Source organism: Quercus robur, chromosome 5 (assembly GCF_932294415.1).
Source record: "Quercus robur chromosome 5, dhQueRobu3.1, whole genome shotgun sequence".
Taxonomy (NCBI): Eukaryota; Viridiplantae; Streptophyta; class Magnoliopsida; order Fagales; family Fagaceae; genus Quercus; species Quercus robur.
The window spans coordinates 60482426-60554514 of NC_065538.1; the positions used below are offsets into that span (position 1 = coordinate 60482426).

A 72089-nucleotide genomic window follows, 5' to 3' on the forward strand; every position below is an offset into this window, starting at 1 on the left:
ATCTCAGCTCTTCTTCTCTGCCTCTCTCACTCTTTGCTCTCTTCCTCTCTCTGTCTCAGCTTTACTTCTCCTTCGATCTCATCATATCTGAGAACTGAGGACCTAACCTGAGGTATAGTTTCACTCTTCCCCTCTTTAAAATCTGGTTTTTCAGTTTTCCTTTGATGCACTGTGAATCTTCATGTGTGGTTTTTGTTTTTGTTTTTGTTTTTTTTTTTTTCATCGTGATGGTCCCAGTGGATTTTTGTGGGCTGTGGCTGTGGGCTTACTTTACGCCTATGGACTTGTAAAGGTTTGGTTTTTTTTTAATTAATTTATTTAAATCTTGCGTTTTTAACTTTTTTTTTTATTTTTTGTTATTGGATCCGTTTTGTAACTTTTGTTGTGTATAGTATAATAGTATATTGTGGGGCCAGAGAATTCACGACCCAGGCCCACTCTACATTAGGGCCAGAGGCCCAAGCCGAGGAGAACCATTCGCCGAGGACGCATAACGAAATCCCAAAACGAGCATAAGGATATTGCCGAGGACGACTTCAGGCTCAGCACCTCACAAAATGCCTGAAGAAAGGGGCAAACTCAGTATAGGGGCAGGACAAGGGAAAAAGCTGCCAACATCATAATACAAAACCCTGTATCTGACAAGTCCATGCGCCAAACCATGCCATTTAACTTTTCCAACAACCCCAACCACTTTAAGTATGGGTTGACAGGACAAGTCTGCACCCCAGAAAGTAAGAACTTACACGTGGACACTAAAAGGGGAAGGAACACTAGTATAAAAGGAAAAGAAAGCGAAGAAGAAAGGGGGGCCCTCCCTCTGCTGGAGGAGGAAAAATCCTGCAAAGAGGAGAAAAAGGGAAGGGTACAAGCTCCTCGGACGCTGTCCGAGGACTTAAACCCTGTAACTCACTCTAATGAGAGGCTTAGCTAGTCAAACTAAGTCCACCCATAGAGAAACTTCCACAGAAACCCCGACTAAACCGTTAACCTGCAGCTAAGGTCCTGCCTTTCAAGCCCACTCTCTACAAATCATATTATTAGGGCCCTTTACTTACGAGCCCAACGTCATTCTTGGGCCGTTAAATAAATCGTGTCCCTACCATTGGCGCCGTCTGTGGGAAAGGCTTGCGCATTGGCGCAGGTGGCGGTGGAGTTGAGCCTCTGTAAAGCAAATGTCTGTGAAGGTTCCTACATCTCCAGCGACGTCTGTGAAGGTTCCTCCATTTCCAGCGACGTGCTGTCGTTGCTCCGACATAGATTTCCACTAGGGGCTACGCCTCGCAGTGCCAATGGCATGGGCAATTCTAGGGGCTTCAAACATCGAGCTGGCTCCCCCCACCGTGGTCGAGGGGCTAACCTTCGGAAAATAAATAACTAAATGAACGACTACAAGTTTTGGACAGAACCAAGGCCTTGTATGGTTCTCGGACTTAAGCCTCTGGGGAAACCAACTACTTAGAAGAAAAATTACAAGTTTTGGACAGAACTAAGGCCTTGTATGGTCTTCGAACTCAAGTCTCTGGGGAAACCAACTACTTAGAAGAAAAACTACAAGTTTTGGACAGAACCAAGGCCTTGTATGGTCCTCGGACTCAAGCCTCTGGGGAAACCAACTACTTCGAAGAAAAACTACAAGTTTTGGACAGAACCAAGGCCTTGTATGGTCTTCGGACTCAAGCCTCTGGGGAAAGCAACTACTTAGAAGAAAAACTACAAGTTTTGAACAGAACCAAGGCCTTGTATGGTCTTCGGACTCAAGCCTTTGGGGAAACCAACTACTTAGAAGAAAAACTACAAGTTTTGGACAGAACCAAGGCCTTGTATGGTCCTCGGACTCAAGCCTCTGGGGAAACCAACTACTTAGAAGAAAAATTAGAAGTTTTTGACAGAACCAAGGCCTTGTATGGTCCTCGGACTCAAGCCTCTGGGGAAACCAACTACTTAGAAGAAAAATTACAAATTTTGGACAGAACCAAGGCCTTGTATGGTCTTCGGACTCAAGCCTCTGGGGAAACCAACTACTTAGAAGAAAAACTACAAGTTTTGGACAGAACCAAGGCCTTGTATGGTCCTCGAACTCAAGCCTATGGGGAAACCAACTACTTAGAAGAAAAATTAGAAGTTTTGGACAGAACCAAGGCCTTGTATGGTCCTCGGACTCAAGCCTCTGGGGAAACCAACTACTTAGAAGAAAAATTACAAGTTTTGGACAGAACCAAGGCCTTGTATGGTCTTCGGACTCAAGCCTCTGGGGAAACCAACTACTTAGAAGAAAAATTACAAGTTTTGGACAGAACCAATGCCTTGTATGGTCTTCGGACTCAAGCCTCTGGGGAAATCAACTACTTAGAAGAAAAACTACAAGTTTTGGACAGAACCAAGGCCTTGTATGGTCCTCGGACTCAAGCCTCTGGGGAAACCAACTACTTAGAAGAAAAATTACAAGTTTTGGACAGAACCAAGGCCTTGTATGGTCCTCGGACTCAAGCCTTTGGGGAAACCAACTACTTAGAAGAAAAATTACAAGTTTTTGACAGAACCAAGGCCTTGTATGGTCTTCGGACTCAAGCCTCTGGGGAAACCAACTACTTAGAAGAAAAACTACAAGTTTTGGACAGAACCAATGCCTTGTATGGTCCTCAGACTCAAGTTTTTGGGGAAACCAACTACTTAGAAGAAAAATTAGAATTTTTGGACAGAACCAAGGCCTTGTATGATCCTCGGACTCAAGCCTCTGGGGAAACCAACTACTTAGAAGAAAAAGTACAAGTTTTGGACAGAACCGAGGCCTTGTATGGTCTTCGGACTCAAGCCTCTGGGGAAACCAACTACTTAGAAGAAAAACTACAAGTTTTGGACAGAACCAAGGCCTTGTATGGTCTTCGGACTCAAGCCTCTAGGGAAACCAACTACTTAGAAGAAAAACTATAAGTTTTGGACAGAACCAAGGCCTTGTATGGTCCTCGGACTCAAGCCTCTGGGGAAACCAACTACTTAGAAGAAAAATTACAAGTTTTGGATAGAACCAAGGCCTTGTATGGTCCTCGGACTCAAGCCTCTGGGGAAACCAACTACTTAGAAGAAAAACTACAAGTTTTGGACAGAACCAAAGCCTTGTATGGTCCTAGAACCAAGGCCTTATATGGTCCTTGGACTCAAGCCTCTAGGGAAACCAACTACTTAGAAGAAAAACTAGAAGTTTTGGACAGAATCAAAGCCTTGTATGGTCCTCGGACTCAAGCCTCTGGGGAAACCAACTACTTAGAAGAAAAACTACAAGTTTTGGACAGAACCAAGGCCTTGTATGGTCTTCAGACTCAAGCCTCTGGGGAAACCAACTATTTAGAAGAAAAACTACAAGTTTTGGACAGAACCAAGACCTTGTATGGTCCTCGGACTCAAGCCTCTGGGAAAACCACCTACTTAAGAGGAAAAATGCAGGTTTTGGACACAACCTGGACGTTATATGGCCCTTAGAATCTACCCCGGAGAAGGGTTACCCATTGATAGTTGGGTTAATCCCTAGATTGAATAAAATACTCAGCCTGCCCTCGGATCCTCAATACCAAGGGAATTGGTGCAACTTTTATAGGGTCAGGCGTTATCAAAAAACACGGCCGAAGTCCCTCACTGCTCGGCAACCCTCTCGGATGGTATATTTAGAGTCTATCGTTCTCGAACGGTCGCCTCGCATGCATTACGGAGTACTCAGCTGTTATCTCGGTTAGTTTCATGAGTTTAATCTATTGGGAATTATCATTATTATGCTTGATAATGTCGATAAATTAGAACTAGTAGGGTTCTGTTACAAGGTATCCTGCTCTAAGTATCATTAAAGAAAAACACACATGTAGCACACCCGTTCACAAAATAATTGTTGCAGAAAGGAAGAGTATTTAAAAAGAAATAAATTCATAAATTCTTCTTTTATTAAGACAAAGAAATAATACAACGTACAATGAAAGAGCTTGAATAAGCTAATATTCGAACTGACTACATAAGCGAAAAGAAAAAATACAAGGGAATGAAGGAAAAGCCGAGGAAGAGGCGCGGGGAAGGGGGATGCTGCCGTTCCAAGATGTTATCTAAGGAAACCATTCATCAATACTTTTACATGCCTATAACTCAGGCAGCCAAAGAACCCAACTTCGGACTAGCACCGTTGAAGAAAAGGTGCAGGGAGCCCAACTTGAGGCTAGCACCGTTGAAGAAAAGGTGCAGGGAGCCGAAAGTTGATGAGCCTCCGTAAAACCACGCCTGCGATAGAGCAGACGACGCTGATGGCGGAGAACCTTACTTCTGACGCACCAAGAATCTGATGCGACCAGTACCTGCTTCGGATTTTAACTGAAAGAGGGAGAAATATCATTTCCCCATTGTCAAAACGGAGGATTCCCTTGAATCTGTGCCTCCCCTGTCCAGACCACGCCACCTTCAGTCTCAGAAGGACCCGGCGCCTCTGTGGCAAATGAAGTTCCTTTACCCCTGCCCGTGTCTCTAACATATTGCACAAAGGGTGGATAGCACTGATTAAAGCTGAAGGATTATGATTTTGAAGAGAGCCGAAGGGTTTGTATGTAAGGAGAATAACCTTCTATCCTACTTATATAAAGGGTAAGGTGGTGGCATTCAATTCGTGCAGCTTTCCAAGTAATGCTACGGACAAGGCAGATTTGGCTCAATTTCCAACACCATTCGCAACCGTAGGATCTGAAGATCCTCGTGAAGGCGCGCCACGAGTATTGAAGCGTCAAAGGACTCCGCGTGAGTGGATAAAGGAATGCTTCTTAATTTGGCACGTCTCCCATGTAAATGGAAAAACACAAATATTAGTAGAGTACAGAATTTGAGCGAGCTATGATGTAGGCCCAACATCACCAAAACCCTTCTCCCCAACTAAAAAGTCGGGCAGCAGGATTTTGAGGGGCTATTGTGGGGCCAGAGAATTCGCTGCCCAGGCCCACTCTACATTAGGGCCAGAGGCCCAAGCCGAGGAGAACCATTCGCCGAGGACGCATAATGAAATCCCAAAACGAGCATAAGGATATTGCCGAGGACGACCTCAGGCTCAGCACCTCACAAAATGCCTGAAGAAAGGGGCAAACTCAGTATAGGGGCAGGACAAGGGAAAAAGCTGCCAACATCATAATACAAAACCCTGTATCTAACAAGCCCATGCACCAAACCATGCTATTTAACTTTTCCAACAACCCCTAACCACTCTAGGTATGGGTTGACAGGACAAGTCTGCACCCCAGAAAGTAAGAACTTACACGTGGACACTAAAAGGGGAAGGAACACTAGTATAAAAGGAAAAGAAAGCGAAGAAGAAAGGGGGGCCCTCCCCCCGCTGGAGGAGGAAAAATCCTGCAAAGGGGAGAAAAAGGGAAGAGTAAAAGCTCCTCGGACAGCGTCCGAGGACTTAAACCCTGTAACTCACTCTAATGAGAGGCTTAGCTAGTCAAACTAAGTCCACCCATAGAGAAGCTTCCACAGAAACCCCGACTAAACCGTTAACCTGCGGCTAAGGTCCTGCCTTTCAAGCCCACTCTCTACAAATCATATTGTTAGGGCCCTTTACTTACGAGCCCAACGTCATTCTTGGGCCGTTAAATAAATCGTGTCCCTACATATATTAGTAGTAATATACTATAAACTATAGTATCACATAAAGCAAGCAAAAAAATAATTTTAAAAATATCTCAATCCAAAAAACAAAAACTTATAACTTAGAATAAATATATATAATTTTTATTAGTGTTAATTCATTGAATAATATAATAAATATGTCTTTATTTATACATTTTGAGATTGCTAGATATTTATTATTGTTAAGTGGAGCTACAATAGTACTTCATCTTGAATCTCTTCCCAAACATAATGTTTATTATGATATTGATAGTTTAGATTTATTTTCAGAATTAAAAGTTTTAAAATAAATTTTACAAATAAAAGAATATCCTCCTATTGACATACTAAATTATATAAAAATGTTAGATTCATTTCCAAATATATACATTGTTTATAGAATTTTACTAACAATACATATTACAGTTGTTTTTGTATAAAAAAGTTTTTCAAAATTAAAATTAATAAAATGATATATAAGATCAACAATGTCCTAGGAAAAATTAAGTGGATTAACTATACTATTGATTAAAAATGAGATGTTAGAAGAATTTAAATATAAAAATTTAATTAATCAATTTGCATTTCAAGAGGCAACAAAAATAAATTTTAAATGAAATATATTATAATATAAAAATATTAGATAAATTTTAATTTAATTAATACATTAATATAAAAAGGTCTTAATTTAATTGTTGCCTTAGGCCCCAAAATGTTTTGGGCCAGCCTTGGTTCAATGAGAGAGAGAGAGAGAGAGAGAGTCTTATAGGATTTTGTATGGTCAAAGGTGGATCTACTTACTTGGCTAGTAGATTTGTGTTACCTTTGATGTGATTTGGTGACTGGATTGGAGGTTTGGAAGACGGGGAAGCAGGGAAAGAGGTATGGAGGGGCTGAAGCAATCTTCTTCTTTTTTTCATTTTTTAAAAATATAAATATTAATTAAAGATTACATGGCAAAATTAAATAGCTTTGTTACATATTTAAGTTGTTATGTCAATTTGTGTTTCGTTAACCACATAGACAATAATACTAACAGAATTAACAAAAAGACTAATAGTGTTCATTTTTTAAACTTGAGTGACCAATAACACTTACTTATATCCTAAAGGACCAATTGTGTTCATATGGTAAACTTCAAGAACTAATAATATAATTTCGCCTCAAAAATAAAGAGTCCAGACTCATAAATTCAGGTTTTTTGTACTGTAGCACTGCAATAGCTGCCGATCAATGTGATAAACCTTAAATTAGTTTTTTATTCATTTAAGCATGTTCATATATAATAAAACTTAAAATAAGATTTTCTCAAGTATTAAGCTTAGACAAAGGTGGCCAATGCTGGACCAGAAACTGTGCCATGCATTTACGATCCATGGGAGCTTAATGAAAGTCTACAGTCATAGCAAACATAATTAAAGTATCTGCACAGGTTCTAACATGAAGGTTTTGTTCATCATTATTTCAAGACATATATTTTTTATTTTTTATTTTTTTATGAGTATTTCAAGACATAAATCAAGAAGTTCCTATAAAAGAAAATTGAATATATAAAGTAAACATAAAGTCTTGCTTCAATCAAATTTCCACGGATTCAGCCTTTATTTTATATTGGGCTAGAAAAATACAAATAATTATTGGGAATAAAATAATAGACTCAAACAAATATTAGCCACTTATCTTCGGCCCATATTCTCTTTGCTACATGGGTTGGACCTTAAGGACCAAACATACTTGTGAGCTCATCAATTGGGGAGTGTTTATGGAAGTACACAACCAAGCCTCTCATAATACTTGACCCAATCAAATATTAGTCCACTCATCTTAGGCCCATATTCCCTTTGCTACATGGGTTGGAGTCCAAAACCCACAAATATCAGTGATCTCATCACCAAGGGAGTGTTCTTGGAAGCACACAACCAACCCTCACATAATAGATAATACTTGACAATTCATAGGTATACCTATCACAAACGTATCAGATCCTATAGAGATCAAGGCAGCATCTTCTTCATTTGAGGTTCTTGAGCACAGAACTTTCCAACACAAAACATGATGCTGCATCAATCAGTAAAATATCCTAGCTCACTCACTAAAGCTAAAGTTGCTATATAGTGTAGTAGTGTAATCTGCTACAACCCAACAGCCTTATTTATTACGATCTAGCACGGGGGCATGCCAATATGTAGGCATACAAACATCCAAGTATGTAAGCATGTGAACATCAATAAATGTGAATGTGTAAGCATGGAAAGATATGAACGTGCAAACATGGAAGTGTGTGAACTTGTGAGTATCTAAACATGTGAGCATCCAAGCATGTGAACATGTCTAAATATGTAAGCATCTGAACATATGAGCATGTGAATATCTAAACATATGAACATGTGAGCATCAAAACATTTGAACATGCGATCATCAAAGCAAATAGACATGCAAATAGCCAAGCATGTAAGAGCATGTGGGAATGAGAACATACAAACATGTAAGAACATATAAGCACATGAGCATTTAAGCATGTAAGCATCTAAACATGTGCCTCTTACCACCAAATCACCTCAGCGTCAAAGTGCAAGAGCATATGAATGTCCAAATGCATAATCACTTAAGCCTCTAAGCATATAGATAGATCATCATCTAAGTGTGTCCACATGTGGGTGGAAACAAAGGGTTGATGTGTAATGAGAATTAGTGATTAAGTCTTATGAAGGAGTGACACTTAATTGGAGTGGAGTCTTCATTAAATCTTGAATGTCTTTCTTTTAATAAACTCAATATCAATTATTAAACATGCTCTTAATCTTTAAATGCACTCTTGCCTTTTTAAGAGTTCTTTAATCAATTGACTTTTATTGCCTTATATATCAAATTAGTTTGAATTCAAATATCTAAGTCTTTTAGGAAGGATCATCAAATTAAATAAGTCATTGATTGCCTTGTCATTTCCTAATTAACCTTTAATTTAGTTAACTATCTCCAATATATTACACAATATAATATATTGATTGTCAACCGTTAATGTTTGTCAATCAATTTGGAATTAAACCCTTAAGCCTTTTAGGAAAGATATGTAATTATTACCTTATTAATCACTTGTCATTTCCTTAATTGATTTTTAGGTTATATTCAAATTAGTCATCTTTTATCATTAAAGCTTGATTGTCGTCAATTTGGAAAGATTATTAATCTTTGGATTAGATTTTTGGGACTTTCCTTGTGAAAAAGAATCATTTTTAAATATTGACATTTAAATCTAATTGAGCTAACAAGTGGACATTAAAAAGCAAACTCAAGTACTAAGGTCCAAGGATCCATGGCTTTCAAAGAATTTGTTATTTTATATGTCTTGTCATATTTCGGTTCATTCCATAATAGCGCCATGATAAAGGGGAATAATCTCAATGATTTGATTTCAGAAATACAACCTGATCAACCCATCAAAAGTGTTTTGGTATTATCTATTATATATTTGTTGGTAGTTTTACTTGTGCAAGTAATTTTTATTATTCTATATCAATTTTTATTTCTTCCAAATATTCCATGTCAAATTAGTGCAAAAGCAATTGCGGATATCATTCTAACAAAGTATTTTCATTTCCTTATAGCTTGAGATTTAGTCTAACAATAATAAGATTTTTGCAGACTGAGCATGGAGACACCTATGATTGTGTGAATATATACCAGCAATCTATTTTTGAACATCCTTCGTTCAGAAGTCATACAATTCAGGTTCATATCGTTACCTTATTTGCGTTATATTTTCATCAAAATTTAAATTCAATTTCAAGGTATCCTAGAAAATGACTAGGGCATGCACAAGCTTTCATAGTGCATGCCACAATCATTTTGAAATTGATCAATTTAATAACTCATAATAAATTTTACAAATCTAAGGATGTAACATTTTATTTAAATTTTAAATGGTGTGAAACTTTGTAGATTATAAAATTTAGGAAATTAAATATTAACCATCAAATGATTCTTCTCCATTGTAATTGAAATTTAGAAGATCCTATTCCTTGCAGTTTGGCCTCGGACATGTGGAATTCCATATCAAATTCTCTTTTTCTCTTTGCTGGAAAACATTGCCCAATAACAAATGTACAAAAAAAGGAACACATATATAATAAAAATAGATAAATAATAAAAAGAAATTTTTTTTCGTTGGTTGCATATATACTAGACAGTGGAAGAGGGTGTTTTAGAGAAAAAAGAGTGTAATCAATTTTTATTTTTATTTTATATATATATAGAAATTTGATGCTAGTTTAACAACTTGGATGCTTATTTTATAATATTTGGTTTGAAATGATATGTTGATTTACTGAAGTATATAAAACACTTAACAGATGAGTCCTAGCAATAAAGTAAGAAAACTAGCAGCCAAAATGCAACCCAAGAAGCTGCCGCCTGGTGTCCAATATGCAAAGATAGAGTTAAATGAGGCATGCCCAAAAGGGGCTGTCCCTGTTCTAAGAGTCGCAGACAAAGATCTACCTAATGATGTATCAAATTTAAATAAGTCTCAATTTTCTTCATTCGATCCATTGGATGCTTATATAGAAGTAAGTGAGATAAGGTTTTTCTTTACTTAATGTTGGTTGTGCTAGTTTTTTTTTTTTTTTTTTTTTGACAAAGTTTAACTACAAAATTGGTAGTAGTCTAAGGCTACAACTTCCTTTAAAAAAATTAGCATTACTAAAAATTTTGAGAATCTAACTGTTGGATTACAAGTTCTTTACGATCTTAATACATATGTCAAATTTTGTGTCAATCGGATAATTATTTATTATATGATCTATAAGTTTATATTTTATACATGATTTTAAATTACAAAAATTTGCAGTTTAAACAATTTATTGATGATATAACTATTAATCTTTAAATTTTTAGAAATTTTTCAAGCATGAAAGTTATAAGAAGAAAATATAATCTAATTGTAGATTTGTTAAAATTCATCTCCAATTAAAAATATATATATATATTGAGTAAAGTTATAGTTTTAGCTATAACCAATTTTGTAACTAAACTTTATTTATTTATTTATTTTATCCTTTCCATAATACAATTAAAGTCTTCTTACCTTCAATGGAATTCATCCTCATAGTTTGCAGGGATATTTACAAAAACAACCCCAAACAAAAAGTATCAAGCAGTTGGAGCCAAAATGAGTGTATGGAATCCACGTGTTGAAGGACCTTTCCAATATAGTTCAGTTGCAATCTCAGTTGAAGCAACGTTTGGAACTGACTTCGAACAAATACAACTTGGGTGGACTGTAAGTATTAAGGAAGAGAAATGAATTTGAAAATAATTGTTCGGTTAATTTTTAAAAATTTTTGAAAAGTATTTTATTTTTTTAACCAATAAATTTAGTAGTTACAATGAAAGAGAAGTTCTTAAATTTTTTCGTTAGTTAAACTACAAGACTCTTGCCTAGTTTTGTATAGTTGAATTACAACATATGCTTTAACTTTATTTATAATTTGTGATATTGTTCAGGTAAACCCAAACGTGTACGGTGATGCACGCACCCATTGGTTTTTTCAAATGACTGTAAGTACTTTTTATCTTTAAATAGATTTAAGGTTCTTGGCAGGATGATTTTTTTTTTTTTTTTGGGAACAAATACATAATACTAACTTAATTTGAATTTCACACCATACATGGACTAGAACAAAGGAGTTTCATCATGTCATAATCTTGCTTGCTTGGGGTTTGTACAAACTAATACCAAAGTTCCAGTAGGAAGTGTTATAGAGAAGGTCTCTGATTTCGGTACTGCTGATCAAGTGGTTCTGCATTTCTCCATGATTTGGGTAATAATTACTTCTTCTTCTTTTTTTTTTTTCTTTTTTAACATAGGATTTGAATGCATGTTTACAATTAAAATTTTAGTTTATCAAATAATTGTTTTGCAAAATTTCTGATTTCCATTTTTTTTTCCTTTTCCTTTTTATTGTTTTTGGTTATATGATAATAACAGGATGGAACAGCTTCAACTAGAACTGGAAAATGGTGGGTGTATTTTAATACTGAACCACATCCAGTTGGATATTTTCCAGACAAACTATTTTTTGAGTTAAATTCTGGAGCAGACACATTGAAATGGGGAGGCTATGTTTTCACTTTGCCAAGTGATAATGCTAGCCCTCAAATGGGTAGTGGAGAATTTGATGATGACATATATCAGCGAACTGCTTACATGACAAATGTACAATATGTAGGTGCCAATAATCAATTAGTTCGCTCGCCAAATGATATTCAAACTGCTGAGTCTCGTTGTTACCTTGAAGGGGATGAATCATACAAAGACGACACAATAGGATATACCTTTTGTTTTGGCGGAAAAGGTGGCATATCAGATTATTGTTATCAGTAAAGGAAAAATGTGATGTCAATGGTGGGTGTAGATGAAAATCAATAAGAAACTAGTTACACCAATAGTTTGTGGTTATTGCATTACATTTCGCGCTAAAATATAATAATGGCAAAATTTGAACTTTTGTTCCTCTCTTTATGGGTTTTTTTTGGTGCCCTTGATTTTTTTTAATTATTTTATTTTAGTTCCTAGAAAATCAATTGTTGAGGAAGTTAAAAAAATATTTTTAGGCAGAAAAATACTCCAAAAGCTCTGAACCAAACTCATGTTACCCTTATCCCAAATTACATACAAATCCAATTAAGACAATTAAATCACCAAACTATATTTGATAAACTAGTAGTCGTAGCTTTGCTTCCATCCTCCCTACTCTTCTCTATGATATTGCTCTTCTACCTACAATATTTAAAAAATGAAAAACCACATTAATCAAACAAGAAATTGAAATTGAGATGTCGTACTCCTTTGGCTTATGGAACTCAATGCATCATTTATCTCTCCATGAACCAACCATTTCAGTCTCAAGCAAAAACATAATTAACGGCACTTTTCATCGCAAAAAAAGAAAGAAATGACAGCACTATTTTTATTTATTATAAGTATATGAGTAGCATACATATTAGAAGCAAATATGTAATTTTGTGTTAGAACTACATTATAAATCAGCAAAACTTAGATATAGTTCCTTAATGGTTATACCTTATATTTCTCAATTGAATTGTAGCAAAGGAACTGTATCCAAACACACTTTTCTAAGTTAATAGACACATTCAATAGGTCTTGAAATGACAACCTCATCCTTCACTCTATTCTTTCAAGAGGAGAAGGTGCATATATATATACAGCACTATGTTGTTTACTAGTCTCATTGTAATAAACGAAGTAACCAGCTCATAGCTCATACATAAGATTCAGAAATACCTTTCAGGTGAAAGTGACACCAACTTCAATCTCTCCACAATAATTTTGGTCTTTGCGAACAACACTATATTTGAGAGGGTGTAACTCAGCAGTTCCATTCTCCACTCCTATTGCCATTAAATCCTCCACATAGATGCTGCAAATGGAAAATTTGTATAGTACGTGAGGAAGGACAATCAAACAACAAAGATATATATATATATATATATATAATGCACATCAAAAATTGCTTTTCATGCTCTACATTATCCCTCCAGTCCCTCCTATCAATTACCCTCACTGTTTAAGTCTAAATGTCTTTTCTAATGGCTTCAAGCCACATAAAAAATTATACCTTGTTGAGGAGAAGTATTTATGAAAGTCTTAACTAAGAACATAAAATGTAACTAAGAGACATGATGTTATGATGTCTCACGTGGCTTGCCCAATGAAGTCATCAGCAGAGAATGTGTCCTTATCCATGATGTTTAGAATAAGTTTGTATTGGTCTCCTTGTCCGGATACCCTACCCTGAATGTAATTTTCTCATTCCACACTGGAGATCCACCTTGACCTGCACCAATATTGGTATATCTCCTTATTTCTATAGAAGAGGCTGCAACCATAAAAGCAGCATACCCTATACATATTTGGTTTGGTGCAGTCATCAAACAATTTAAAATTTGAACTTTAGAGGCAAAATCTTAAGGAACAAATGCAAGACTTAGAATTGAAAGTAAGCCTCTCCCTTTCTCTCCCTCACAATCAAATTATATGTTCTGGAACCACAGTGCACGAATTTCAAGTCGGACCAAGTTATCATAGGCTGAAACAAAAATTACTGTTAAGTTTTCTCGTAACTCTATAGTTCGAGAGGTGTCGAGCCAAGTATCGAGATTCATTTATTCTCGATAGATCAATAGGTAGAGAGAGGTATCAAAGCCTTGTTTTCTTGAACAGTTTCTTGTACAGTCTTGTGTCTTCAAATCATACCACTTAGACATTCCTTGAACACACTTAAACTAAGACTAAATTACATATAAAGTGTATTTCATCACGTGTTTGCCAATATACAAAAATATGATCCTAGCAATCTCCTCGTTTGACAATCTGTTGACAAAACCACAAGAGTACATTGAATGTCCTAGAATATATTCTACTCAAATTACAAGAAAAATAACCTAATCTAAACATTTAGTCTCTTGAAGAACTTTGCAAAAAGAGAGCTCTAGTATTGATCTAGTTTAGAAACGTATCTTTCAATGTGTTGGGTTCGAGTTGCACTTGGCGTAACTCTAAATAATATTACACCATCGAATAACTTGTTATAAAATTTATATTTTGAAAATCTTACCTTTAAATTACATGTTCTATATGTTCTTAATATTCATGCCAATTTTTATGTTAATTAGATATTATTTACCATTCGATTTATAAACTCATATTTTATGTATTATTTTAAACTACAAAAACTTGAATTTAAACAATTGATTGCTGACATGATTATTAATTTTTGATCACTTTAAAATTTTGCAAGTATGAAAAATATATGAAGATAATGTAATCTAATAGAAGATTTATCAAAATTCATATCTAATTAAAAAATATTGAGTAGTGTAATATTGCTTAATCCAACCATATATATATATATATATATATATTAGGAAATTATTTTAAGAGGTGGCTTTAAGTTCAAACTTCAAAGTAAACATTGCAAGTCGAGCCCCAAAGAAAGTAAAAACAAACTACAGTTGACCTTACTTTGCAAAAACTTGGAGGTTGAAGTGAAAGTACCAATGTCGGAGGCTGAATTCATTCAACTACATGAGACAACCAACATAGTGAGCTCGTGAATATTGCCTTTGAAGCTGTGGCCATTGCACAAAGAACTCATCAGCTATTCATAACTTGTCAAGAAGTAAGCCACTTAATGAGAGCCTTCTTTGTCTTGCTATACTCTTGACATGGAAAACTGATGACCATCTACCCAATTACCTGCACTTAAGGTTAAAGGATGTACTCTAATATCATCTTAAACAATTCAAAAAATATGGACAAGAAAAACCAAAGAGAGAGGTGGTCTTAATGGAGTACATCCACACCTTGAAAAAGAATTCAATTGCACATAGCGGAACACAAGTCCCTGGCCCGTTCAATCTGAAGTTATACAAAGTTGATACAGATTTATTAAGTTATATAATCAAATTACAGCAATATATTTATGTGTTCAAAACATACATGCCTGGAAGCATAGACAGGGATAGATATAATACCACTTGGGGTCTAATTTTAGTGATTAGCCAGAGTGCATGAGCCATTGCAATCAAAGTTGTCCAAACAGACGTTAAATATGATTGACCAACTTCCCTGCTTCGATAGATATGCATGAACTGAGCAGTTTTGCCACCTTGATCCCAATCTGCAGTAGAAACCATTTAAAATATGAAACTTTTGTTGACAAAACTGCAACATCACAAGAAGTTACAATGTAGTACAAATGCTGCATCAAATCCAGCTCTCAATGAAAAGCACAATGTAAGTATACCTACTACGACAACAATGGAGGAAACAATAAAAGACTATATCCTTTTTATGCAGAAGCTATGTGATATTCTGCCCTCCAGCTCATCCAATCCTCATCTTTTTTTCCAAAAAAAATTCACTTATAAGGGAAAGAAATCATAATTAACAAAATGATTTATAAGTGATACTGGATCTTTAAACCTCCTTATATGTTGCTGTAGGATGAGTCTCAACCATCCAGCAAGGAAGTATCTGGTTGAAATAAGGCAGCTGTGATGATATTTATTTGGTATCTCTTTGCAAGGGATGACTCTATTTGGGTAGCCTAGACTCGTGCTTGCTTGCTTATGGGTATATCTTTTTGGTCTATCTTTATACCCGATTATTGCCTGCGGGTGGAGAAAGGTTTTGCAGCTTACGAGAGAAGTAAGGCATTTGGTGAAGCATAAAGTGAGGAATGGGGAAAATATTTCTTATGGCATGCTGCTAGGCATACTGATGGCCCCCATTTGCAAAAATTATGGACTTTATGTGATTTATGATGCTGTAAGCATTGAGTAAGGTCAACCATCTTGTTAGGTCTAATGACTTAATGGCATTTTAAGCTAAGCTGTCTGAAGTACCAATTGGGGAGGAAGATCAGGTGCAATGGTTGGCTGCTGCTCACCGTCGGTTTACTTGTAAGGACACTAGGCAAGTGATAAGAGAGAAGGGTTGAGGTTATTTGGCAACCATTTGTTTTTCACATGCCCTTTTTCTAGTGGGATTTGAATGGAAATCTTGAGGAAGTGCTTGTTCAATCAGCAAATTTGTTACTGGTCGTATAAGCTTAATTGGCCCATTAAAAAGCTTAAAGGAAGAGAGTGGCAGCATGTTATCTGCAAGATTGCTCTTGCAGCTATCATTTACCAGATTTGGATTGACCGAGGTGCTAGAACTCATGGTGCAAAAAGTAAAGTCTGATATTGAAAGTGTCAAAGTAGTTATGCAGGTTAGATATAAGCCATCTCTTCTTTTTTTATAAGTAATTAACTTCATTGAAAATCAAAAATAGGGAAAAATATACAAGGCACACAGGCAGTGTGCTAAAAGCCAAAGAAGAAAAAAAATAAACATGAATGAAAGTACAAAAATCCATCATATCAGGAAGAGAAATGAGATTAACCACACCCAAAGCATTTAACAATCAAACGAAGAGCTTCAACCCATGAATCAATCTTTCATCCCCCTCAAAAATATATGTATTACTTTCCCTCCATATGACCCACATAAGACAATGAGGGATTATACTCCAACACACCTTAGTTTTGCAGATATAGGTTATCTCCGTGTAACAATATTAGAAAGACTTTACAAAATAGAATGTAACATAATCTGTGGAGCATTTCCTTTTTTATTTCGAGTAGTTGATAAGTGTTTTGTGGTTGCAGCTCTGCTGCTTGTGGTGTAGCTGTGGTCCTGGTTTTGTTCTTCAGCTTAGCTGCTTACAACAACAACCACCAAGCCATAGTCCCAAAATTCATGGAGGGCTATAAATTCTCAACAAACTAGTCAAAGCCGATGGCATATATTTTTTTCCGTTTCCGCCTGCTTTCCATTATAAATAATTTTTTTTTTAAATTCCACTGATTTCAAACATGTAAAAATTGCCTCTACTCGTATCAAAGAGTAAGGTGCTGTTAAAATATTGATTAAATAATTAAATTAACCATTTTCTAATAGCATGTGGTCCTAAATTCGAATCCTATCTACACGCACCATTTAAAATGTTAAAACTCACACGTATTGGGGTTCACTTAAGAAAGCATTAAAATATTGGTTATATGATTCAATTCATAATTTACCAATAGGTTTTTGAGAAAATCGGTAATTTGATCAGTTTAGTTAAGGTATGTACCTCGGAGTTGTGGAGGGCGCGAGATTTTTTTTGAAGGCTCATGTTATTGGTAGTAGCAGCAACGTAGAACCTAGGACTAAACCTGTCCTTTGGCAACACCGACAACAGTTTCATTACAACACATACAATACAAATAACAAATGTAATGAAACAGTTTCATTATATGAATGGGAATGAAAGTAGTAGCTGTAGCTTGTGAAGAATGCTGACCTTAACCCAAAACTATGTCTATGAGGGTACATACTGGAGCCTTGGACTTGGAGCTAATAAGAGGTTTCCCATTCTGGCATACACGATGCGAATCAATATAATGATGAACAAAGTAATTGTAACTTTCGAATCCCCTTTCTCCATTGTTAGAACTGAGAAGAACTTGGGCTATGGCGCAGCGGAGGAAGAAGAAGAAGAGTTGTACTGACGTTAGCTAGCTTTTCTTGTGAAGGTCGTTGATGGATTTGGGTTGGGCTCGTTGGGTTAGGTGGGCGCATATTATTGAGACTAGGTCCACTTGCATTTGGGCTCTCTATAAAGTGTCCGTTTGGCACCCCAAAAAAATTTCTGATTTTTTTAATTTGCATTTCGTCAATGGTTTTAAAAATCAGTACAGTTAAGGAACTGTTTTTGTTTACCGATTTTAGGGGTTTTTACAGGATCGGATTGGTAACTAGTTTCCTGTTGAACTAGCCAATCCAATCTAGTTAACTATAATTCTGTCTTTGCTTCTTTTTTTTTTTTTTTTCCCTCGCCGCCCTCCCCCCCCCCCCCCCCCCCTCTCCCCCCCCTCTCCCCCTCCCTCTTAAATGTTAAAATAAAAAAACTTATTAAAAAAAAAAAAAAAAAAAGCTAAAGTTTTCTCTTTTATCACGTATTTTAACATTATATATATATATATATATATATATGTGTGTGTGTGTGTTTCATATTTATATTTATCAAATAAGCCATCAGAAATTACGAGATATCAAATGTACACAAAATTCATGGGCAAGTGATGTGTACACATGCTCTTTCATGGAGCCTTTTTTTTTTCAAGATATACATATATTTGGATCATCTCCATTTCTATTTGAAATGGAGAGAGATGTTAGAACATTCACAATGGTGGAGCTTAAGTATTTAACTTTTAGCATCTCAAAAATTTACTTTATCTATTTTAACGCATCGCTTTATAACACAACCAACATCAACGATTCTTTTTTTTTTTTTTTTTTTTTTTTACCATTTCAATTAAAATGGTATAAAGAACTCATGAAAATAAAAATAAAAAACATCCACCACTATAGACACCGCATTTTGTACTCACTACTCGGACCCTTGTTTCCCAATGATGCTTAAACTTTAAGGCCCAAGGCTAGTTTAGAGCCTAATCAAATATCAAATTGACTTAAGGAGTGTAAAAATGGAAAATATAATATTTTAAATGAGCAAAAATCTATTTTTGAAAATAAAATAACCAAAGTGGCTCTCAGCCTTGCGTATGTGGGTCAAAGCTCGTAAGCACATTCTTGCGTACGCAGTTAGGATTTCAGAAATATGAAAAAGACAAGTTTTCTGCAATAATGGTTGAGGTTTGGAATGAATCCTACATCATTTGGAAGCTGCTCCAAACCCCATTTTTCCACTATATAAATCTTTACATGGTACATTTTCAAAAACATATAGAAATCCCACAAGAAAAACCTAAATTTCACTAGAAAATAGTGAATCAAAAGGGAGTTTTTCACAAAACACTCTCAAGTCAACTTTCTTTGGTTAGGACCTTTTCTGGCCCCAATCTTTTTAGTTTAACATTACTAATCACTTTTTTATTGGTTTGTGAATAGACTTGACTAAGAGGAACTGTCAAAATCAAGCTTGGAAAGCTTTTTGTGTGAGGTATTCTTTTAAACTTCTCCTTTTCCTTTCTTTTATTATTTGCCTTTAAATCCTCTTGTTTGTTTTGTTTGTTGTTCGAATATGTTTTAACATACTTTTCTAGGTTAGGTTTAAGTTTTGTATGTTTGAAATGCATGTTTGTTTATTAGAATTAGGATTTTAGTTCATGCTCTGCTTTTCTGCCTTGTTCATTTCTAGGTTAGGGTTTTGAACAAGACCCATGCATGCATGCTGCATATGCAAGTTTAATCCTGCGTACGTAAGTCTCTAGCTATGCACACAAGTACTTACCTAGAAACCCTAATCCAGATTTCTTGTTGTTTGGCTCGTTTGTTTCACATGCTTTGTCTCTTTTTAAAGTCCTTTTCATATGTTTATATGTATTTGTGCCTCTGTCTTATATGCTTTTTGTCTTTAACATGTTTAAATTAGGGTTTTTATGTTTGTTTCTTACTTTAATGTCATGCCATTTATTCACATGTCCATGCATCAATGTCATAGGTGTTGTGTTACTACAAGTTAAGTAAAAGGTAATTCATGCATTAAAAATGTTCATGCATTTGTAATATATTAATGCCTTGCTGCCATGATCAAGTTGCTGCTTTAGATGTATGATAGGGTTTTCACATGCTAGATGAATGCTAGGGTTTCTTTTGTGTGTTTCGCTCTCTTTTGCTTTGTGGATAAATAAGTATGCTTGTTTAGGGATAAAAGTGTCATGTTGTATGTTAGATACATGATTAGTGTGTGTGAATTTAGAATATAAGTGTTAAGTTAGTTTTCAATAGGGTTAAGACATAAGACACAATGATGGGAGGCCAACCTTAGGGTTGGGTGATTTTGGGTGTCAAACACCTTCCCAAAAGCGTACCTATACTCCAAACCCATACTCTGATAGTAAGATCAATGGTCCTTCCTCAAATAGACGCTATATATATGATTCCTAGACCATTGCAAAAACTAGATTTTGACTCCTCCCTTGTGTCCACAACCACAAAAACTTTGGCAACTAGTCATGACCACCACTACTTGCCACAACCACTACTATGGCAACCACAACCCATGACTAAAAAAAAAAAAAAAAAACCACAACCCATCACTATCAGCTCATTGCCACAATCAAACCCACAAAACCTATAGCCAAAATCAACAGAACCCACCACCATAGCCAAAATCCACTACCATCACCACCAACATAGCCACACCACCAATAACCACTAATCCCAACCACCACCATCCATATCCACAACCATAACTAACAACCCAATTGCAGCCACAACCTAATCTGAACCCCCCACCACCAACACAAACCAATGAACCCACCCCAACAATGACCTCCGACCACCACCACCATGGACCAACAAACCCACTCCAGCAATGACCTACACCGACCCACCCTAACAACGACCGACCACCACGAACCCAAACAAACAATCTCAACAAACTTAAAGGCAAGAGTTAAGAGAAGAAAGGCTTTGGTTTAGTTAAGAGGGAGAAAATGGAGGCGCTGCAGAGAAAAAAACATAGAAGGAAAAAATATAGGAGAGAGAGAGAGAGAGAGAGAGATTTTTAATGAGAGGAGACGAATAAAAAAATGTTTTTTATTTATTTATTTATTTATTTTATTTTATCACTTTGTTGCTACAATTGATTGCCAAAGATGGTAGTTTACTGTAACAAGTTTGTTAAATTTTTTTAACAATAGCACCATTGATGTAGCTTGGTTTTTGTTGTTTGTGGTGCTAAAAATAGCAATTTGGCAATATAAGAGAACCACTATGAAAATAACCTAAAGTTTTCTCTTTTTGTCACACATTTAACATAAAAATTATATATTTGTTTCATATTTATATTTAGCAAATAAGCCATTAGAAATTATGAGATAACAAATGTATACAAAATCCATATGGGCAAGTGACGTGTACACATGCTCTCTCATGGAGATTTTTTTTCTTCTTCAAGATATACATAGACTTGGATCCTCTACATTTCTATTTGAAATAACTTTAACTAGATTTTCTGGTGAAGGTCATTGAGGGATTTGGGTTGGACCCATTAGGTTAGGTGGATGAATATTATTCAGATCTTAGTTCGAGGGTGACGTTAGCTCACTTTTCTAATGAAGGTCATTGAGGGATTTGGGTTGGACTGTTAGGTTAGGTGGGCACATGTTATTCAAATCTTGTTCAACTTGCATATGGGCTCTCTATAAAGTGTCCATTTGGCATACACACAAAAAAGGGGGAAAAAAAACTTTTGATTTTTACATTTTATCCATAGTTTTAAAACTTTTGATTTTTAATCACTTCTACTCAGAGTGCTTTTGTTTCGGGTTTTCTGATTACGAATAACTTTATGGTGGCTTATGAGACCCTACATTCTATGCATTGCCTTAATAAGGGAAAGAAGGGGGCACTGGCACTTAAGTTAAACATCAATAAGGCCTATGACCGAGTTGAATGGGATTTCTTACATGGTATTATGACTATGTTGGGTTTTCCGGAGATTTGGGTGAATAGGGTGATGGGATGTGTTACTACATCCTCTTTTGCTATTTTCATTAATGGTAAACCCTATGGTCATATTACTCCATCTAGGTGAATTCATCAAGGAGATCCCCTCTCACCCTATCTATTTATGTTATGTACGGAGGGCTGCACTTCATTATTAGTTATGGCGGAAATAGATGGGCACATTCATGGGGTTTCCATCTATAGAAGAGCACCAAATATCTCTAACTTAATTTTTACAGATGTCTCACTGCTTTTCTGCCAAGCCAACCAGCATAATGTTGAAGAGGTGACCAAAATTTTGAAAGTATATGCTCTTGCCTCGGGTCAAAGTATTAACTTGGAAAAAATCCTTGGTGTTTTTTAGTGGCAAAACATTAGCTAAGAATAAGAGTTGGATCAAAGACAAGCTGAAGTGAAGGAGGTAGATTTCTTTGAAACATATTTGGGGCTGCCAACTGTGATTGGAAGGGCAAAATACCATTCATTTTCTTATCTTAAAGATTGGGTGTGGAAGAAACTTCAGGGATGGAAGGGTATGATGCTGTCTAGAGTTGGGAAGGAAGTGTTAATTAAAGTTGTGTCTCAGTCAATATCGACCTATACAATGGGTGTGTCTCAATTACCTATAAAGCTATGTGATGAACTTGATGCCTTATGTGCAAGATTTTGGTGGGTTCAGGTTAGGGATGAATGTAAGATTTATTGGAGAAGTTGAAGGATTGAGCTTAAAAAGAGGGGAGGAATGGGATTTCATGACTTAAGAACTTTTAATCTAGCTATGTTGGCGAAGCAAGGATGAAGACTTATACAAAATAAAGAGTCTCTAATGTACTAGTGTTTCAAAGCTCGGTACTTCCCATGGATTGAATTTTTGGATACCTCAAACTCATCAAATAACTCATACGTGTGGAAAAGTATTATGGTAGCCAAACCAATCTTAACTGATGGATATTGTTGGCGGGATGGTGATGGATCAGCCATTAAAGTTCTCACAGATAAATGGATTCCTAATTATCCAACGAATGGAGTGATTTTTCCACTAAGTGAGGAGGAATGGGAGTGGCATGTAGCTGATCTTATTGATCTAGACTTGAAATGGTGGAGTTGTGACTACATTAACTCTGTGTTTCATAAGGAAGATACTGAAGCTATTTTACGTATATCTCTTAGCCACAGACAATGCTCGGATACCATTGTATGGTTACATCATAGGAAGAAAGTATACTCAATTAAAACGTGATATTATGTGGCAAAACGGGTCATGCAACTTGAGAACAGAGCTAAAAGCCCTTCTGGTTCGATTGGAGGTCAGCTGTGGTAAAATTTTTGGATGCTTCATATTACCCACCCGTGACAATCCTGCGAGGAGAAAGATTATTGAGGATGATAAGTGCTTGTTGTCTACTAGGTGTGCCAAATCAGGGATACATGTGTTATGGGAATGTGGGGTGGCACAAGACATTTGGGCGGATAGTTCAGTCAAATTGCAGAAATATATTCTTGAACAGCATGATGTAGTGCAATTATTTCAAGAATTATTGAGCAGATTGCCCACGACTTAGTTTGAATTATTTTTGGTTCAAGCTTGGCTAATTTGGAACCAAAGGAATGTTTTGAATCACGAAGGGAAGTTAAAGGATTCGATGTGGCTGAACAGAAGGGCTGCTGATTATCTAGATGAGTTTTGGCAAGCCCAGGACCTGCTGCAAACACCAGTGATAAATATGGGTTCCCAGGTGTGGCAACCTCCTCCAAGATCAATGTTTAAATTGAACTTTGATGCTGCTACTTTTCCAGGCTTAAACTGCTCAGGTCTAGGTGCTATGATCCACAATGAGAAGGGTAAGGTGATGACGGGTTTATCAGCAAGAGGGCCTTCGGTGACTGATAGTGAGGAGGCAAAGACCATTACATGCAAGAAGGCCTTGGAGTCCATGATTGATGCTAGATTTTGTGAGTATGCCCGGTTTCTTTAAGTTGTTCTTCTGTGAACTTCACTACACAATGATGAAGAAGAGGGTGGATAACTACTGTACATATTATAGCAGTTTAATAGAAGGTTACCTCTCATCTATCTTCAGCTCAGCTACTGTTTTAGCCGTACCATCGTTCTTCATCTGGACAAAGTTGAGAAGATGATGGCCTTTGCTGTTGGGGTTTAGTTCGTTATTCCTAGATCTGCCTTAAGCTCTTCAACAACATTTTAATAATTTTTAAATTAGGTTATTGAAACAAAATAAATTGTTACAGTAATTTATTGCAACCTAAATTTTTTTGCAATAGAACTATTACAACAATATATATATATATATATATAGATGGGTTCAAGTTACACCTAGTGTAACTCTTGTAAAGTTACACCTTTTTTACACCGTAGATTCATAAGAAATCTAACAGCTAAAAAAAAATCATCAAATGCTATTGGTTTCCACCTCATTCATAATTAATACTAGCATTTTTTTTCTCTCCTTATTTATTGTTTTTCACTTGATTAAAGGGCATACTGCCATTTTTAACAACTTGCATCTCTATTCTTAAAAAAAAAAAAAAAAAAAAAAAAAAAAACTATACAAAAAAACGGATGTTGTCAACTGGACCAAAGTTCATTGGCATTTTTTTTTTTTTGATTTTGTTTTTGTTTTCTGCTTTGGTTACGTTTAGATTTTTCATGGAAATTATATATGCCTCTAGTTATCAAATCTATATCAAATCCTCTAGATCCAATATAAGGATATGAAGCTTGGTGGTCCTTAGCATATTTTATTTTGTGTTTGGTTATGATCCCACTTGTATGTGCATATATATTGCGTGGATGTCACTCTTTGTGCCTGCAAGAGAGGGAGAGATTTTTCTTGATCCAACAATTATTACTTTGAAGAAGAAGAAGACACTTTAAAGAAAATAGTGACGCTTCCCCATTTTTTACCCCACGTTTGAAATTGGTTCAAATTAATATAAGGAGAGAGAGAAAATGCTAGTATTAATTATAAATGAGGTGGAAACTAATAGCATTTAATGATATTTTTTTAGCTGTTAGATCTCTTATGAATCTACGGTGTAAAAAATGTGTAACTTTACAAGAGTTACACCAGGTGTAACTTTACAAGAGTTACACCAGGTGTAACTTGAACCTATCTCATAAATATATATATATATATATATATTGTGAGTATGCTCATGTTCTTTAAGTTGCTTTTCCGTGAACTCCACTACACAATGATGAAGATAAGGGTGGATAACTACTGTGCATATTATAGCAGTTTAATAGAAGGTTATCTCTCATCTATCTTCAGCTTAGCTGCTATTGTAGCCGTACCATCGTTCTTCATCTACACAAAGTTGGGAAGAAGATGGCCTTTGCTGTTGGGGTTTAGTTTGTTATTCCTGGGATTTGCGTTAAGCTCTTCAACAACATTTTAATAATTTTTAAATTAGGTTATTGTAACAAAATAAATCGTTGCAATAATTTATTGCAACATAAATTTTTTGCAATAGAACTATTATAACAAGAGTATAAGAAAAGAAATGTTTTACAAAGAAAATTTTTTCAAGGAGAAGATTTTTTATTTTTTTTTAAATCTTTTGTAAATGATTTTTTTAAGGAATTTTCAAAAAAAAAAAGTTTTCAAAAAAAAATGAAAAAAAAAATTTATGAAAAAAAATTTCAAAAAGAGGATATGAGATGATCCACAAAGCCATAATATGCCCTAAGTTTTGGGCCCATTCAAAAAAAATTTCAAATCAAGAGAGCCCAAGATCATAAGTATACCATAAACTTTGGAGAAAGGCATTGGGTCATAAAAGTCATAACATACCCTAGGTTTTGGATCGAAATTCAAAAATCTTTTTCAAAAGTAAGAGAGCCCAAGATCATGAGTATGTTATAGGCTTTATTGAAAAAAGTTGAACCCATCCATACTTTGGGAAAGTTTTGAAACCCTAAAACCCAAAGATATGGGTAGATTACTAAGCGTCCAATGAGGATTAAAAGAGGAAATCTTTTCGAACCAATTGACCAAACTCTTTGAATTAGGGGCAAGGCCCATTTGAGAATGAAAGATAAAAATGGATCAAACTTTTGAAACTAGGGGCAAGCCCTCATGAGGGAGGAGAGTGAACATTCAAGATGAGCTTTGTAATGGCACAAATAAAACGCTTTGATATGTTGAGATAAAATTTGGTCACCCTTTTTCCAAAAGAAATAAATAAATAAATAAAAATCCAAAAAGAAAAAGAAAAAGAAAAGAAAAGAAAAGATGTGGACTTCTAAATGTCATGGCCCATTTTAAATACAAGTTGAAATAAGTTTTTCATGAAAAAAGAAATTTTCCAAAATATGTTTGGCTTGCATTATAAATAGGGCATTGATCTTTGTGTTTAAATTGTTTGATGAGACCTTTCTCTTAAGGTCTAATAGAGCACAAGATGTGAACTAACCGTGCAAAATTCATGTATAACCTATGCTTAAGCCCAAATGAGAATGAGAGGGCAAGATGAGTGACTTGTAATTGGATTCTAAGCCTAAAGAAATAAAAAGAGTAAAGAAAAGTAAAGAAAAGGGAAGAAAGAAATGAAATTGGGCTTGGATCTAAATGAGGGAAGGAGAGTTTGACGTCCCTGTCAAACAAAAAAAAAAAAAAAAAAAGGGTTTTGGTTGGATATTTTTGGGACCACACGTGCCCCACCTACCACATCATTCCCCACTACTCATTTTCACTCATCTCTTTATCTCTTTGACCAGCCAAGCTCCTTACTTCTCCTCACTTATCCTTTCTTTCTTTTTCTTATTTTTCATTTTTCGTCTAACACTCCTCTTCACTCTCATCCTTTCCACCGGTACTTCCATACCACCACCACCTTTTCCACACCATTTTTCCGGCAAGATCACAAGCCTCTTCACATCTTTTATTTGAGTTAAACATTTCTAATATTTTGGTGGGTTTATATGCTTTTGCTTGATTTTCTTTAGTCTAAGCTTTGATAATGATATCCATGTGATTTATGAGCATTAGAAGTGATATTTATACGTTTATATGTATTGTATTGGTGGAATTATTTGATGTATGGGTTTATAGTTTTTATAATGGTGGTTATTTAAGTGGTGCAAATTTAGGGGTTTTGAGTTATAACATGTGATGGTTGGTAAATCTAATTTTCTCATTGTTATTGGGTTTATTTGGAGTTAGTTGAAGTTCTAAATTTCTTGTCTTGGAGGATATTTTGATTTTGCTTTCATGGGTCTCTTAATGATATAGTGTAAATTTTATGGAAGCTAGTTATAATATTGGAGATGATATTAAATGGGTTAACTTTATAAATTGGAGTCTATGTCTTGTGAATTAATTTGTAGAGAAAGTTTGGAAGTAGAATATATTATTGATGAGGTTATATACTAGGCTTGCCTAATTAAGTGCTTATTTGGAAATTCATAAATTGTAACTAGATACAATTTCAAGCTCTATGCTTATTGTGATAGGTTTACTTGATATTGTTTAGGTTCTAGCTAATCTTCTTGGAGCTTGGAGAATTAGGCTTTTGCGGTTGTGAGGTAAGTAGCTTTTTAATGAGATTTTGAAAAATAATCATGTTGTATAAATGTTATTTTTGGGTTAGACACACTTTTGGAAATTACCTATGAAAACTATATTTTCCTAAAAACTATTGTGTCGTAACCTTAATATATATATATGAAAATGCATCATATTTAGTATTGCATTTGGGGAAATGCACGAATTGTTAATATGGAAAAAGGAGCATCTTTTATTTAATCTTTGATAAGGAAATTATGGATTTTATGGTATATTAGAAAATTTAAAGATGCTTATCTTGTCTTGTTATATGGAAAATTGATAGAAAATCTTTTGACAAGAATAAAGTTGAAAACCTTACAAATTTTGTAGAAGTTAGATTATTTAAGGTTTTTTTCGAAAATACCTAGATATAAACTATGTGTTTCAAAGTTTATGTAACCTTTAAGTTTTATGTGGTTTTAACACCATGCCATGCGTGATTTCTCGGTGATCACCCAATTTGGTTTCCGTAGTCTTTGTGACAATGGAATCAAATCCAAGTTAGTGCCCTTTTACTTTGGATGACGCGTTCTTCCCTGTTGCCCATGGGGGGAAGAGATTCCTTGATTGTGTGTGGGTGAGGTTGATGCATATGGAACCAAGAGACCACATACAAGAGAGGTTTTATTTGATGCGCTCTCTCTGCTGCCCATGGGGGGAAGAGAAAAACCTTGAGAGTATGGGTGAGGCTGCTGTCCATAGGGCTAAGAGTCTGCATACCAAAGAGGACAATATCATGCTTGTTGTGTATGGGTGGATCCCTTGACCGGTCTATGTGGTAATGTGGTATATTTGTGATAATTTATCTTATGTTAAATATTATGGCTTTGGAAATTATATTGTTGGTGCTCATAGATTATAGTATATAGTTTCAAAGTATTTACTTTGAGAAGTTTTGTGTTTCATCATTTAATCATTCTTGTCATATTATTATTGTTGAAGATGAAACTTGCATTTCCCCTAACCCATTAATTATGCTAATTATTGGGCGTTAGCTCATCCCACTCTCTAACAGTTTTTTTTTTTTTTTTTTTATTAGCTATATCTTGAGCATGGAGCTTACTTCTTTGGTGATGATTAGAGTGCAATGTTAAATTTGGAGACTTTTGCTGTAAATGGTTGGTGACTCGATTTTGTTATGTTCAATGAGACCTTAATTAATTCTATTGGAGGTGGGTCGCTTGAGGTTTGTAAGCCTTTGGCGTGGTAGGCCTAGACACGATGTTAAGGTTCTTATTCTTGATAAGATTGTGACTTTGTGTAATTTAATCAGAGTTTTGTAATATATTCATATATTATGTGAAGGCACATGATTTTTAGTTATTGTTCATAAATGTGTTATAGAGCCCTAACTTGTAATGTGGAGATTTTAGTATAGTTATATATTCTTATCCTGTGGAAAAGAAAGGAAAATAAAGATCTCCTATAGTTTGATTTGCTAAAAAGGAAAAATCTACAGGTACCTTTGGGATGTATTTCTCAGGCTTTGGACCCTTTTGGGTTTGGGACGTGATAGAGAGAGTGCGAGATATGTGAATGATGTAATTGGGCTTTAAGCATAAGGGAAAACATGAATTTTGAAAGATTGATATAGCTCATTTTATTTCTAAGTTTAAGATAATGAAATGATACGAGACTTTAGAATACGAATGGGACATACATATAGTCCCCAAGTTGATGCAAGTAAGAAAAGTTGATTAAGATATTGGGTCCAAAACTTTAAGACATTGGGAGCACATGTTTATTTGATTAAATTCATTGTATACAATTATCTAAGTGTGATTTAGTAAATGAACACATGTCATTTGTCATATACTAGTATAGAGTATATCTATTTGTTTCATTTTAATACTTATTTTAGTAAAATCTCCTTCTAGCCTTAGTCTATGACGAAGTCTATAGCCATATTTTGTCACTTCTTTTTTCTTCTCCTTTTTACTGTTAAGTGCTCGTTTGAGAGTGTGCTTTAAAATTGAACTTTATCAAAATATAGCCTTTTGAAACTCTACTTTTATTTTAGGTAAATTTTTTTCAAATAGTCTATTTAAAAAAAAAAATTGCAAAATAAGATATACTAGATGAGCACTAAAACTCTTTTACTAGTTTTCATGAATCCGCTCATGCAAAATATCCATAACCCAAATAATGGAATCAACCTAAGAGCATCCATAGCAGCTGTGGTATATGTGTTAAATGCCAAATATTTGGCACACCAAACACGAAAAACAATGCATTATCAGATGTGTTAAATGTTTCAAAAGTTTGCAATATGCTACAGTACCGTCTCAAATTTGAGACGATACAGACAACAATTGCATAATATATATTATTATTTTATTCCCATTTTCTCTCTCCTCATCATAGATATCTCTCTCTCTCCGTCTTCTCATCTCTATCTTCTCTCTCATCTCTGTCTTCTCTATTCATCTTCCATAGCACGCCAATCACCAATGGCCACCACTCGATGCCGCCGACCATCTGCCTTCTCTATTCCGCTTCGAGTTCTCGTTTTTTTTTTTTTTTTTTTTTTTTTTTTTTTTTTTTTTTTTTTTTTTTCGTTCACGTTTTTTGGCTGTGATTTGATGGGTAGGTTGGGCAATGAGTGGGTTTGGATGGGTAGATTGGTGGTGGGTGGGTTCAGGTTGTGGGTTATGGTGATGGGTGTGTTGAGATGGTGATGGGCGGATCAGTGGTGGTGGGTGGGTCAGCTGGTGATGGGCAAATCGGTGGTGGTGCCGATCTTTGTTCTAATCTGTTTTTGTCTTTGTTTTTTTGTTTTGGTGGTTGTGATTTGGTGGTAGATTCGGCGGCGATTGTGGGGTTTTTTTTTTTGGTGATTGTGGCCGCAACAATTTTTCTGGTTGTTGTTGTAGTTGTTGTTGTGGTCGATGATGATGATGATGATGGAGGAGGAATTTAATATATTATTTTAATGTGTTGTAAATATTATTTTAATGTATAGAATTGAAGAATAAAACATCTGATAAATGAGATACTGTAAAATGATGTGGTAAAATAATAAAGTAGGTTTTTAGTGTGTCAAAATAATATTTTTTTGCAATATCTGTTGTGGATGCTCTAATAGAAATAGGATTTTTCTAAGTTCAGGTACATGTTTCACATTAGCCAAAGTCTTCGGAATCGCATCAAACATCTTAACTTTTACTACATTTATTCCCCAAAACTTTACATTCCAAATTATTAGCCAACATAATAAAACCTTCACATGAATATATATGAAAAGAGCAAGTGGAATCTCATCAAATCTGATAAAAAAAATTACTATATAGTGTCAAATCAGTCTTTATTCCAACACACATGAAAGGAATAATTCAAATCCAAAACTCGCAATTATTTATTTATTTAATATGTATTTTACTAACCATTAGAACATCACCACAATCTTTATCCTCTCTATATATTAAAGTAGTCATCGCATTTGCCAACTTCTCTTGAAATCTATTAACTTTGCTCTTAAGTTCTTGCATGGGTATTAACAATTTTTCATCTATCAAGAGAACGATTTATCCAAGAAAATATCTAAACAATTACATTCAATCACAAATTATACAAAAGTTGTCCATTTTTCATGGGAATTTACATTATACACAGATGAATGAAGGGATAGAACCAACTTCATATTTCCCTTTTCCACTTAACCAATAATCTAGATAGGATGTTATTCTGGTTTGTCTCCATTTTCGTGAAACAATTCCTCAAGAGAGGCAGCGGATGAAAATTCTTCCCATGCAATAGACCCTTGTTCAGAGAGATATTGGGCTTTTGCCATTATTTAGTAAAAATAATAGCAATATGTTTCTGTTTTGAAATTATTTAAGTTCGTGTCCCTGTTATTGAAACTAGATTTTAACAAAATCGAGTTTTGTATCATGGGATCGTGTCAAAGGTGGAGGTATTAGTTCCAAATGGGATGCACGGGGGATTAATCAAACACCTCCAGCTGATATGGGGTTCGGCCTAAGGCCTTCGGAGGCCCAAAGCTCTTCAGTGGGAAATACAAATATAGTAGTTGGCCCGTGTATGTCAAGCCTAAGAGGTTATGAGCCTGGAGAGTGGAGAGTGCTTTAATGCTTATCTTAGCCCTTGTTCTTCAATTACATTTAATCACAAATTATACAAAAGTTGACAAATTTTCATGGGAATTTACGTATTACACAATTGAATGGAGGGATAAAACCGACTTCATATTTCCCTTTTCCACTCAACCAATAATCTAGATAGGATGTTATTCTGGTTTGTCTCCATTTTCATGAAACAATTCCTCAAGAAAGGCAGCTGATGAAAATTCTTCCCATGCAACATACCCTTACCACAGGGGATATTGAGCTTTTGCCCTTATTTTACAAAAATAATAGCAATATATTCCTGTTTTGAAACCATTTAAATTTGTATCCTTATTTTTGAAATTCGAATTTAACAAAATTGAGCTCTGTATCATGGGATTGTATCAAAGGTGGAGGTATTAGTTCCAAATGGGATGCACGGGGGATTAATCAAACACCTCCAGCTGATATGGGGGTGGGCCCAAGGCCTTCGGAGGCCCAAAGCTCTTCAGTAGGAAATACAAATATAGTAGTTGGCCCGTGTATGTCAAGCCTAAGAGGTTATGAGCCTGGAGAGTGGAGAGTGGAGACTAGAGTGCTTTAATGCTTATCAGAGCCCTTGTTCCTCAAGCCCAATATTTTGTGCCAAACAGATCCCCGATTGCCTTAATAGATGGGTTTGATGAAGGGGTGATTTCGTAAACGGCTTCGGCTGATTTTCCCGTGTTTATTTTGACAGACTAAAAAAGTGATTGGAGGTCCCATTGTCCCAAGTAGGCTCTGTAACAAGTCTAGACCCTGTTTCAATATTTCTTTTTATGTTTAAGCTTTCTTGTCTCTGAGCCTGTTGTTGTCTGTGTAAAAAACCCAAAATATTCTTCATTTTTACTACTATTTTAGTGACTGCATAAAGAAGTAAAAGTTCGAACAAATTATGGCTTTGAAATAGTTTTGTGCTTGACTTTTTCATGTCAAATTGTTGATTCAATATGTTGTGGGGTTCATGCAATGTTGAATTCTGCTACAGGAACTATTATTATATCTTCATGATTATGGAACTATAACTTAAATTCTTGCGCAATGCTATAAATTTCTGGTACCATAATCCATTATCCCTTTCATGGATTAAAATTAGTGAGAAAGTTGTTAATGGTACGCATGTATCAAGTTCAACGAGTACGTGATGGGAAACACTTTGCTACCCGAAGAGTAGATGCGATACAGAAGGGAAACATTGTATTCACATTACTAGCTCCATTTCAGGTATGAGTTAATTGCATGTTATTAATAGTCAAAATCAAACTAGCCCAAGATCTTTTAATAGTTAAAATCAAACTAGCCCAAGATCTTCTAATTTGAAATTATAACCCTTGTGGATGGAAAAGGCTATCACTTGTGGTGCATTTGATTATTTCAATTAAAAAAATTCTTTATTTAAAAATATATTTGATTAAGTAGGACTAAAACAAAGTACATAGAATGTAATTTTAGTAAAAGTAGAGACAAAGATGAAAAGGTGGTAAGACTTTATGGTTAAGAGATACTAAAGAGTAAGAACTTTCGATATTTTGGATCAACAATTCATGAAGATGGAGGGATCAAAGAGCCTAAACTATTAAGAACTGATAAATTTATCCGCATACTTCTAGCATCTCTATGATACTAAATTCTGAGTTATTAAGAAACAAAATATTCATAAAATTAGTATAGCTGAGGATGTTAAGATGGATTAATGGAAATTGTAAATACTCCAAAAGATAGAATTTGAATGCGGAAATTTGCTTAAAGATAGGGGGCTACCTTTGATGAAAAGAAGAGGGAGGGTCGTTTTTGATGGTTTAGTTATATTTAGAAAAGAGCAATAATGAACGGGTGAAAAAGAGAGTTGATTCAAATCGTTGGAACGAAAAAACGTAGAGGAAGAGAAATAATATTAGTAAAAATAGTAGAAAATGACATGTCAATTATGGAAATAACAGAGAGTATGACTTCGGATAGAATAGTGGTAGAGAATGCATGTGGTTGATCTTGATTAATATTTTGCGGAACCATAACCAACCCCCAAAAGTTTGGAACTATGGCTTAGTTGTTGTTGCTTTTCACTCTAATCTTCTACCTTCTGCTTTACTGCCGCCATCTACAATCTGTACATTGTGCAATACCACTGCCATATGCAAATCTGCTTTACTAATAAGACTGCCAAACATTCAAAAATCTGAACTTGTGCAGCACAATAAATTTGGGGTATGATTTTTTTTGTTTAGGGTAACATGGTTTGAGGTGTTACTTTGCTAAATGGACAGAATTTTCCTTGAACCTGGTTTGGAGAAAAGTTCCTCCAACCCACTTTGCGCCAAGTCAAATAAGCATCCACATGTACTTTTAGTCACATGACCTACTTAATAGTCAAACAACTTGTTTAAATAACATGAATTGGGATGAGATAGATCCGAGGTTTTTACTTCTTATTCCATTTTGTTTGGTTATTGGGAGAATGAGGTTGCTGGTTTGGTGGAATGGCTGGATTTGGTGGTGGTTCTTGATTACCAGAGTTGTTGGTGGCAGTGTTGTTAAAAGCGCGCTTAAGCGCAGAGCGCAGAGCCCTTGGGGCTTTTTCCCTCTAAAGCGAAGCGCCCTCACAAAAGCACGCTTTTTTGAGCTTTTTTATTAAGCGCAAAGCGCACTTTTTTGAGCTTTTTGTAAATTTTTTTTAAAAAAAATCCTGATTTGATTTTTAGCCATTAGATATAAATATGTTTGATATAAGCCATTGATTTAATATATAAAAACTAATAGTGTGGTGTGCTACCATACACCTAAGCCTATCTCTTTAGATATTTTTGAACTTTTAACCACAACCACACAAACAAACACTAAATCAGACACTCACAAAGACAACATTACTTAACATTCTAGTATTTTTAGCCTTTGCCTTCTTGGTTCTATACTTCTATTTTGATTCAACCATTTTTTGTAATCATGGCCATCAAATATCATGGTTGCATATATTTTGTAAGGCACAAAAGAATTATATAAATGTTATATAAATTATATAAAATGTTTTAATGTAATTTATATGATTAATTGATCACTTGATTGTTGTATTGATCATTAATAATTTTTTTTTTTAATTTATTAAATTTTTTTTTAAATGTGCGCTTCACATTGATTGGGTGCGCGCCTTGCGCTTTGCGCCTAGGCTCCAGGAGGCTTTTGCGCTTAAGTGTGCTCAGCGCTTTTAACAACACTGGTTGGTGGTTGTTTTGGGGGGGGGGGGGGGGGGGGTGGTTGTTGGAGGGGGGGGGGGGGTGGTTGTTGTGTGGCAGTAGAGGGGAGAGGAAGAAGAAAAAAGGGGAAAAAATCAAATTAATTTTAAAATGATTTTAGAATTAAATTTTGCGTTAAAATAATTTTTTATTAACATAAACACATGTCGGTTCAGCTTACGAAAGTGAGACTGAATGATCAATTTGAATATTTCCCAAACTTCAGGGATTTATAATTTTGAATTAAAAGACCATGGGTTCAGTTTGAGTTTGATCCTAAGTTCAGGGGTGCTTTTGCATTTTCCCTTCTTTTTCAATCTACTATATTCTAATATACCAAAAACTGAAGTGGCTGATAGTTTACATTGAAGGATAAGGCTTGGTCGTCTATTCAGTGTACTTCACATTATGAGGCATTAAGAGGATCTATTGGCATGAAATTACTGTGGAGTATTTGGGGCTTTTAGAGTTTCTAGAAAGGATACCCTTTTCTTTTGGACATCAGCCTTGGGAAAAATATTCTAATTGGAGGGTGGGGTTATGTATTAAACAAAATATCATTCTATTGGATCACTTTTGTATGTGCATAAGGAGCTGGGGGAGGCTACTGATCGCTTGCTACTTCATTTTGCAGTTGCCAAGGACTTGATCTCTTCTTCTTTTTTTGGAGATATTTTCAGTTAAATTTGTGATAGTGCTTGTGTTTTTTTGTTGGCAAGGAATGTTTGGAAAACATATAATCAGTGCAAATTTGGAGTGGTGCCCTGCTTTGCCTTATTCAGATAGAGAAAACCTTACATTCAACAGCATTGAGTTACCTACTCTCAAGTAAAAATGTGTAGTTCTGCATAATCTGTTGTGATTGATCTAATGTGACTGGCAACATCTCTTCTCTTTCTTTTGTGGATTTCCTTGATGATATTTGTTTGTAATTCTTTAGGAGACTCTTTATAAAACTTGTATACCAAGGTTTCTCCTCTTTCTAATAAAAATTTCAAATTACTTTTAAAAGAATCACATAATAAGAAATAAAAAAAATCATATTTTGCCAATTCAATGTACATGAGAGAACCAGTTTGTGGGATGGAGAATTTTAGCATTCTAAGTTTTCCACTACTTATTTTAACTGACTTGTCTACATGTCTTTGGAGTAGTAAGGTACCTTGGTTATTGACTACCTGTTTAGTCAAAACGAAAATGCAATTATTGTTATCTCTCTCTCTCTCCTTTTATTCTTTTCTTTACCTCCATTGTTTTAATTTTCTTGAGATATAATTTTTTTTTTTTTTAATCTTTGTTGCTATGAGTTCCATTCAGGACTTCTATTATGCTTGAAAATGAGCAAAGTTAGATCTGAGCGAGCTTCATCTGAAATGTGGAAGGTATTAAATCTTTTGTTGTCTTGTTTTTCTCTTTGATTTTCTGGGTGTCACAGCCAGCATTAATATAATGCGTTTGGTGGCTCCATTATAAATTTATAATATTACTTAAATCCTTTTATCTTCCCTGTGTGTATGTAGTTGTAGAATTTATCTTGCTTATTTATGTCCATCAGTGGTTTTGCAGTTCCATGTATAATGTTGGCAAGTATTCTGTTCTGTGCAGGTTTCAGGTTTAGCTGTTGTTTCTGTGATCTGTTTCACTTCAAGTTCTTTTGTTGCTCTTTTAACTGATATTCCGGTAGACACTTCTCTGTTGGTCATCAAATTTATATTGTACAAAAGAAATTGAATTCATCTTTATAGCTTTCTCTAACTTCATCATGTCATGATGGTTGCAGATGCTATATCACCGGCCGCAACATCCCATGACAGTTGTTTATACGTCTCTCTTGCTCATTTTGTATTATTTTATAGGTATGTGGTTCTAATTTCTGTGTCAGGGTCTCAGGTTGGTGAAAATGACGAGGGTACATTTTTTATGTTTGCTTCATTCACATCCATTTTTTCTTCTTTTCACATGTTAGTCCTCCCATCTCTTAACATCTTATCTTGGTTCTTCCTTTATTACTTAGCAAGGTTTCCTTCTTGTCTTCTTTCTGCAACTATCCTGAATGATTTTGCACCATTCTTCTGTGTGAAATTCTGTCTTTTGTCCATTTTTAACTATTTGATTCTTCATATGGCCATGGAATGGGTTTTAAGACTTAATCTATTGGCTGATGAAACTAATTGCATAGGTGTTCATATATCTGCTGATGGATGATATATGTGTATAAGGTGACATCAGTCTCTAGACTCAGGAGAATCAAGAATTGACCCCATTATCATATCTGGTTGTACTTATATTATTATATGAAGATCAAAACAATAAGTAGCTAAGAAAAAAAATATAGTTGTCCTAGGTTCTCAATTTCAACCATTGACCACTCAGAAATTTTTTGACTTAATAACCATGCCTTGTACCTGCATAAAGAATATTGTTCTTTACCAATGATGTTTTATAGAATCAAGATAACATCCTGAATCTGCCTATGCCCATCTTATACATAAATGGAATTTGACCACTGGATTTACACTTAGTTTTGGTAGCTGGCATCTGATATCCATTTGGATAATGTTACATTCTGAGACCAATGTCAATCCATTGTCTGATTATTCTGAATTTTAAAACAAGAGTCCATAGGAGGCTAGCATTTCTGAGGAGGTGAAGGTGTTCTTGGTTTGTTTTTCTGTTTTGAGATTTAAGAAAGGGCAACTATAATCTATCAAGTGAAAATTTTAAATTTTGAAAAGAGTAGTTTGTAGGCGTGAATGAGTGAAAGCTATCCTGGAGAGAGTAAGTTCTTGATTTGGAGAAGAGATTAGTTTTTGTTTCATTTTAAGTCAGTAAAGTTTAAATTTGGCTGGAGATACAGTTCATGAGGCACCAAACTGTAGGAGATGGATCAGGGTTTACAAATTGGGGCCACTTGTAGAAAGAATGCGAAGTTTTACAGGCATCTTTGGGAATGGTTCATTTTTCTGTTTCAAAAAACTTGTTTTTAGAGATGAAAACCAAAAAAATCTTCTGTTGAGTTGAAATGTAAAATTCCTTTGGAATGTGGAAAACAAAAAGCAATATTTTGGAACAAATAAAAAAATTTGTTTGGATGCTCATGGCATCCCCCCAAAAAATATTTGGGCAACTTAATGACAATCCCACTATCACATATTTCTTCAACAGCCTGTATAGCCTCACTTCCAAAATCCTACTGACTCCAGCTTTCCAGCAACAGCCACCCCATCAAGCAGTATTGTCCCCAACAATCTGAAAGACTGAAGCCACCATCAACAACCAATTTAAACCTCATCAAACCAACACATCACCTTTTCATAAAGCACGAAAACCCCATCAAAGGCCCCAAACTCACACCAACAACAAAAGCAAAGCCACATTCAGCAGCTCAACCGAACACCCAAAAAAAATTCATTCATCAATTGGTGCACCCGCACCAAAACTCTCCCTTTGCTTGTGTATCTTAAGCTTGCTGGCATTTTCAAGGTGGAGGAATAGAAGGTGTTGCAGTTGATGATGCGCTTGAAGTGATGCAATTGAGCCAATAAACCTCAAGAGAGAGGGAATACATTTTTGGATGGAGGGAGCTCTGTTGCTGGCCTTGAGTATGGGTGGTCCTCTAGGTAGGTGATCCAAACCTACGCCATCGAAGATATCAACTGGGCCTCATATGATCTGATGATTCTTCATCCAAACTGTCATGAGAGAGAGAGAGAGAGAGAGAGAGAGAGAGAGAGAGAGAGAGAGAGAGAGAGAGGAATAAAGAAAAGAAAAAATTTGTTTTCAAAAACCAGGAAACCAAAAGCATCAAAAAGATTTCTCTCAATTTTCTCTATTTTTTGATAGGTAATAAAAGTTTTATTGAACAAAAGTACATCATGTTCATGATGGTGAACAAATTATACTTGAAACAATTACAAACAAATCAAAGAGAAGAATTAACAGATTGAAGGAAATCAAAAATGGAAATACACTGCATAAAACCCCAGTTTTCTCTTGATTTGGAGATGAATTCCAATATCTTTATCTATCTTAGAAAACAGAAAACTGATTTTAAAACCAGAAGAGATGCCCTACTTGGTTGCCTAAAAGGTTAATTTTAAGATTGAGAATGATTACTTAGCAAGATTTGCAGTGAATGTGGATTCACTCAAAGATTAAAGGAGCATCAATGATGCTTTTGTAAACTTGTACTAGAGTTGTATGAAATATTGAGAACTTCAGCTCATTTGTAGATTATTACAGTTTCATTCGTTGCTTAGTAAATAGGATGACTCTCGGCATCCTTTGGAAGAGTAAACTGTTTAGATTCTGGAAATATGCATCAGAATGAACTTCCGCATACAGACATCATATGCAGAAGCTACAAAAGAATTGGAAATCAAATATCAAATATTTGGCCACAGGTGCAATGTGCAAATATAGGGAAACCTGAGCACCAGCCACAGTGTGTGAGATTTTAGAAAAGATTTGGGTTAATTACATATCCTAACTCCACTCCTCTCACCCTTTTTTGATAACATGAATTGTTGGCATGATTTGTGCACCTTAAAAATAAATCTAAAAATTTAGATGTATCAAAAGTACACTCTTTGTTTCTTAATTTTTTAAGGATAAAGAGGGAAAATTACATTTTCAACTGTATAGTTTGGGGATAGTTTTAAATTGAAACCTGATGTTTAGGGGAGTTTTTTAATGGGTGATGAAGTTTGAGCAAGTCAGTAAGAGATAGCAAGTCAGTTTGTGAGTCAAAGCCCATTACTCCCCTTCAAAATGCAACTTTTGAAACATGAGGGTTTCCACCCCTACAATATAAGGTGAAATATAATTTTGTTTAAAAAATAAGGATCCTCTATTATTCTGGTTAGGAAGCTTGAATTGTGTGTTTTTAAAAAGTCATAGCTAGTGCTCAAGTCTCCTGCTTCTGTGGGTTATGGGAGAGGTGGTTGGTAGACAGCTGTATCCAATTTTTGGAGAGAATGATTCCCGGGGTTTGAGTATTTTTTACTGTAATTGTTTTCCATGTTAGTTATTGCTTTCACACCACTTTCCTTAAAATAAGTAGAAAGCATGTTGCTTTACATATTGATTGATAACATATGTGACTACAGTGGGAAGCAACATAGGCTTATGATGGGTGAAAAACATTGCATGCACTCATTCTTCTATATTAAGTATCGAATCAATACTGTCTTTGTTCAGAAGTAGTGAGCAGCTAACTTACAATATGATGTGTTGTTGCAAGGTTCATCAACACCCTCAGCTTTTATATTATGGATCATGAGAGAATTACCACCATTAAAAGCAGAAAACATACAAGAAGCAAGTACAATAACTTTCATCACTGATAGTTCAGCAGTAATACAACATCCTCAGCGCTGGACAACTTCAACGAGCTTGCAGAATCAGGTTTGCACTTCCTTTTAAATGGTCCATTCATGAATGCAGATGCAGGTTGCCTTTTTTTAAATGAGTAATAAATAACTTCTGGGTTGAAGGAAAAACTGAAGTAAACAATATCTATACCAAAATTGAACATTAATAGTTGTGTTGACAGTGTAGCCAATTCATTTTTGTATCCTTTATCATGATTTGGGGGAGAATTTAAGCTAAAAGAAGAAGGGATAAAGCAAGCTTTACGATAAAGTGGGTAAAGGTATATAATGTGGAAAAAAGAAAAGGAACCAGAAACATGTGTTTGGCTTTCAATAATGAATGTGAGGGATATATATATATATATATATATATTGGAGGAAACTGTTGTATGTTTCTTACTTAAATAATTCTAACAAAAAGGCAGGGAAAAGAATTAAGTGATAAGAATATCTTGGATCTAGTGTTTCTCTGATGTTTATTGATGGGAGAATTTAGTATGACCTGGTAGATTAAGTTGCTAAAAGGAGATTTTAAAACCAATAAAAATACTAGGAGTGCTGTAAACTTTAGTTAAAATTATTGTGGAAAGAAACAAAAATTATATACAATCTGTTTGAATTGATTCCAAGGTTTTCTGGTGAAGCTGTATTTGTACTAAAGCAATGAACTTGTTTAGTTAGAAGAGAAATTGAGACTTGATTTTTGATGACATAAGTTCATGATGGAAAAAACATAATCTCATGATACTAATTATCTTGCTGATTCAGTTCTTATGCTTGTTGAATTTTGTTTTTAACAACCTTGGTTCAACCCCTTATAGTTTTTATTGATAAACCCGTAATAATTAGGGATTTGTTGGTTAATATCATTGTGCCAAAATTTTCTGATAGTATATTTATATTTCTTCAGTATCTTTATGCTATCATTATCAGTCTAGTGTTTCATCTCTCCCATGATTTGAAGCCTATCTGGGATCTTCCTCCCATAAGATGACTTACTGTTATGCTGAAATTGTCTTTATTGTTTTAGGGTGGTCATTTAGATGCATTGCATACCAAACAAACAAGATTTGTTTTGTTTTTTCTTTCCTATAAGGTGAGATGGACATGATACCATTAGTGGCTTATGCTGTCTCTGCAGATATCAAGAGTGAGTCCAATATAATTGCCTTTCTGGATGCAAATGGGTGCTCTCTTTCTGCCAAATTAGAGAACAAGGCTTGGAATTTATAATTGATTGAGAATGGCTTGGTTGTTACCTTGAGAGGTATCAACACAAGCGGCTGAGTTACATCCTTGACTGGCAGTCAGACAGCCGTAAGGTTGCTGTTGCCCATGGTTTTGACATTCTTGGCATGTATATATTGAAAGTATGCTAAGTGAGGGATTTTTTTGTGTATGCACTAGTTCCAAAAATTTTGAGGTGCAATTTTTTTCCACTGGTGAATTCAAAATGCCTTGCATTTTATTCCACGGCTCTTGTTGTTTAAGCTAATTTATGTGCATGCTCTTTGCAAAGTACAATTTGTTTACATTATGGTTATCCAATAATGTTGTCAAGTTGAATTCAGAATCTTCAAATTCAGTATTGATAGAACTGTTTGAGATTCTTATTCAAGATTAGCTTTGTAAAGCCCATTTTCCATACAACTTTCAAATCTTTACTTTGCTATGGCTTTGCAAGGAAGTTGAAATATAAGAAAAATTGAAGTTATCATTAATGTCCTTAATTTTTTTCTCTTCAAACTGAACATATTTTGCTCACTCAAATGACTAATATACACACACACACACACACACATAAATATATGATTTTTTCAGCATATGCCCTTAAGACATATATTAATAAATTATTTTAGGAAAATTTTTATAGGAAAGTGAAAAGGTGATTTAACTTTTTTGACAGTTTTTTCAAATTTTCACAAAAAATTTCCTAAAATGAATAATTAATGTATATTCTAAGGGCATACAATAACCGGATCCATATATATTTTAGAACCTAGCTAGAATCTGCTTGTCTAAATTTTATGTAGACAAACAAAACTAAACCCCAAATACAATTTATTAATAAATTTTACTGCTTAAAATTAGATTTATCAAAGAAGATTGTTAATCCGGTCGAATTGAACGCATGCAAGTTAATCATTCTCCCAATCATAAGGCATATAAATATTAAGCACTCCATTCCATTCCAAAAGCATAAATCTAATCATGAATGAGAGAATATGGATAAGAAGACTAACCATAGACTTAGAGCAGCTCAAAGAAATCACCAACAAAGATACCAGGAATTGAGAGAATCAAAGAAGAAAAGTAAGGAGATTATTGTTGAACTTAGGTGACAAACGAGGTCAAACTTAGCTGACAAACTAGGTCTAATAATAGAGCAATGAGTGTGTGTTTGTGAGGACAACACCTCGTTTGTGAGTGAGAGTGGCAGAAGAGTTCATAATTCACACAAAATAGAAATATCTGGATTTGAGAGAAAGTAACGTAAGAGAGAATATCACATTTTGTTACCTACAAATAATAATTTGTCACGTTTATATCCTTTCTTTTCTCCATTTAAGAGCATCCACATCAGTGGAGTTAAAAATTTTAGCATTTAATACCCCAAGAAGTTATTTTATCTATTTTAACACATAATTTCATAACACACCCTACATTAAGGGACTTATTTTTACTATCAACCAAACACTATTCATTTTTTTAATTAATTTCTTTCTCATTTTCTCTCTCTTCCTCTTTGCCACAAAACCCAACTAAGTGATAAAATAATATTTTTTTTATGCCTTTTTGCTATAGTGAACTACTAGTCTTGGCAGTTCACTGTAGTATGATGGCAAAATTTGCCTTTGGCACCACCAATGTTAGGCTTAAATTGGAGTTTGAGGTGGCAAAATAGCTAAGCGATGTTATTAGTATTCGGTTTTTTGAATAAAAGAGAACATATGATGTCATTGACTCTTTTTTTTTTTTTTTTTTTTTTTTTTTTTGCAATTATAATTTGTATTCTTCCCTGTAGGAATAGAATTGCCGTTGCAAAGTTTAATTCTCTACACATTTATTCACTATTCTCTAAGTTGATTATAATTTGAAATTCTTCACCATGTATATTGTTTTTTTTTTTAATTAACAATTTTTTAAATATGATTTATATCTCAGATTCGTATTGAAAGAGAACATGAACCGTATGTGTCTATGTGAGCACCATTATGAAGTCATTACAAAATGAAGGGCACAACTACTCAACAAAGCAATAGAAATATCAAACCTCATGGTGAACTTTTAGTCATACTTGCTGTCATCAATCTAGTCTGACAAATTTTTTTATTTTATTTTATCATCAATCCTAGTTTGACACTCTCACCAATAGATCTGGAACATTTAGAAAGATTAGCAGTTCTTTGAAAGTATGTCATTAGCATCTGCCGATGTACTTCAATTTTTGTTATGACATTCTCGCAATCAGATTTTTAATATTTATTAAAATGTTAATTAACTTTTCCTTCTTGTAAAAGAATTTTATCTTCGACATTACTGTATGGGGTATAGTACTAAACCCAGATCAATTGACCCACGTACGTTAATGACTTACTAACTTGCAGGATCAGGATCCTTTTTGAGGATATGTTAAAATTTCATCAACTTTTCCTTCTTGTAACACAAGTTCATCAAACATGATTTCTTCTACATTAGTGTATGGGGCACTAGTACTAGTACTAATGGCCTGTTTGGATAGAGGGGGGAAGGAGGGGGAGTGAAGGGGAGTAGAGTAGAATTGGCTAAAAATAAGTTAATTTTATGTTAAATCTACTCTACTTCCCCTCCCTCTCTCTCAATCCAAACGGACCATAAAAGTAAAAGCCCACCCAGATCAACTGACCCACGTTAATCAAATCATGTTAAACCATGAAATTGTTTAATTAAATTAAAAGAGATAGCATGAAAAGGCAAGGCAGTAAAAATTAAGTCTGAATTAGATGGCATGAAAAACAAGACTATCCTAATCCGGCCAGCCAGTTAGGTGGGAATATTGAGAGCGATTACTCATTTAGTTATCCTCTCAAATGAGAGTCCCTTGTATTCCCCAGGCCTTCCCAGTAGAATGCAGTTCAAAATGCAACTTGATAGCAAACTACTTAAGGGCCAAATTTACAAAACTCCTATGGCCATGGGCTCAGGGGATAGTTAAGGTGTGTAATTGAGAATATGAGAGAGAGATGCAAACATATTGACTAATAATTCATATTATTTAAATTGAAGGATGAGTACCATAGCATTCTACCGAATTTTTATTATTTAATTTGGTTTAAGTAAATTTCATATCACATTTTAAAAACATATAAGAATAAAAAAAAAATTTTAAAAAAAATCACATTTCCCATGGTATATATTATAGGAACATGAATGGTATGGTATGGTACGTATGTAAGTATTAACTATTAACATAAAGAACGACTCAACAAACTAAATGAATCCTTTTAAAAGAACAATGGCAGAGCAATACAGGGGTTCCAAATACATATATAGAAAACCTCAATAAAAATTTCATTAATTAAAAAGTAAGGAAGCACACAAGAATCATCATGATTTGGAGCTGAAACATAATAAGTAAGAATAGAACCCAAGCAAGCTGGGGAACCACAATCAGATTTTTCTTAGGGTTTGAACCTACAACTTAATAATCCGATCAAAACCCCACCCATGAAGATACCAAAAACCAGGAAAACCCATACCATAACAAATCTTCCAAGAACACACCTTACTTATCTATATATTACTAAAAGCTAAAGCGTAGCGTTTAATGCTGCTGCTCTCACGTTGTGCCACATCAGTTGCCACGTCATTTTTTTTCTTTTTTAGAATATAATTTTTCCTACAATTTTAAAATGGTTTTTACAATTTTCAGCCCTATAAATGTAGCCCACTACTTATTTATTTACTTCCACTATCATCCTATAATAAATTTATATAATTAATCCAACTCACCTCTTATTTATTTAATTCTACTATCAAGCCCAACCCAAAGTCTTTTCAGTTTAGTTTTAAGGTTTTGTCTGAGCCTTTTCAGCATAAAGGAAAAAAAATTAAAAAAAAAAAAAAAAAAAAAAAAAAACAAAACGTTGAAGCCTTTTCAAGCTTTAGGGTTTTTTTTTTTTTTTTTTTTTTTCCAATTTTCTTATAGTTGTTTTTAACATTTATTTTTTTAATATTTACACTTCTCCAACTCTCCCTTATCATTTCATTTCCCCACTACTTCTTCAATCTTTCTCCCTCCCTTACCTTTTCATCTCCTCACTACCCTCTACATTAATATCATTCTTCCTCTTTCCCTTCATCTTCCTTTATTTTTGTCTCTTCTTATTCACATCCTCTTACTATAAATTTGTCACTATCTCTTCTATTCTATGCATAGTTTTCCCTCACAAAAAAAGGTTCCCTCTCTCTCTCTCTCTCTCTAAATTTTTTGGTGGATTTTTTTATTTCTCTTGCACCTCTACTTTAGGTTGATAATTTTTTATATTCTTTAAAACTCTATTTTGGATTAATGCGATTTAGTTTTGTTTTCTAAATTGTTGTTGTTTTTTATTTCTATTTTTATTTTTATTTTTTTATTCTCTTTGATTGTTAAATATTATCCTATGGCATTCTAAAGAATTAAATATAGCATATAAAAATATAATATTATTCTATTACATAGCATGATTTGGATAATTTGGTATTTATTTTATTACATAGCATGATTTTTTATAGTGCTCAATTTAGATGTTAAACTATGAGACTTTACTAATTTTTGTTTATTTTCTAATCCTTTGTGGTGGACAAAGTACTCTTAATAGTTGTATTAGAAGTACTCTATAATGCCATTTATTTAAAGAAAAGCAAAGGTTAGCCAAATGAAAATAAACGGATAGGTGACAAATTTTAACTTTTGCAATTTTTTTATTATTATTTTATAACAATGTATGTATAGAAATTTAATTCATAGATTTTGCTAATAATTGTTTATTTGATAATATGTTTTGGGCGGCCGAAATTATAATTTTTACAAAGAAAATAACCTTAATAGATTATCAAAAACAAAATTTTTATCCTAATATTGGTTCAATTAATCATTGTTAAGTTTTATTAATTTTTTTTAGTTTACATTTTTTTTGTATTTTGGATTGTTCCTATATTACATTTATGATTGTTCCTATAATAAATATATAATTACGAAATAGATTACTCATTATTAGATTAGTTTAAATTGTAAAAAAAAAATTAATAAAACCACCATAAAAATAATTATCACGTGCAACGCGCGGGTTCGCGGCTAGTTTAACATAATGATTGTGCGTGGACTGTGGATAAGATTTTTATATATGATATCAAATTAAAGCATCACATATACTCGGGTCCAGAAAAGACCACCAAAAGTCAACATATTTAATTTCATATTTCGGGGTTCACATAAAATAAATAAAGGAGGAGCAGGGCACCGACCCATCTCTATATTCTTGAACAAAAACAAACCCAAGAGGGAAGAGTGGAGATGGTGAGGGAGCATCCCACACTACCCAAAAAAAAAAAACGACCTATTACGGCGGGCAAAAAGCGCCACTGAAGCCCCAAAAACAGCTTCTAAAGGTAAATTTGACCTTTAGCGGTAGGTGTTATTGCGGCGGTTCTTCTTGCCACCGTTGTGCACTGTTGCAATAAAGTCTGTAGTAATAGATTATCATGACAAAAATTTCGTTGTGCACTGTTGCAATAAAGTCTGTAGCAATAGATTATCATGACAAAAATTTTGTTGCAATATCATTTTGTTGCAATAAATGATTTTTAATAATTTTTAAATTAGGTTATTGAAACAAAATAAATCGTTGCAATAATTTATTGCAACATAAATGTTTTTGCAATAGAACTATTACAACAATATATATACACACACGCAATATATTAGTTCTTTTAAGTTCTTATTGCAACCAAAATGGGTCTGGATGTGCTAAAGTGCTTATTGCCACTATAATTGATTTTTGTTGCAATAAAGGTTTTTTCTTGTAGTGCCCAAAGTATCAGTATTAATCTAGTTGTTCGTATATAGTAAGAAACAACAATTGTTTTTTATCAACCTCGACGACCACCACCACCACCACCACCACATCCACCGCCACCTCCTTCACCACCACATTTTGATCACTATCAAAATTATGGATAAGGGATAAGAATTGAAGTAGGAGAAGTGGCTATTCTAAACTTAACATCTTTTTCGTTTTTTATCTGCAAAATGGTATACAGGACTTCCTTGCAGGTAGACATCATCTGGATCGGAGTTTAGCAACCTCCTTCTCTCTCTCTCTCTCTCTCTAAATTTTTTGGTGGATTTTTTTATTTCTCTTGCATCTCTACTTTAAGTTGATAATTTTTTATATTCTTTAAAACTTTATTTTGGGTTAATGCGATTTAGTTTTGTTTTTTAAATTGTTGTTATTTTTTATTTTTTATTTTTTATTCTCTTTGATTGTTAAATGTTATCCTATTGCATTCTAAAGAATTAAATATAGCATATAAAAATATAATCTTATTCTATTACATAGCATGATTTGGATAATTTGGTATTTATTTTATTACATAGCATGATTTTTTATAGTGCTCAATTTAGATATTAAACTATGAGACTTTACTAATTTTTGTTTATTTTCTAATCCTTTGTGGTGGACAAAGTACTCTTAATAGTTGTATTAGAAGTACTCTATAATGCTATTTATTTAAAGAAAAGCAAAGGTTAGCCAAACGAAAATAAACGGATAGGTGACAAATTTTAACTTTTGCAATTTTTTATTATTATTATTTTATAACAATGCATGTATAGAAATTTAATTCTTAGATTTTGCTAATAATTATTTATTTGATAATATGTTTTGGACGGCCGAAATTATAATTTCTACAAAGAAAATAACCTTAATAGATTATCAAAAACAAAATTTTTATCATAATATTGGTTCAATTAATCATTGTTAAGTTTTATTAATTTTTTTTAGTTTACATTTTTTTTTTGTATTTTGGATTGTTCCTATATTATATTTATGATTGTTCCTATAATAAATATATAATTATGAAATAGATTACTCATTATTAGATTAGTTTAAATTGTAAAAAAAAAAACCACCATAAAAATAATTATCACGCGCAACGCGTGGGTTCGCGGCTAGTTTAACATAATGATTGTGCGTGGATTGTGGATAAGATTTTTATATATGATATCAAATCAAAGCATCACATATACCCGGGTCCAGAAAAGACCTCCAAAAGTCAACTTATTTAATTTCATATTCCGGGGTTCACATAAAATAAATAAAGGAGGAGCAAGGCACCGACCCATCTCTATATTCTTGAACAAAAACAAACCCAAGAGGGAAGAGTGGAGATGGTGAGGGAGCATCCTACACTACCCAAAAAAAAAAGGACCTATTGCGGCGGGCAAAAAGCACCATTGAAGCCCCAAAAACGGCCGCTAAAGTTAAATTTGACCTTTAGCGGCAGGCGTTATTGCGGCGGGTCTTCCTGCCACCGTTGTGCATTGTTGCAATAAATTCTGTAGCAATAGATTATCATGACAAAAATTTCGTTGTGTACTATTGCAATAAAGTCTGTAGCAATAGATTATCATGACAAAAATTTTGTTGCAATATCATTTTGTTGCAATAAATGATTTTTAATAATTTTTAAATTAGGTTATTGAAACAAAATAAATCGTTGTAATAATTTATTGCAACATAAATGTTTTTGCAATAGAACTATTACAACAATATATATACACACGCAATATATTAGTTCTTTTAAGTTCTTATTGCAATTATTGCAACATAAATGTTTTTGCAATAGAACTATTACAACAATATATACACACACACACGCAATATATTAGTTCTTTTAAGTTCTTATTGCAACCAAAATGGGTCTGGATGTGCTAAAGTACTTATTGCCACTATAATTGATTTTTGTTGCAATAAAGGTTTTTTCTTGTAGTGCCCAAAGTATCAATATTAGTCTAGTTGTTTGTATATAGTAAGAAACATCAATTATTTTTTATCAACCTCGATGACCACCACCACCACCACCACATCCACCACCACCTCCTTCACCACCACATTTTGATCACTATCAAAATTATGGACAAGGGATAAGAATTGAAGTAGGAGAAGTGGCTATTCTAAACTTAAAATCTTTTTCGTTTTTTATCTGCAAAATGATATACAGGACTTCCTTGTAGGCAGGCATCATCTGGATCGGAGTTTAGCAACCTCCTTCTCCACCACCACCACTACCACCACATCCACCGTCACCTCCACCGCCACAGCCACCATCTCCACCACCAGCAACGAAAGAGCCTGCCCCTGAGACGCCAGTGCTACCTCCATTTCCACCACCCCGAATCTTGCCACCACAACAAAGTGAACAAAATGCAATAAGAAGAGCAAAGATGGTACAACTCGAAGCAAAAAGTGCAACAAACAAATTCATGTTCATTTTTCACACTTGTAAGAGTTGACAGGAAGAAGCTATTGGGTGACTTAGCTAAAGGGGCGGAGCCAGAAATTTTGGTTTGAGGGGGCCAAGTTGTGATGCTAATATATTAGTTAAGACAAACCTCTATATATATACACACTTGAATTAATTTACTAAGAGAATTTATCATCTTCTAAACTTTAATGAGTATATAAAAGTCATGTATATCTTCTATTAGACATGTACAAAAATTTATCATTTTCTACATATTTTAATTTGTTAAACCTCTTAAATTATTTGATTTTAATATAATTTCTCTTCCTTTTAAGAGTACCATTGAAATGACTCAAAATTGGGGGGAACTTTAATTTTTACATGCTACATTTTTTAAAATATAAATAATATATATACTATAAAATAATTTTTTAAAATTTTGGGGGGCCTTGGCCCCCCACTTTTGTGTGTGGCTCCGCCACTGCTTAGCTAATAAGGTATTAGAGGTATTTAATAAGGTATTAGAGGTCTTAGTAATTAAAATCAAAATTATGGATAAGATTAATGGGATAAGAATTGAAGTAGGAGAAGTGGCTATTCTAAATCTTTTTTTTTTTCTTTTTTATTTATAAAAATTGCAATAAACTCAAAACTATTGCAATAAACACCTAACGGAAAAAAAAAAAAAAAATTTGTTGTGCACTGTTGCAATAAAGTCTGTAGCAATAGATTATCACGACAAAATTTTTGTTGCAATAGCATTTTGTTGCAATAAATGATTTTAATAATTTTTAAATTAGGTTATTGAAACAAAATAAATCGTTGCAATAATTTATTGCAACATAAATGTTTTTGCAATAGAACTATTACAACAATACACACACACACACACACACACAATATATTAGTTCTTTTAAATTCTTATTGCAACCAAAATGGGTTTGGATGTGCTAAAGTGCTTATTGCCACTATAATTGATTTTTGTTGCAATAAAGGTTTTTTCTTGTAGTGCCCAAAGTATCAGTATTAGTCTAGTTGTTCGTATATAGTAAGAAACAACAATTGTTTTTTATCAACCTCAACGTCGATGATCACCACCACCACATCCACCGCCACCTCCTTCACCACCACATTCTGATCACTATCAAAATTATGGATAAGGGATAAGAATTGAAGTAGAAGAAGTGGCTATTCTAAACTTAACATCTTTTTTGTTTTTTATTTGCAAAATGATATACAGGACTTCCTTGCAGGCAGGCATCATCTGGATCGGAGTTTAGCAACCTCCTCCTCCACCACAACCACCACCACCACCTCCACCGCCACAGCCACCATCTCCACCACCAGCAACGAAAGAGCCTTCCCCTGAGACGCCAGTGCTACCTCCATTTCCACCACCCCGAATCTTGCCACCACAACAAAGTGAACAAAATGCAATAAGAAGAGCAAAGATAGTACAACTCGAAGCAAAAAGTGCAACAAACAAATTCATGTTCATTTTTCACACTCGTAAGAGTTGGCGGGAAGAAGCTATTGGGTGACTTAGCTAAAGGGCAGAGCCAAAAATTTTGGTTTGAGGGGGCCAAGTTGTGATGCTAATATATTAGTTAAGACAAACCTCTATATATATACACAATTGAATTAATTTACTAAAAGAATTTATCATCTTCTAAACTTTAATGAGTATATAAAAGTCATGTATATCTTCTATTAGACATGTACAAAAATTTATCATTTTCTACATATTTTAATTTGTTAAACCTCTTAAATTATTTGATTTTAATATAATTTCTCTCTCTTTTAAGAGCACCATTGAAATGACTCAAAATTGGGGGGAACTTTAATTTTTACATGCTACATTTTTTAAAATGTAAATAATATATATACTATTGTGGGGCCATAGAATTTGACAACCTTGGCCCACTTTATACTGAGTCCAAGACTCACGCCGAGGAGGGAGAAATGGCCGAGGACAAACAAAGAAAGCCCAAATAGCCTAGAAATGTTGCCGAGGACGATCCTGCTCTCGGCATCGCAAATCCCAGGAGGAAAGAACAGCACGTCAGCAAAGGCAACCTCCCAGAGCGCCCCCAGGAGAAGGACAAGTACAGTAGGATACCCATGGGCGTATGGTGCAGGAGCAATCCAAGGAGAAACTGCCACCTCCGCATTGAATGCACCTAACTAACGTTCTGGCCGCATTAATGAGGAAATGAACCCTGAACAGTGAGGCCTTGGTTGCCGCAACTCACAGAGGGTTTGGAAAGGTGGCTGATGGGACGAGCACTCGAGTAATGACCTGCATGATCAACAGGTGGAGGGTCAAGATCGACTGGAAAGAAGTATATAATGTGAGAGACCCTCTAAGAATGGGGGATGACGGAAGAAAGAGCAGGAGGAGAGAAAAAGGAGAAAACTGTAGCAGTCTGCATGATCTTGGAAACCTCTGTAACCTAGTACTGAAGGAAGAAGAAGAATAATAAGTTCCTCTGACGAAACGCCCGAGGACAAAATTTCATGCTTTAACCCATATCCTTGTAACTCAGCCCATACATAACCGTGTCTAGTAGTTGTAGTTCGGACTAAGACCTAGTTTTTAAACCCATTCTCTACAAATTTATTGTATTGGGCTAGTTGGGCTTGAGACCTTACATCCAACGGTAGAAGTGCTCGAACCCAGTCCCTATAACTATAAAATAATTTTTTAAAATTTTGGGGGGCCTTGGCCCCCCACTCTTGTGTGTGGCTCTGCCACTACTTAGCTAATAAGGTATTAGAGGTTTTAGCAATTAATATCAAAATTATGGATAAGATTAAGGGATAAGAATTGAAGTAGGAGAAGTGGCTATTCTCAATCTTTTTTTTTCTTTTTTATTTATAAAAATTGGAAGTTTATTTATAAAAATTGAAAAAAACTCAAAACTGTTGCAATAAACGCCTAACGAAAAAAATTTCGTTGTGCACTGTTGCAATATAGTCTGTAGCAATAGATTATCACGACAAAAAATTTGTTGCAATAGCATTTTGTTGCAATAAATGATTTTAATAATTTTTAAATTAGGTTATTGAAACAAAATAAATCGTTGTAGTAATTTATTGAAACATAAATGTTTTTGCAATAGAACTATTACAACAATATATACACACACACGCAATATATTAGTTCTTTTAAGTTCTTATTGCAACCAAAATGGGTCCGGATGTGCTAAAGTGCTTATTGCCACTATAATTGATTTTTTGTTGCATTAATGGTTTTTTCTTGTAGTGCCCAAAGTATCAGTATTAGTCTAGTTGTTTGTATATAGTAAGAAACAACAATTGTTCTTTAGCAACCTCGACGACCACCACCACCACCACACCCACCGCCACCTCCTTCACCACCATCACCTCCTCCTCCTCTATATATGCATCCACCACCAACAATGACAATGCTAGTGCTACCACCTACATTTCCACCACCGCCGCCAGTGCCACCGTAACTCTACTCAAGGCTGTGTTTGATTTTGCCATCACAACAATATACAACAAGAAAAACTAATGCTGGTAGACATACAGGAACAATGAAAACACTCAAAACATAAAGTGCAACAATCAAAATTTTGTTCATTTTTCACACTCTTGTAATTTTTCTTTCCAACTTCTTTTAAACTTAAAAAGTTCTCCCCATTAGAGAACAATAGCCTTATACTCTGCTATTTATTTATTGTTATTAAGAGTTAGGTTAGAGTTTAGGTTAAAGTTATTGATAATGTTTTAATGCATCATTCTAAATATAGATAGGATTAGGTTGATTCAATCTGGCTGCTTTTCATTAAGGAGGAACAATATAGTTTGGAAGGCAGATGCATGGAATTGGGGAATTTAGATATGCCTCTTAAATCTTAATGTATGGCAAGTTTTTCCTTTCTTATTTTATTTTATTGAACAATTTTTATTACACATACATTTACACACATGCGAAAAAGCAACTGAAATCATGACTTGAAGTCACGATTTTCAAGTTTGCAAATGTGTGTAACAATCTGTGTGTAACAGTTTTTCTCTCATCTATTTACTTTGTGTGTGTATATTTTTTTCTTTTTTTTTTATTAACAAAAAAGGTAGGGAGCGACTAACGTGACAATCCTACCTAGGCATGACCATAGTAGCACCTTACCTGCTAGGTTTGGGGTCCTATTGGGATGCAAGGAGACCACGGTGAGCCATAGCTTTCCAGTCCCATGAGAGACACTAATGAACCTTGATTTGCTAAGAAAGGCAACCCAAGTGAGTGCATATTTAGACTCGAACCTTGGACCACACACTCAACGCATCTTGTGCATCACCTAAGACCACTAGATCACACCCCTCGGTGGTACTTTTTGTATTTATATTGATTGCTAAAGAATACAAATATATAATTCATATATTAAGTTAAGAGAAGTCCAATTAAATCATTTATTCTTAAATATGTTGTAAAAAATGATAAAGGAAAAATAATTAAGAATAATTATTAATGCAGACATGAGAACATGGGAGAAAATTGGCAAATGCTCCTTTCACGCAAAAAAAAAAAAAAAAAAAATCTAGCATTTTGCCCCCTTTCCCAAACTAATTAGGGAAATGCCCCTGTTTTGAAACTCGATTTTCTCAAAATCGAGTTAGCCCTATAGTGGCGTTTTAAGGAGCCCTACTGCCACTATAAGTCCTTAAAACATCACAATAGGGCTCCTCAAAACGCCACTATAGGGCTAACTCAATTTTGAGAAAATCAAGTTTCAAAACAAGGGCATTTCCCTAATTAGTTTGGGAAAGGAGGCAAAATGCTGGATTTTTTTTTTTAATAAGGGGGCAAAAGCCCATTTTCTCCTGAGAACATGTCAAAGAAATGGTAAGACTTAGATATAATTTTTTAGGTGTTGTGGTTTCCCAATTAAATTTGAGCATGTGGTTGGATTGACCAATTAAGCAAATGGTTGAATTAGATTGTCCTTAGAAAAAATAATAGTATCAATAGTGCATTGGCCATTTCAACCATGTGGTTGAATTCAATTGAAAAATCTAAGATATAGCACCTAAAAATTTAGACCTAAATTTTGTTCTAAACATGTCTCCAATTTTAATGTTTTAAGAGCTTTCATTTAATTGTATCTAACATGTCACTGATTTTAATGATCAAACAAGCCCAAACATGACAATTGACATTGCAAACAATTAAAAGATTTGAGCCACTTGACATTGTGCAGTATATATCCTAGTATCCTACACAAATCAAGTTCAATATTGTAGGACTTGGCTATAGACATAGGGCTTAATTAATTTTATAGAGTATAACTCGGGTTTTTAACCATCTTATGTTAACTAATCAAAGAAGAAAATTAAACTCATAATTTATTCTATATGTCTATTAAAAAAAGAAGTTTTTCTACATAGATTTTGGACTACATAGTCATGAATCATAATACAAAGTTCAAAAATATATGTGCTATACTTGGAATGGAAGCAGTTAATACCACAAAAACATAGTCGTAGCTAAGGTAAAGAGCCCCTATGAGTTGCGTGTAATAAAGGAAGACGTGTTAAGTACAATGTTTATCAGGAAAGTTGAAATTAATAATAAGGGAACAATCTCATATGACTAAAAATGAAAATTAACCACAAAGGTTTGCAGATAGAGGGACTTGAAGAAAACAAGAAAAATGTAACAATGGCAGAACAAAGAGAACAGAGAAAATTGAGAGAAAAACTGTATGTTTGTATATTTGCAACACTAACTCAAATAATACATTGTGAATAGCTCGAGCCCAAAATAGCTAGCCTCTAATCTAACAATAATCCCATAAAGATTGGGATTAGTGACATTGAATACACACGCGATTAATGTGCATTAACAAGAGAGAGAAATATCTAGTAATAGAAAATATCTGTGGAGCCTTAACACTGAAGACTGGAAGCTTCTTAGTAGTCCAGTGTCAACTTAAAAGGATCCTTCAGTAGAACAAAACGTCACTGTTTATACTTAAGTAAAGCAATGCCGTTTTGCACTACTAACTTGAGTATGTTTTTAGAAATATGCTTTTAGATCTTGATTTTTATGCTTTTGTTATTTTTTCTGTGTTTTTAATGGTGAAAGTATAGAGGTGGGCTATGGAAGCCTAACGGAGTGAACCTCATGTGGACAAAGTGCCAACTTTTAAATCATAGATAGGCAACTTAAATTTTAATCAAACCATAGGTGGGTAAATTATAATTTTCCTCAAAAAAAAATTGAACAAAGAGAGAGTTCTTAGGGTGCTAAATTCTCCCCCTCTTCTCAATCACCTAAATTATTTGACATAGCGGACATAACACCCATAAACTCAAATTTTAATAATATTTAGTTTAAAGACTCATAAGATTCAAAGAAAAATAACCAAAACTTAGTGTCTCTTATTTGAAAACCCAAATTAGATCAAATGTCTCCTAAACATAATGGGGTTGCTACTCCTACGCTGCCACCATTTTGAACTCATGATTGTTCAAATAATGATAATTCAATTTGTATACCTTTTTGTTTTGAAAATTACAAATATAAAATTGAAAGACTTTGAACCTGTAAATTCTTAAAAGAGAGTATTTTTTTTTTTCTAGAGTTTTTGGAGTCTCCTTTACGCTGTACAAAACTTTTCAATTTAGAAATTTTTTTCTCATAGTAACTAATTTTCCACACCATTTTTTATTTTATTTTATGAACACTAAGATCGCCTATTGGAATGTATCAATTTTTCTGTTTAAATAGCAGTAACAGAGGTGGTGTCATGGCAAGGTATGGTAAATTAGTTTCATCAATGTAGAGGATCTTTTCAGTAATTAGGCAAAACAGATCTAGAAAAAAGTCCTAGGATGGTGCTACTTGTCCTAGCAGTCTACCACACCATGAATTGTTGATAATGAACATCAATTTCCCAAAATGAACATTTGATAGTGTTGAGCTACAAGACTTTTGATAGTGTCAATTAGTTTATTATACATGGAGTGGTATAGGTACCTTTGATCTTTTATGTTAGTTGTTTTGGTTTAAATTGATTTATACACTGTTAATTAAATTTAATGATTTTGATTGTGGACCATGACACTCATTGGTGGAATGGTCTCACTTTTAGAACAACTCTTTAATACAAGAGATAAGAGTAAATAAATATATTGGCTGTGCCTGTAGAAAATTTATTCTCTTCTGAGCATCGAGTTATTTGGGTGAAGAGTCCCAAGGAAACTGAACGTTCCCAATGAGTGCGAACATCTGTTATGCTGAGCTTGTACTAACTCATTGCCAACCATGGCGAATTTGCATGGAGAAGACTTCGAGTACCAAGGAAAGAGCAACAAACTCTGAAACTGAAGCTCTTGCCGTGGCATTGGTTATGGGGTTGAGATGGACTACTACGATGGGATTAAGAGTGATAATTGCCGAAGGTCATATTCAAAGTCACGCCAGTGCCATATGCTCTCAAGATCACCATGTCTTTCATCTTTTGGAAACTCGTTGGAAGAGGGTAGAGGATGTGCCATGTTGTTCGTGAATTTGCAATGGCAATGGCAATTAATATCAAAAAGGGCCAACAGTGGGGCAAGATCTTTAGCACATTATGCCTTTTGTATTGAGTCCCGGAAGAGTTGGTTCGAAGAAATACTTCCTTTGCTAAAGAATACATTGCAATCCGAAATTTTACAAGTGAATAAAATTTCTATCTCTTTCTTAAAAAAAAAAAAATAATAATAATAATAAATAAATAAATAAATAAAATCATCATAGTGCCTGCACTGTTTCCTTCAGTAGCATTGTGTTCTCAAATCCTTTTAAAATGAAGTCTGCATTTCAAAATGGACCATATATCACATGGCAACAGTACAAAACTAGACTAAAAATTGAAAACGATAGCTCCATTTTAGTATTAGCATATTTCTAAAACAAAATCCCACCCGGTAGAAGGTTACATATGAATTAAATCACAATCGCAGTGCAGTACCTACCACATCAACAAGACCAAACAATCATTAAGCACATAATATTTGAATTATACCTCATAAACGATGTTGCCTTTTACTTGCCAACATCAACAAGAACAGACAATCATCGAGGACATAATGTTTGAAATTTAAGTCCACCGCATAGAAGATGATGTGTTTCACTTACATACCAACTTTCTCAAAATGTGAAGGAACTAGTGCACTTCTAACATTGTGTTCATATTAATCTTTCATGTCATTGACAAACCTTAATAAGCATGCCTTAAAGACTTTTCGAAGAAGACAAACTTCACAGATTCCCCAAGAACAAAAACTCTAACTCTTAGAGTCATCCTCATTTTTGCCAACTTCTTTTGTGCAACTTTTGGAAAGAGGAGTTCCACCGAGTTCAAGATTGGGTGCATGATGGAATTGTTCTAGAAAGCTTGTTGTATGAATGTTCATGTAACCAAGAAAAGACAAACTAGATATGCCTTAAGCAAGTTCACTGAAAAGATTGTTTATTGAGAGATCAGTGAATTCCAGCAATATCATGTTCCCTTCTTTTTCTAGTATCTTTCCTATCAAATGAATATGAGAAAAGTTGAAAAAATGCAACCTGGTAAGACCTCGGTAGAAATTGAATTGATACATACAAGTTACTTCAAAGGTTTATGATACTTATCAAAAAAAAAAAAAGGGGGGGGGGGGGGTTTATGATACTTACAAATATGGAATAATAGAAGACTCATGGAAAGTACTAGAGAAAAATAAGTAATAGTACGGTACAAGTTCATTTGAACACATTGGCAAATGTCCTGCTGTGATTATTGCAAAAATCCAAATACCAAAAGTGAAGCAAGTTTCCATAGTTTTGGAAGAGTATCTTCAACAAATTTGTTGAATTTTTAGCTGAGAGCCACTGGAGGTTTGGTGCTTTCATTTCACCCATCGAGCGTGGTACAAATCTCTAATCCCTGCAAATCTATTCCAGTCTGGAGCAAGCAAGGAGTCCGCAATGTGTACTATTCTGCAACGAAAAATGTATAATTCTGAAGAAGCTATTGTTGTTCAAGCACAATGGTTCAAGCTTATATTAGGAAGCCAATGAGTTGGGAATTTCAGGGTATTTGTAACCAGTTTTATATGGGTCAAAATAGTCAATGTGATAGCAATGATTAAATTCTCTTGATTGAGGTTTATCTTATATGTCAAGAACTATCAGGGCACTCTCTATTTGTGTTTTGGCACAAAATGAGGATATTGGTTTGGAAAAGTAATTGAGTGCAATGTTCAAAATTGTGGCATTTGGATATAACCATTATGGTAGCTGACCCTTGAAACAACTAAAGCTTAATCAACAACTTCAGAATTTAGCCATACCTTGTATACGTCCCATCACATTTGTTGATCAATTTAATGTACATGACCAATTTTCAGAATTGTTTGAAATTCCTATTTGTGAGAGATCTTACTATTTAAGATTTTTGTGTTTGTAACCAACTAGGAAATTGTGGACTGATCTAACAAGAACTCACTTTTAAACAATTAATATCAAAAGTAGCCCCATTGGAGCTGACATTCATGACAATAGAGTTTGAAGACAAATCTAAATTCTTTTCATTTTGAGACTTCAGCGAAATGCATTTCAGACACTATGTCCTCCAAGAAATTCTGTGCAATATTTAACTCCTTCCAAGTATGAGAGTAGAACCCAGCTTTCTAGTGTGGTGCCGCCATTCAATTGATTCAATTTAAGATGTAATGTCCACAAGGCTAACAATTTTCCAAGAGATTTTTAGATGGGACCATCGCAAAAGTAATGATACATACAAAGAAAGATATGCAAGATGCCTAAATTGGTCTAAGAAATATGGAATTTTCCCTGTACACAGACTGCTGGACAAAAACATGTTAAGGTTGCAAAGATTTAGTTTTACTTGACCTTGTAGATTACTGGAGCCTAAGGAAAGGTATGAAAGTTTATTACTAATTGCTATTGTGCCATTAAATGATTCATAGAAAGATTAAGTGGGATGTAAAATTGACATTTGCAGGGACCAATGCATGTCATGAAGCTGGCATTGAGGCAATCATAATGCTGAAAGAGAAGGGAGCTAATTCATTACCTTAAGCATATTTTTGTTCCCCTTGAAGGTTGATGCCACTTGTGTAAAAATACTGAATGGAAGTAAGATGAGAAACCCACCATAGAGCATTCATACAAAGATCATTTCCCTGTGGATTAAAGAAAATAAATATCTGATAGACTTCTAATCTGCTGATAAATGAATACTCCAATACTGCAAAGGAGAGATCGAGATGTGTAAGTCTCCTCCAAGTAACCAAAATAGCTTAGAATTCCCATAACATTGCCTAACTAGGTGATGGGCTCACGGCTCACCAACACTATCTTGATTAATTAATCACAACCTTTGATTCCCTAAACATCATCTCTTTAGCCAAACAAGAACATATTCATCATAAATAAATAAAACAATATTGATTAACTAAGTATAATCTTTTGTCTCCTAAATATCCTTTTTTTTTAGATGAATGAGATTTATTCATCAGAAACAAACACATTGCAAACAGGACTAGCAGACTACTAAAGAATCAAAAGAATACAAAGAGCTCTATTAACAATATAGGATAAAACACTATAGTTTACAGGTCAACATATCATAGCAAAGAGAAGATAGAAAAATACAATGGTTAAAAATTAGAATCAAATAGTCATAGGGATGTTCCAAAAAGAACACAACCTTTGTTTTTGGCTGAATTCACAATATGCCTGCTTGATGCCAGTCCATCTATCCTTTACGATAATAATCTTGAACGTAGATTTTTCATCTTTAAGTTGTTCTCATGCCACTGAGAGTTTTCTCCATCCAAGTGTGATATATAAGAGCAATCCAAGAAACTTCAAAAAAAATAACAACAAAGATTTTCTGCCTTTTAGAACTCCTATTGCCCAAGCTAACTATGCACCCCAAGTATCAGGTATTCTAGGAATGGAACAAAGTCTATTAGTTAGAATACCTGGTAAGCTTGAATTGCTAAACTTTTGGTGGAGTAAGTCTAATAGCATTCCATGATGTCCCCCACATTCAAATTCTCCTGATTTTGTAGTTCTAAATTGACATTTTCTGCTACATTTTGATCAAGGTTTGCCTAAAAACACTTGCCCTGAATATGAACTAAAGCCACAAACCCTGCTGGGTGCCAACTTTAGTTTCCTCCATTGTGAGCTGATGAGGCCTTTGCATTCACAGTACTGACTGTCATTGCTGATCCGAGGTACATATTTAAGCAACAGAGGACCAAGATGCCAACTATCCTGCCAAAGATAAGTACCATTCCCATCTTCATAATGATATTTGAGAAATTGTCCACCTAAATTGGGGCCTAAAAAAGTGTAAAACTTCCATATGGTCTGTCCCAAGTAAGAGTCCAGATCCCCTTAAAAGTACATTTTCACCAATGCTCCCCTGCAAGCACAATCATGATATTAAATGAATAACATTTCTCTAAAAAAATGAACCATCCAGTTTTAGATGTCTGGAAACATGAGGGAAACACTGTTGAGAGACATGTCAGGAGAAAGGTATAGTAAATTAACTAGCATTTGGAAGAACTGAGAAACAAAAACTTAGCAATAAATTTACTACTTTATCAAAATATTATGTATATTTAATTAACATTTAAAATTTTTTTTTTTGAAAAGCTTTATAATCAAGATCCAAGGTAATTGTTTCTTTATAAGATTATAGAAAATAACAATGAAAATATTCTCCTTAAACATCAAAGGCTAGATTTGGCATTGGAGGAGAAGTAGACTGTAAAAATATTGGTGGCAAAGAATCCACCAAATAGCCTTGGAATTTGTTACAAAGAATACAATTAATTTGCTCGCTTATGCAAAATCTTCTTGTCTTTCATTGAAACTTTATAAAGAGATCACTAGGAGATTCTAAAGAGAGCTAACCATTGTACCCTAATCTTCCAATCAACAATGCATACCTTATCAAGATCCATACCTTTGCTAAAAAATTGATCCAACCACAGGCACCCTCCACCTAGAAAGCACTGACGCGGCGTCCGGCGTCTGACTCGCCAACTCTCCCTTTTTTTTTTTTTTATTCGCGCCAACTCGGTCAAATTCGCACCAATTCAGGCCAAAACGGGCCGATTCCAATGGAAACGGGAACCGGTACAGCCGAAACGGCCACCGAAACAGGCTGAAATGGGCAGCGGCTGCCATTCTTCTGCTTCATGTGGCCTTGTGAGAGGAAAGAAAAAAAAAAAAAAAAAAAAAAAGAAGGAAGAAGAAGATGAGAAGACACAAAAAAAAAAAAAAAAAAAATTAAAATAAAAAGGATGGAAGAAGAATAAAGGTACGTAACAAAAGAATATAAATTATGTAGGTAGGAAAGTCAATTATTTAACGTGGGTGGGCTTGGGAATTGGAAAATGAGTAAAGGAACTTGCTTGAAATGTGGTTTTTCTTTTTTTACCATTATCAAAAAGTATTGATTTTATTAAAAATAAATCATAAATAATTGTTGTTTAATAATAAATTCTACCATTTATTTAAATATTTTTATATAAAAATATTAAATTCACTATATAAAAATATTTTAAATAATTTTTTAATCGTTGAGTCCCGTCGCACCTGTACCCACCTTTTTCAAGAATCGTCGAGTCCCGCACCTACACCAGCACTCGCACCTGTACCCGAGTCCTGAAACGCACCTGTGCTTTATAGCCCTCCACCCCTCAAAAAAGGCTATCTACATCATAAATCATAAACTCCATAGTTGTCACAGGTATCCACCTATCCACAGCATGTCAACTGCACCAAATGCACCACCCTGTCAAACACAGTGTAGAGCTTCATTCTTGCAGACAAAATCCCAGTCCTACAAAACCCACAAAACCATCACCCCTTTTTGAAATTTCACATTATGCCCAACCTTAAAATTGACCTTGTAGGATACTTTGCTAGGATGATTTCTAGCACCAAAGTACTCATTAGAGGAGAGAGAAGAGATCACTAGATGAGGAAGAGAAAGAAAAACCTTTTTAAAAAAAACACATTGAAAGACATTTTTACCCATATTAAATGGTGAAGTGTGAGGAGGTAGATTATGGTCAACCATAGTTTAGTTATTAACTGAAAGCAATGTCTTGCTTTTAAAACCAAGGCTAGGCAAAGTAAAACCACCCTCTACCACAGTTGGTAATATGTAATTATCTCTAAGAACAATTAGCAACCCAACTAGATTTTGGACACAACAATTTCCTGTTACTCTGTACTTTAATCAACCAAAGAAAGACCAAACGGCCATTTTTTCATTCATCAAAAATATCAACTATCCCCTCAAGGAGTACAATAGGTTGCTTATAAAGGATTACTAAACCCTAGTTCTAATTGGTTAGGAAACCCTAATTGCCCTATTACAAAAATACCCTTGCATCTAAATTAAAATACTAATAACCCAATAAATTAATAGGACCTAAAACATAAAAATACGATTGACTAACAAACATAAATAATACTAAATAATAATTTTCTTGCATCTCCCGCATCATTCTCCTTTGGTTGGAGAAAACTCGACCTCGAGTTTTAAAACATTGAAGGATTAGGATGCTGATAAATAACACTTGCTTCAAGTCTGAAATCACCTTAGGGAGCACAGGGAAAACAAAAACCTTGAATTCCACCACATCAAACTCATTTGGAATAACAAAATCAATGTGTGGAATTAGTATAATCTCTTCTTGAACCTTATGAACCATAGGAAGCACTGTGGTTTTAACCTCTTCGACTTTACCAAGATGTAGATCTTCAAGGACTGTGGAAGGTTGATTAGAAGCACATTCAACAACTTCAACTTTCACACCATGTGCACCCTTTAACATAATACTCTCTTTAGGCGCCATCTTTTCACCTTGCTGTTCTTCAATAGATTCATTTCCTTGCACGCTTGTTAAAACAACACTTGTCGAGGCATGTACATCTATGTCAACATTAGGCTTTGGTGTTGTTGGAGGATTCTCCACGACCAAGATATCACCATCAATGTTGTCTTCTATGGGGGCAGCAATAAGTTCATTATGATCAATTACTCTTGGTTTCCCAATTGAATCGAGTTGAGTCTTCATTTGCTTCATCTGAGCAATCCTGTCTTGAATCTCTTTCATGAGCTTTATAGTTAATTCCGTTACTTTCCTGGTAGATAATTTCTTGGTAGATTGTTCAAAAGTGTGCCAAGGACATGATATGGGATAAGGATGAGGAGTCATCGCATTTGCTTTAACTTGAAAAGTACCACACTAAGATTGGGGTAGATACTTAGCTCGATAGTATGGTGACAAATACTCATCACAAAGCTTTTCTTTCATATCTTCTCACACAGTAATGGCAGGTTCATAATCCATATAGCAGAAACGTTCAAGATTCTCCCAAAACCTCTGTGCTTTACCTATTAACTTTGACTTGGCATACCTAACCTTTATGTTATCTGCAAAATTTGCTTGCTCAAAAAATTGCTCCATCCCATTCATCCAATTGAGAAAATCTTGTGGATAAGCTTCATAACCATCAAAATAAGGTGCTTCTAATATTTCCATGATTCTTTGGGCTGCTGTGATGTTCTCTAGACATGTAGTGCTGGAACTAGGCTTGGACTGGTCTGTCACGAGCCTGGACTCTGCTTGGTCTTTTTTTTTTTTTTTTTTAAATGAAAAATAATAAAATACAGTACATGAAGGACTTAAAACTTAGAAGAAGTTACAGACTGAGACTAAACTAAAGAAACAAACAACAGACTCAAAACTGAGAAAGAAAAAAAATATATATATATATATATATTTTCTCTGCGATGAGTCTTCTGACGGCGTAGGGGACTGATGCTGGTGGCGGCGCGAAGGAGGCGCAGACAACGGCGTGTGGCTGCTTGTCTCGGATCTCGGCAGCAGCTGTGGCTCGTCAATCGCAGTAGCGGCAATTGATCGTCAATCTCAGCAACGGTGGGTCGACAATGGGTTTCGGCGGTTGGGTCTTGCAGCGGTGAGTGTTGATTTGTGGGTTCCGGCGGTGGCTGGTGGCTCATGGGTCTTGCATGGGTTACTTTTTTTTTTTTTGTCTTTTTTTTTTTGTGGGTTGTGGTGGCTGGCTTTTCTGGTAATGGAAAATATACGGTGAAAGTTTTTTTTTTTTTTTTTTTTTTTTTTATAGTTTTGGATTGACTTGCAATGATGCTTCAAATGGATCGGTATTTGCTCTGATACCAAAACTGACGTAGGACAACCAGAACCAAATTGAAATAACAGAAAAATAAAAGATATGACCTAAGAGTCAACACCAGACCAAAGAAAGACTAAACGGCCATTTTTTCATTTATCAAAAATATCAACTATACCCTCAAGGAGTACAAAAGGTTGCTTATAAAGGATTACTAAACCTTAGTTCTAATTGGCTAGGAAACCCTAATTGCCTTATTACAAAAATACCCTTGCATCTAAATTAAAATACTAATAACCCAATAAACTAATAGGACCTAAAACATAAAAATACAATTGACTAACAAACATAAATAATACTAAATAATAATTTTCTTGCATCTCCCGCATCAGTTGATCTCCTAATTAATTTCTAAAGCAAGGCTAAATAATTTATATTCTCCAAAAATTATTGAGATTATGTGAACCAAAAGTCAAAAATTTATTGAAATCAAGGTTTTTAGAACCTACAGCAAATACATAGTTTTAGTGGGGGTAAGAAAACATAGGTAATACTACAGTGACACTTTGAAAATGTTGATTGCTTTGCAAAAACTAGGAGGTTGAAGTGAAAGTGCCAATGTCAAAGGCTGAATTCATTCAACTACATGAGACAGCCAACATAGTGAGCTCATGAATATTGCCTTTGAAGGTGTGGCCATTGCATAAAGAACTCATCAGATATTCGTAACTTGTAAAAGGTAAGCCACTTAATGAGAGCCTTCTCACTCTTGCTATACCCTCAACATAGAAAACTGATGACCATCTAATCCCAACTACCTGCACTTAAGGTTAAAGGATGTACTCTGATATCATCTTAAATAATTAAAAAAATATGGACAAGAAAAACCAAAGAGAGAGGGGGTCTTAACGGATGGAGTACATCCACACCTTAAAAAAGAATGCAATTGCACATAGTGGAATACAAGTCCCTAGCCCATTGCAGAGAATCTGAAGTTATACAAAGTTGACTACAGATTAATTAAGTTATATAATTAAATTACAGGAATATATTTATGTGTTCAAAACATACATGCTGGGAAGCATAGACAGGGATAGAGATAATACCACTTGGGGTCTAATTTTAGTCATTAGCTATAGTGCATGAGCCATCGCAATCAAGGTTGTCCAAACAGATGTTAAATATGATTGACCAACTTCCCCGCTTCGATAGATCTGCCTGAACCAAGCAGTTTCTACCACCTTGATCCCAATCTGCAGTAGAAACCATTTAAAAAATGAAACTTTTGTTGACAAGCCTGCAACAATCATAAGAAGATATAATGTAGTACAAATGCTGCATCAAATCCAGCTTTCAGTGAGAAGCACAATGTAAGTACACCTGCTACAACAACAATGGAGGAAACAATAAAAGACTATGTCCTTTGTATGCAGAAGCTATGTGATATTCTGCCCTCCGGCTCATCCAATCCTCATCCTTTTTTCCAAACAACATTTCACTTATAAGGGAAAGAAATCATAATTAACAAAATGATTTATAAGTGTCAGAGATACTGGATCTTTAAACCTCCTTATATGTTGATGTAGAATGAGTTTCAACCTTCCAGCAAGGAAGTATGTGGTTGAAAGAAGGCGGCTGTGATGATATTTATTTGACTTGCATAAGGGTATATCTTTATACCAAATTATTGCTTATGTGGGTGGAAGAAGGTTTTGCCGCTTATGAGTGAAGGCATTTGGTGAGGCATAAAGTGGGAATGGGGAAAAAGTTTCTTATTGCATGCTGCTAGGCATCCTGATGGCCCCCATTTGCAAAAATTATGGATTTTATGTGATTTATGATGCTGTAAGCGTTGAGCAAGGTCAACCATGTTGTGTTATTTTGAACGGTCATTGGAACTGGCCTCATGTTAGGTCTAATGACTTAGTGGCATTTTAAGTTAAGCTGGCTGAAGTACCAATTGGGGATGAAGATCAGGTGCAGCGCTTGGCTGTTGCTCACTGTTGGTTTACTTGTAAGGACACCTGGCAAGTGATAAGAGAGAAGGGTTGAGGATATTTATTGGAAGATTGTGCAATTTCCTCAAGTTTTTCCTAAGCATGCATTAGTTAGCTGCTTGGCAATGAGTACTAAGCTATGTACTTTTTGCAGCAATAAATTGGGAGTCTCGTGACCATTTGTTTTTTGCATGCCGTTTTTCTAGTAGGATCTGAATAGCAATCTTGAGGAAGTGCTTGTTCAATCAGCAAATTTGTTGCTGGTCGTATGAGCTAGATTGGGCCATTAAAAAGGTTAAAGGAAGAGTGGGCAGCATGTTATCTGCAAGATTGCTCATGCAGCTATCATTTACCATATTTGGATTGACCGAGGTGCTATAATTCATGGTGAGAAAGTAAAGTCTGATATCGAAAGTGTCAAAGTAGTTATGCAGGAAGTTAGATATAAGTTATCTCTGTGTAGCAATATTAGAACGTCTTTACAAAATAGAATGTATCATAATCTGTGGAACATTTCATATTCTGTTTTGAGTAGTTGATAGGCTTCTGCAGCTTAGCTGCTTACAACAACAACCACCAATCCATAGTGCCAAAATTCATGCGAGGCTATGAATCCTCAACACACTAGTCAAGGTCGCCTCTACTCATATCAAAGAATTAGTCATCCTCGGTTATTTACCAACTAGTTAAGATCAAATAAATGCAGAGTAAGGTACTAGGCATTTCCCTTATTTAGACCGAAATTTTTTTTTTCCAAGATACTTTTATTTTTTTAGGTTTGACTAGGGACAAAACTAAATGATAATTGTAAAAGTATATCTCTAACTCTCACCTAAAGCATTTATTACAAAATAAGATTACTCTCTCACTAACCCACTTATTCAAAGCAACTATATATTTACTGTTTTTTTTTAAAAAAAAAAAAAATAGAAAAACTAGTTAAAAAAATAAAAGTTAAAATGTCTACAAGATAAGCCAACAACATGCAATTACAAATTTCCAAAAGACCCGTTTCTATCTCTAACTCCCACCCAGGCTAAAAAACAAGAACCCACTCCCCACACAAAGTTCTCGCTAAAGCTACCCACATTCAAAACTGCCCTATCAGATCTTCAATTTTCTTCTAAAAAAAAGATAGATCTTCACTTTTGACAGAAATTTGGCCATCCTTATTTCCTCCTCATTAGATTAATGGCCACCAGAGTACAATGGTGGTGAGTGTTTTGATCCAATTATTTATTTATTTATTTTTTGCTACAGATATTTTAGAAATCTATTTGTTTTACACTATTATCTATTATCACCTATTAACACACACACACACAAACATATATATATATATATATATATATTTTTTTTTTTTTTTTATCAAGCTCCTTTGCATGTCCACTCCATTGGTGAGGTGTTGGATGCGTAACCATGATTCCATTGTTTGGAATTATTTAATAGTTATCCCAATTATTGTTGTTACTATGTTATTTGATTCAGTCACACACAACACGCTTGATGATCCATCGTGCAAAGAATGACTGGAGGGTGGAAAGAGTTGCTTCCTTCAACATTATTCCTAGCTGCACTAGGGCTGCTAAGGTAATTTACTACTTATTGTATGAATTGGTCTTATTTGTAGTGTTGTTTGATGTTGAATTTTGTGCCCGATAGTAAAATATTATTATGTTGTGAATTTAGAATCTATTTTGATTTGTATAGAATTTTTGTGCCGTGATAAAGGGGGAGACAGTGACTCTCATATTCTTACACTTTCTCTTAGAGAGATGGAGTGAGAGAAAAGAGAGATTTTTTGCTTGTTATTGTTTTTGACAGTGGTGGCTCTAGGAATTTTTTTTAGGGGGTCATTAAGAAATTTAAATTAAATAAAATTTAATAAAAAAACTTGAATATATTGAGTCATAAAAATTGCAAATATATGAAATTTTACAACTTCTATGAGTTTTCATATTTTTAAATCTTTACATGATAGTTCATTATCCGTTTTTATTATCTATTGTCATTGTGGGTAGGTGTGACCATTTTATTTTGTTAAGCTTATATAACATTTACTTATTTTTATGCAATTTTCATTATTTTTATAAAAAAAATTTATAAATTGCCCCTACTCATGTTCAAGTTTGACCCTCTTAACTAATCCCCAATGGAGTCGCCAGTTTGTGGACACATCCACGTGACACCTCTCGGGGAGGGTTTTTAAGAAAAAGAAAGGTTTGATTTTGGGAGTATTTTTTATTAGAAAAATCATGAGTCTTAAAAAAAGTTGAGGAGTCGACACTTATTTTATTATTTTTTTTAAGGGAAAACAAAACAAGTAATAAAAAACCCTTTTTTTTTATTCGATTGACTCAATGGATAAGGAAAATGGTCTACGTCCACCAAGAACGAGTTCGGGGGTCAAATTACGTCGTGAAAAGGTATGAGGCACTCACGCACGTTCGATATGTCTACCGTAAACTCTTCCAAGTCATGATCTGAGCAACATGAGAATATTTCATTTTAAGGGGACTAGTGGGATTATACTTAAAAAAATAAAAAATAAAAATAAGAAAAGAAAAGGGTGGGGCTTAATCAAATTAGAGCATCTCCAACAAGCTCTCTAAACCCAAAATTTGGAGAGCAAACCCATAAAAACGTGCTCCAGCAGTCTCTCTAATTCACTATTCATTAGCAAAAAATTGGTTGCTAATGAACAATAGCTCTTTAAGTATGATGACCTACTGTTCATGACCACAAGAATTAATTCGAATAAAATATCCAACTATCAATAAAAATATTTAATTTTTACTCAATAATCACAACAGTAACAACAAAACTATTCTAGATCTTTTCTCTCAAACATCTCTAAATTCAGTCTTAATCAAAATACAAACTCAAATCACAATTTTAAAACTAATCAAATTAGAACAAAAAAGAAAAAGAAAAAAAGAGTAAAGCTGACCCATTTGAGCCTCGGTGGAGAGAAGGACAAGCGATGGTGGAAGGAGGACAAGCGGAGGACAAGCATGCTTAAATTCCAATTTAAAAGGTTGTCCTCTCTAGCCTTTGTCATTTGCTAACGATCTTTGTGTGTGAGAGAGAGAAAGAAAGAGAGAAAGCTTCTTGAATGTTCTAGAGTAGATGAAGTGGTAGAGAAGAAAAGCAAAAAGAAAAGTGAAGATAGAGATAAGGGAAAGAATATGTGTGTGGAGGAGAAAAAAAGAGGGGAAAAAAACATGTGGATGAAGAAAAAAAAAAGAGATAAGGGAAAAATAAAATAAAGAAAAAGAAATTAAAATTGAGAAATGCTACCACAATATTTTCACAATACTTTCATAATAAATCTTAAGTGGTTGGTTGTTATTAACTAATACTGATGAAAAAAAAAAATTTAAGTGATGTGTTTAAATTAAAATCAGTAATAACTTACCATATATGATTTCTTGTGAAAATATTGTAAAATGTTAATAACATAACACTTCTCATTAAAATTAGATGAATGAAAGAAGATTGAAAAATAAATATTAAAGAAATAATGAAGAAATAATATTCAAATGGGATAGATAAAAAAATAGAAAGTCTGTTAAAAAGTGTATTTAAAAAAGTAAGTATGTAAATGGTAAAATGAATTGTTTACTCTCTAAACCGTACAAAAATTTGAAGAAGCTATTGGAAATGCTCTTGCGAGTTGGTTTTGATTTGAAGTAAAAAAAAAAAAAAAAAGTATATTTTTATTTTTATTTGTGAAAATTGAAAAACATAGGGTTTGTTGGAAGAGTGGGTCTAGGCAACTTATAGAGTAGCTACGGTTTGAAAATTCAATCAAAAGCTTTCAATGCACGGTCCACATTTTAAGAAGCCACATGCTGACATGGTTTAACCCCACTTTTGATTTTTTTTTTTTTTTTTTTGAGAGATAGTTTCAACTTAGGGCGTCCGCTCTTGATGATAGCTCTTTATCATCAGATCAAGACACCAATCAGTTTTTTGGTGTAAGCGAGGATTGAATCCCAGATCTCTTATTCAACTATCAGAAACTTTACCAGTTGGGCTAGCTGGAACTCACACCCCACTTTTGATTTTTAACTTCAAGCTTTAACAGCCCAAGCTTGGTCACAAAACAGCCTAAGCTTCAAGCTTTAACATTCAAACTGAGAAGAACATGAAAGCTTACTTGTAAAGTCAGAGTTTCAACAATGGCGGAAAGAAAGATTGAGAGAGAGAGAGAGAAAATGGAGAGAGTTGTGAGAGAATGAAAGAAATGAATAGCAACTATATTACTCACTGATGCATCATTACATGTATATATATTCAGTTTTCATAGATAGATTAATCTAACTACCTAACAATAGATCCGTAAAGATCGGAATGGTTATCCTCTAATTACACACGTGATTAGCACGTCACCAGCTTCATAGCTTCCAGAATGATCTAATCAACCACAGCTGGACTCCGATGCTGGACTCTGATATTTACAGGAAGAGGATAAGTTCAGGCAGTGTTGCACTTGCAGTGTTGAACCGACACTGTCTTTGATAAAATATACAGCTAATTTTCCTGATCAAAACGGTAATGTTTCCTTTAATGAGAAACGATACCGTTTTGGTTATATTTGAAAATTAGCCGTTAGGCACTTCTTGAATTCTATCTTCAGAACATACCCAGCAAAGAACATACCCATCTCACAAGGCATCCAAACTTCAAACGACTAAAACACACAAGGATAAAGAGTGGTAAGGTCGAAAACATACCCAGCAATTCTTTGGACGAGTTTGCTGATGACTCCACTGAGATGAACGACGACGACAACGGCGTTCTCTGAAGGATGGTCCTCTCACCACGCAACGCTCCACCAGTGATGGTTGATGGAGAGGTACTGAACCAGCTGTGTACAGTGTGGGCCAGGCTAACAACAAGAATTTGGTTGTTGGACTTGTTAGTTTGGGGCCAGCTTTGTCCCCCCTCAGGACCAGGTTTTCTCCTAAGAAATTTCAATCTCTCAATGTTTTTTGTTTTTTTTTTTTTTTTTTTTTTTGAAAGCTTTTGAAAATTAGAATGCAAAGAGGTGTAGTGAAAATGATTTTAGGAGATGAAAAAAAGACGGACCTGCTTAGTGTTGGAGGTGTCTGTCCATTGTACCCACCATATACGTCTCACCATTCCATTTTGTTATGTCCTTTTCTTTTTGACTGCTAAAGTTGGGTTTGCCAATATATTTAAAATAAAATGCAAATGTTTTTAAGTTAAAATAACAGAAGGAGCTTGAGGGACAAAACTTGATCTTTTTGGATATAACTTTCAAAAATTGAGGATTTTGTGGAAAAAAGAAAAAAGACAAGTGTGCATGGATTGAAAATTGTTGCTTCAAATGCACTTAAAATAAAGATTGACAGTTAAAACTAGAAATA

At 34.5% G+C, this 72089-nt stretch overlaps 1 protein-coding gene, 2 long non-coding RNA genes and 2 pseudogenes across 3 annotated transcripts; 2 read left to right on the forward strand and 3 right to left on the reverse strand.

Annotated features, from left to right (window-relative positions):
- Positions 1 to 12174: 12174 nt before the first annotated feature.
- Positions 12175 to 13899, reverse strand: LOC126726525 (16 kDa phloem protein 1-like; annotated as a pseudogene).
- A 12569-nt stretch (positions 13900 to 26468) lies between these two features.
- LOC126726532 (uncharacterized) lies at positions 26469 to 28676 on the forward strand. Its single transcript, XR_007655942.1, has 3 exons — positions 26469 to 26656; positions 27218 to 27269; positions 28331 to 28676. It is a non-coding gene; the product is annotated as an uncharacterized LOC126726532 (long non-coding RNA).
- A 6047-nt stretch (positions 28677 to 34723) lies between these two features.
- On the forward strand, positions 34724 to 41461 carry LOC126726526 (uncharacterized). Its single transcript, XM_050431800.1, has 5 exons — positions 34724 to 36003; positions 36227 to 36301; positions 36402 to 36477; positions 39864 to 40027; positions 41135 to 41461. Exons 1-5 carry the CDS (start codon positions 35959 to 35961, stop codon positions 41156 to 41158), a joined length of 384 nt encoding a protein of 127 aa, XP_050287757.1. The 5' UTR covers positions 34724 to 35958; the 3' UTR covers positions 41159 to 41461.
- A 16606-nt stretch (positions 41462 to 58067) lies between these two features.
- LOC126726529 (uncharacterized) lies at positions 58068 to 64230 on the reverse strand. The gene is made up of 6 exons (XR_007655940.1): positions 62133 to 64230; positions 61488 to 61729; positions 60490 to 60938; positions 60213 to 60370; positions 59577 to 59750; positions 58068 to 58477 (listed from the first exon to the last, which is right to left on the reverse strand). It is a non-coding gene; the product is annotated as an uncharacterized LOC126726529 (long non-coding RNA).
- Positions 64231 to 64695: 465 nt separating this feature from the next.
- Positions 64696 to 71846, reverse strand: LOC126728479 (UDP-N-acetylglucosamine transferase subunit ALG14-like; annotated as a pseudogene).
- Positions 71847 to 72089: the final 243 nt, after the last annotated feature.

Coding starts and splice junctions, on each gene's coding strand:
- LOC126726526 (XM_050431800.1), top strand. CDS start 35,959: ATGAGCAAAGTTAGATCTGAGCGAGCTTCATCTGAAATGTGGAAG. Junction 36,302..36,401: donor CTCTTTTAACTGATATTCCG/GTAGACACTTCT, acceptor TGATGGTTGCAG/ATGCTATATCACCGGCCGCA. Junction 36,478..39,863: donor CATTTTGTATTATTTTATAG/GTATGTGGTTCT, acceptor TGTTGTTGCAAG/GTTCATCAACACCCTCAGCT.